The sequence below is a fragment of the Humulus lupulus genome, chromosome 5 (genome assembly GCF_963169125.1).
Source record: "Humulus lupulus chromosome 5, drHumLupu1.1, whole genome shotgun sequence".
NCBI lineage: Eukaryota > Viridiplantae > Streptophyta > Magnoliopsida > Rosales > Cannabaceae > Humulus > Humulus lupulus.
In genome coordinates, this window is record NC_084797.1 from 10,441,161 (window position 1) to 10,511,103 (window position 69,943).

Genomic DNA, 69,943 nt, shown 5'->3' on the forward strand with positions numbered 1-69,943 from the left:
ACTATGGCGTCGCGCTTTCAGGCCGCCGCCCTATTGGCCTCGCCTTCCTACCCCAACGCCGTCGCTTGGTCCGACGACAACCTCATCGCCGTTGCCTCTTCTCATCTCGTCATCATACTGGTACTACTACCACCACTACTGCTACTACTCTCTCTCTCTCTCTCTATATATATATATATCGTTATAGATGCATATATTTGCTTACATTGTGTTTTATCATTGTCAGAGTCCTGCAACGCCTTCTAAATCCCGAGGCCTTATCACGATTGAAACCGGCAAGCCTTTTCCGATTGGTGTTGTTGATCGTAATGGTACTTTGGTTTTATCGTTATTATCATTATTTCTCTCACTTTTTCAAATTTCAAACTTTTCTTCTTTATTTTGATTTCTTTTGTGATTTTCAGATTTGTTATCAGCTAATTTGCTCCCGGCTAGTTTATCTCGGGACACTCGGCCTTGTGTTCGATCAATTTCATGGTCACCACTTGGACTATCTCCAAATTCAGGGTACGAGACTGATTCTCTCGCTCTCTTTTGTTTAACTCTAGTTTGTATATCATCTTTTACTGTGATCGAATTGGCTTTGTATACTGATTTGGAGCTTAAATTTTAGGTGCCTTCTTGCTGTGTGCACAATTGACGGGCGTGTTAAGCTTTATCGTCAACCTTTTTGCGATTTCTGTGCTGAATGGATAGAGGTTTGATGTGTGTGTGTGTGTGAGAGGGTAGTAGTGGGCTCAAGGTCAAAGATTTGAGATGAACAAATTAGCGAAATTTGATAAATTTTCTTTCTTCAGGTGATGGATATATCCACAAAGCTTTGTGATTATGTGGAAAGTATTGGTTTTGGCGAGCTAAAAGCATCTGTTTCGAATGAATCTGATGTAAGTTTGATCCTATATTTATTATTTACTTGGGTGGCAAAATCTTGGGAGGCAATGGTTGCTGGAGGGTTTATGTTTTGATAAATCTGAGTAACTGTTTTCTTTTACCAGAAACAAGATACAGAGCATAGAAGTTCTGATGACGACTGCTTAAACATTGTTTTCAGAAAGGAACGTAAGCGACGAAAATTGAAAGACAATGTATCCGAAATTAAGCAATAGTTATATGGTTAATTAATTCAGGCGCTTGTTTTACCTGTTTTCTTTCAATACTGTAGTTCTACTTGTTTTACTTAACTAATTCAGGCGCTTGGGAGTGGGACTGAGATTGGCCATTCAAAAGAAAACAGTTGTATGCAGATTATTTCTGTATCTAAATCTAAGGCCAATTCTCTCAAGAAGATACCAGAAAAGTGCACATTGCCACTCATAACTGCAGATAAATATGCTGCTCGAAGTGCAATACTATCATCTCTTGTAGTTGCTTGGTCACCAGTGTTGCAGGTCTCGCCCAAAATTTGTGTCATTCCTCCAAATGGTTCATCCATGTCTTTACTCGCAGTTGGTGGAAAATCTGGTAAAGTTTCACTTTGGAGAGTTTCTGTACCTGACCGCTACTCAATTGAGCTCAGTAGGGTCCCAGCAACTGCAATGATTGTGGGGCTCTTGCAGGCACATGGTTCTTGGATTACAGCAATTAGTTGGGCACTGCTTGATTCTGAATCTTCAAATCCTCAATTTTTATTGGTTACTGGATGTTCTGATGGGAGGTGAGTTAGTAGCACTGATATATCACTTTAAAATCTTTTTGTAGCATCTCTTATATGGAAATTGTGTGGTTAGTGATTCATTTAAGTAGTGTACGCGTGATTCCTTTTTTTTCTTTTTTATACGGATCCCAAGTAATATCTAATGTCTTTAATTGTTATGGTTTGGCCCGTTAACATAGCATTATTTGTGACACCTTAGTGTTTCATCCTGCCCCTGAGTAGCCTTGTTTATATCTAGCAACTCAATAAATTTCAGAGGCCTGTCTGAATCCTTCTTGAATTCACTTGGTGTCTGAAGTCTGAACAAACTATGTCTAATTTTTTTTAGATTAAATAAACTAGTTTTATTCTCGTCAAATCATTGTTGTTATCATTCATGTTTTGTTTATTTATTTATATTGTATTTTGTTTTCTTTTCCAGTGTCAAGATCTGGATGATTTATAATGAGCAGTTGTTGAAGTCAAGTGAAGCTAATCATGCTTCGTTTTCCCTGTTGAAAGAGGTAATGTAGCTGTTGAATTTTTTTCATATATACATGTCTGATTGTGTCTTATTAATTGTTATAATATATTGTGACATGTGATCCTCTTAATAGGTTGTAAATGATAATGTCCCAATTTCAGTAATTTCACTTACTGTACCCGCTCGGTCCTCGACAGAAATTCTCTTAGCAGTTGGAAAAGGATCTGGAATTTTCGAAGTGTGGATTTGTGACATATCTAATAGCAAATATGATAAATTTGGCTCGTATGATGCACATGACAATGTTGTAAGTTCCTTTTTTAATGTTTTTATTTTAAATTATGTCGAAAACTATGTATTAAGTTTTTAAGCATTACTAGGTTACAGGTTTAGCTTGGGCTTTCGAAGGACGTTGTTTGTACAGCTGTAGTCAGGTATTTGAGTTTGGAAGCTTTGTGTCATGCATACCATCTTTCAATTATAATGTCTCTCTCTTTTTCTTTTGTTGTTTATAAAATGTAAATTATCACTACAACTTAGTTCGAATAATAGTCTATAACTTTGTATTAGTACTTTTGGCAAGAATAAATTATCACTCAAATTGTCCTGGTTTCTCTATAAGCTTTAGAGCAAGTTTGAAAAGAGTTTATAAAAGCTAGTAAACAAAGATTATAAAATCTTTCTTTGTATTCTATTTTATTATTATTTGGGTAAAATATCACTTTCGTGAGTAACATATTATTTATGATTGTAACTCCTCGAGAAGCTTTGTAGTGCATGACTGATTGGTCACCAAATTATATGGAATTCATTCTTGTAATACAGGCGCCCTCGATAATATGCGGACAAGTATACTGATGATGTATTCATTCTTTAACTTCTTTACACAAACTGATATTAAATATCTATTGTACACATAAATAAGTGAAATTTATCTCAATGTTTAATTAACAAGTTCAAGTGCTATTAGGATAATTTTGTTCGGTGTTGGATTTTGAGCAAGGATGTTCTATCTGAAGTATCATTTCCTTCCAACACTCCTCGCCTGAGAAGCTCATCAGAAGTATGTTACCATCCTTACATTCCTCTTTTCTCCCCTTTTCTGTGAAACACTGTGAAACACTTCATTTAGTTTACAAATGTGAAAATGCACTTGCAGCTTTCACATACATATGCGTCATGCTTTGGTGTTGCAGTCTCTCCTGGAAATCTAGTGATTGCTATGGTATGACATAATATTTCTTAGAGATTTCCAACTACTTGGACTTTTATTTGCAAGTCAATTACATGGAAAATGCTAATTAAGAAAGTTTATTGCATCATTTTCTTTATGTAGTACTAGTATCTTATGTGATTTATAATTTTTCCTCTTGTATAAGCTTTATATTTTTGTTAGATCACACAGAAGTTTGGACATGCGGGAAAACATATTAATAGATTTATGTTTTGGATAAAAAATTCTTAAAGCCAAGAACCTTGTGTTCTTTACATGTGTTAGTAGTAAGTAGGATGGTAATGTTGTTATGTTTCAGTGAAACGTTGGAATGGAGCATACTAACATTTAGAGTGCCACTACTTATTATAATCATTTCCAGCAGTTCCATTTTTTTTCAAAAGTTTTCTTGTTGGCCATTTTTTCAAAATTTAAAGTTTTCGATTGAAAAAGAAGAAAAAAACTTAATTGCTTATTCTATAACCTTGCAGGTTCGTAATTTTGATGAAGATTTATTGGATCCAATGTACCAGAAAAGGTAAAAAACCAATTTGAATGCATAATAACGCTATCTATATATGTAAAAGTTGCTATTGTAGAAATATAGTTACTTAATCTTAAGAATCAGCTTGGGGAAAAAATGAAAAGCACGTAACACAATAAAACTGAAACAGAGGCGAAAAACTTTTTGGTTTGTTTCAGAAATGAAGTGTAGAAAAGGATAGGGAATGCTGATTAGTTAATATTTACCCATGTGAAAGATGAAATAATAAATTGCAGGGAGTGAGAGAATGCAATTTCGACTTAAAGCTATTCAGCAAAAGCCTTGATCTTGACTGCAAGAGGACAAAGAGTCAGCTTGCTATGGAAATGATAAGGAAAGATAACAACTAAAACTAGAATAACAACATTCATACCCGAAAATGAAGCTGCAGGTTTCACTTATTTGCCTTAACTAATTTCTTGAAAACATGCCAGGACTCAAAAGGCTGCTGTTGAGTTCTTCTGGATTGGTGCACAAGAAGCATCTGTTTTGTCAAATAACTCCTCAACTTTTGCCATTCCTGGTTTTCCCGTAAAGGAATTGAGTTCTTGGGAGGTCAATATTCTGTGGTCTTTGAAACAGTATGAATCTCCGAACAAGCCCATCATTGTTTGGGATATTGTAGCAGGGTTACTGGCTTTTAAGCGCTTTGCCGCAGAGTATGTAGAACATATACTGATTAAGTGGCTCTCAATTTCATTCGTCGGATCCCAAAAGTACCATTCTACTGAAAAGATTTTGTTGCATGTTTCAAGGATCATGTCAAAGCTATCTTCTCGACAGCTACACCTCTTGAATATTATTTGTAGAAGGGTAGTGCTATCAGAGATGAAAGTGGACCAAATAAATAGCAAATTAGAGAACTTTATAGAACTAGATTGCTCGGAAGAGAAACTGATTATTTGGATTAAGCTGCTTTTGAGCAGTGAAGGAGAACTCCGTGAGAGACTTGTTGGTTTGAACTTTTCTGCTTGTGTTAGTCTCCTGTCTCATTCAACCTCATTTTCTTATTGTCCTGTTGGATTAACACAAATGCAGCAGTGGGTTGCGCTTAACCATGATCATGCACATGATTCGTTAAGAGTCTTAGCATCAGAGGTTCAGAAGCATGAGAAGAGGTACTTATTATTATCTTTAAACTGCTATTTCTTTAATAGTCTTTGCTTCATTCGATTATTCTCTTAAGAGAAATGATATGTGCATTCAAAATATATACCCAAACATTACACACAGTGATGTGACAGTTTAGTCTAGCCAATCACATTTATTAAAATTGGGACTTACCGTTTTAAAATGCAGTGACACATCACTCTGTGTAATATTTGAGTGCAAATATCATTATTCTTCTCTTAAACCCCATGAAAAAATGTCAAGAGAGAGTCTCAATTGAATTTCACAATTTCTAAATTTCTCATTGCCTTCAATTTTTTTGACACTAAAACTGAGTGTTACTTTTATAGGCTTCAATCAAGAGAAAATGCAACGGAGGAAAAGTGTTGCTATTGTTCAGCTCCAGTTCCATTTAAATCTCCAGAATTTGCACATTGCCAAGGTAATGGTCAAGGACACAAACTAGCTCGATGTGCTGTTTCTATGGAGATTTGTCCCATTACCCCCACATGGTTTTGCATATGTTGTCACAGAAGAACTTCCACACTGCCACCCGAGACTCTTTTCGCATTGCCCGGGTATCCTTCATTAGATTTTGAGTCTCCAACTGCCTTGAACAATGCATCTCCAAAGCCATTGTGTCCATTTTGTGGAATACTACTACAAAGACAACTGCCAGATTTTCTGCTATCTGCATCTCCTGTGTAAGTTATATGTTTCCTAGCTTTGTTTCAAGTGGCTCCCACCCAAGCTTTGGGTTAGAAAAAATAGTATAGTAATACCACATCAACTCCCTTTATGCAAGAAAAAATAGGGTTAAAAAAGAGAGAACAACAAATAATGAGTTCATCACAATCACAAATCAGCACCAAAAAAATGGATGGCTTGTGGACAATCGTAGTAGGTAAGATCTATCTGTCTTTATTATATCATTTTTATTTATTTAAGGTCCCAATTGTTTCACGTGTTGTATATGTTGAATAACCAGGCTGTAACATATGCCACTCATTATTGTAATCTGTATTAATTATAAAATAAACAAGTGATTATATTTTATTTGATAACAAAGATATATAAATATATGGAAGATTACTTTGCATAGATTGGGTACTAATATTTATGATGATGTGACTTGATATAGCAAGTCAGTCATAATTAATATTGTTTCCAACCAATGAGAAACATTAGTTATATTTAGAAATTGACATGCATTTAAAAAATAAAAAAATTATAATATTATATTTTCATAATAAATACACGTTTTGTATTAAGTAGTTTTTCTAAAAATTTAAAAAAATTAAAATTTAGTTTTAGAAATATTAGCAACTATAAATATAAATTATTAATCTTAATTTAATAATTAATATTATATATGTATATATCAAGATCCTTCTTTACCGATAACCACAAGTATTAATTGTGAAAAATCTCAATTGAATTCTTTAGTAGGGTATTTTATTTTTATTTTATAAAAGTCTCCTTATATCGATACACATATAAATGCTTTCTTTAATACTCTAGTACTATACTATACTAAAATTGCTCCACGATTTGGTTTACTCTTCTTCTTGGTTTGTTTGCAAGTCATTGTTTCAAACCTTGACTTAAATTTATGTTGGCCATCTTTAATTTTTGAACTTCTAAGACATTCTATTTCTATGTGTTCGTTTCACTGTTTTTAATTTCTTTCTTTAAAGTCGTTGAAATTGATGGCTTGGAATTTGGTAACTATGAGCATAGATTTCCATTGTGATAGCTTTAGCTTTATAGGAAGGAACTTGCCGTGAGGGTTGGATATTTTTGACCACGCGTTTAGATTTTTTTTACTTATTTACATTATATGAACTCAATTCGATACATATATCTAATCAATAATATTAAATCAGACACGATATTTATAATCCCAAATTAGAAAAAGAAGGGAAATTCAAACTTCTTATTGTTTTATTTATTTTTTCATTATTTGTAAGTATGTGTAGATAGAATAAATAATATTTTTGCGAGGTTTCATAATAATGAAAAGTTTCCTTGAACTATGCAAGTTATTAAAATATAAATTTCTATTTTGTCTTAAGTGACTCATGGATTGATGATGTAGTATTTTGATAATGTCATGTTTAGAATAATTAACAATTTCGTCCTTCGAACTTTGACCACTATTAAATTATGTCATTTTTATTAAAATTAATTTAATTTTTTTAAGAAAATTTATTTTTTTCTTAGAAATAATAATTAAATCCTAAAAAATTAAAAAAAAATCATAAAAAGATCAAGAAAATAAATCATACTAAAAGTTTCAAATACTCAAAAATTAAAAATCTAATTAATAACAACGATTTTTTTTTACTTTTTCTTTTCTTTTATAATATAAAATAAATATATCTTAAAATAAAGAGTAAATCATAAAACAAAGTTTTTTTCCTTTTGACCTCCTCCTCTTAAATTAATTAATTTATTTATTTAATTCTTTCGCCTTTCGTCCTCTTTAACTAAAAGATTTTTGTTTTGTTTTAATATTTATTTTAAATGTTAATTCTAAATAGTTTTATTTTATATTGTAAAAGAAATGAAAAAAAAAATAATAAACAATTATTCGTTATTAATTAAAGTTTTAATTTTTTAAGAATTTAATTATTATTTTTATAAAAAAAAATTAGATTTTTTAATAAAATGAGTATTATTTAGTAGTGGTTAAAGTTTGGAGGCAAAATTGTTAATTATTCTACACAAGATACTGTCACATTAACATACAAAATGTTACATCATTAAGCTGTTACTTACTTAGGATGAAATCTAACAGAAGTCTCTTATTTCAGTATCGTATATAGTTTTGGAAATTTTTTTAATATCGTGAATCATTCAGGAACACGATCATATAGTGTTTATAGTTCAATGACATGATGATATAGTGGTCATGATTAGGTGGCAAAAATACTATTTATTCTATTAGATATAACTTAACTTATGGTTTTGAAGTATTACTATTTTTTAAGGAAATATTTATAAAGAAAAATATAATTTTTTTTTTTGAGGTGAAATGAGAATTTGTTTCCCTGCCAAGGACAAATAGCAGTTTCACGTATACGAACGAAACACTATATTTTCATTAATTTTCAACACATGATTAGGATGGATGGGTGCATTAGTTTCTTGATACATCTGAATACGAAACCTTTGACTTTTTTATTTACTTGAATTGCATAATTGGAGCAACAACTTCCAACTCTATCCAAAATGTTCTCTTTAGCCATAATAGAAAAGAAAAAAACTCTTATTTAGCCTATAAGATAGTAGATCTAGATCATAGTGTAGATGAAGTTACATAATTAAAGAAAGAAATCAATTAAACTAAAACCCCATGATTGAATTGGAATTGAAAATTGCACTGGCAAAAGAATCAGTGCTTTTCATTCTTTTTCCAAAAAGCTTCTGATATGCTCTTTTTTCTTTCTTTCTTTCTTATTTAAGTAAAAAGTAATAGCCATTAGGTTAGGGGCTCGAGAGAAAGGATATAATAACAAGTTAAATGCCAATTGATAAAGAATAGTAAATTCCAATTCTTATTCTCTTCAAACTATCCCCCAAAACTCCTCCATTTCAAGCAACCTTACTTGAGTAATCTCACACTTTTTTCCTTTCATTTGGCTTTGGGGCTGGCACTCCTACGGCCGTACAACTCTGAAGTCTATACCCTATGTACTCATGTCTATAGTATATATATATATATATAAATAAACTTTGGAAAGCTAAGCTTTATAACTAGTTGTTGGAGTTTTAATGGAGTAGAGTGGGGACTGGAGAGTATAGGGCTAATCTCTTGTTATTTTGTTTTTATTTTCTTTCTTTAATAATGCTTATGAACAACACAAAGAAGACTAGCCAAAAGTACATATCAGTTATGACCCTTTTAAAGATCCTAGTGGGACAGGTATTGCTATAAATTGTAACTTGGTCTTATGTTTAGATTAGGGTTACCCGCCTTGCCCTTAACGTTTGCTTGGACCGAGAACTTCAATTACAGTGTCAATTGCAACTATGTTTACGGTTCAAAACCTCCCTAGTGGGAGTAGGGTAGTGTTGTTTTTTTTCGTGGGGTGAGATGGATTTATGATTAAGGATGTACACTTTCTTTTTAGGGATGTATACAAGACGGGAATTGGTAGGGAGTGTTTCCCGTCCTCGTTAACCATTTTAATTCCCGTTCATGTTCCTATCCATGTACATTCTTTGTCAAGGGAGAGGTAGGGTGGAGAATTTTTACGGAAACCTAATTATTTGAAAAGAAAACAAAATTAAATTTTAAATATATATATAAAAAATGAATTATAAAAAAAAAATTAAAAAATTACATAATGTTTATAATTCAAAATACTAAATAATATTCTAAATAAAATTTAAAATATTTAAACAATTACTATTATTTTATATAAACACATAATGAAACATGTCATGTTAGAAAATGTCTTCCCCAGCATCAGCTTGTTTAACATTTCGGACGAGTATTCCCAACTTTATTAGCGAAGTCCTTACAGGAGCTATCCCCGTGGGACAAATGGACATTTGCACTCATGTCCTTATTTCTATCCCTACCTAATTTTCGATAGGCTTAAGGTAGAAATTTTTAATAAGGAGAAGATTTCTTGTAAGTGATGGAGATTTTGATTAAAATTTATATTAAAAACAAATTCTAAAAACTAAAGAAGAAGAGGGTAAGTTATAAAAAGAAAATAGATTTTCTCTAATGCTATGTGTATTAAATAATTAAATGATTTGTAATTGAGTACTTAATCAATATAGAAAATGTGCTGGTGTGGTTTAGAGTGAAAGGAAAATAACATACTCACACTTATTTATAAATTTGTTGAATGTTTGTTTTATTACATATAATTTATGGGCACTTTGATGTAGCTAATTTTTTAGCTGCACCGTTGCTACCATTTGACTATTTCGGCATTTAAATCTTTTTTTTTTCTAAATTTTTTTATGATGATGTACATTGTTGTCATTTAGAACATCCTGTAAATTTTCAAAAAATTGTGAATAGTTTACCGTGCCGAAAACAATTATTTTACACGCACATGCAACAAAAATAGACAAGTGTGCAGCAATTTTGTTTTCAGCACTGTAAATTATTGTGAATTTCTAGAAATTTTGCAAGATGTCTTAAATGACTACAATATATACCATCATAAAAAAAATTACTTAGGTACCGAAATAGCCTACCGATTGTACCGGGCACCGAAGTACTCCCCTATAATTTATACATGAAAATTATATACATGCATAATTATGTATTAGACCTATAAATTTTACACAATTTTAATAAATACTAATGTGAAATATACTTGCAATGGTGAATTTCACTTTAATCCAAGACAAGTAAATTATACAAATATCAATATCACTTTCTTTCTTTCTTTGATGAAACAAAATTATAATATTAAGGACATATGATGTAACTTTGATTTGAAGGGTTGATAATAATAGAACTTGTTATATTATGCTTATTCCATAATAATAAGATTTTGCTAAAGACCAAAAAGCATTATATAGTATTGTTGTATAATTGCCCTTTTCACTTTTGTTTATTTGTTCACTTTACAGTAATCATTCACCCTAATTGGCTGACCTTTCACAATCATTGGCATGGCACCGCCTTATAAATAAAAACAGAATTATTTTTATTCTGTTTTTTTTATTATTATTATTATAAATTTTATACATATTTTTTTGGGTTTATGTGGCAATATTATAGCCATTGACATAAATTAGGAGAACAATAAAATATTGACAGTGCCCCATCATTCATTCTTCAATCCTGATGGTCCACCACCAAAATCAATGGCTGATATATTGCCTTGTGGTGGGGCCCACTTGAATAACTCCATTGTTGTACATTTCTCTTCAATATATCACCAAAAATTAATACCAAAAGGACAGATTTTGTGGCTCCCTTCACTTAAATTGCCCTTTTTATTACCAACATCATAATTATATGTGCTTGCTTTGTAATCACTTCATACATATCAACAACTATTGAAATTTGTGAAGAAAAAAAATGAAATGAAAAGAAAACAAATGGGGACATTAACCTAATCCATACATATTTTAATTAATGCAAATCATTCAATGGAAATGAAAGAAAAGGTTTATTAAAACAATATATTATTAAAGCATTTTGACCCACTCTAACTCTATTTAAAAATAAGAGTGTTGATATTTGACTAAGGTGTCTAACATCACATGAGATGACATCTATGTAGTGATGCACACAAGGTGGGGAATTAGTGGGGAGTGTTCCCCCCGTCCCCGCCCCATCCCGGTCCCCGTCCCTGTCCCCGCCTCATCCCCGCTTGTTCTCCATCGGGGGCGGGGTAGGCAATCCCCTATTAGGGCAGGGAATCCCTACGAAGAACTCATTTATTAAAAAATAAATTTTAAATTAAAATACTTCACAATATTTATTATTTAAAATATTAAACATTATCCTAAATAAAATTTAAAATATTAAAAAAGTCACTACTATACTACAATAACACATAAAGAAATATATAAAATGCATAAAAAATATTACAAAAATATATAAAAAATTTAAACGGGGCCCCGCCATGGCGGGAAGTGCTATCCCCGCCCCATTTAACATTCGAGAATTGAAAATTACCTCGTCCCTGCCCCATTCTCCATAAAGACGAGGATTCCCGGCCCCATTAGGGACGAGTTCTTGCGGGGCCCCGTCCCATGGGGAAAATGTGCATCCCTCTATGGTTGGTTAGCGATACCTTATAATACTTATTAAATTCAAATGTGTGGGACCTGATATTGAATTGCACCAATAGCGGTATGATACTTCCTTGTGGTGTTGGGCACCAATGATGCCCCTTAGCATTTCTCTATAAATAATTGGGTGGTATTTAGTTTGATGGAATAGAATTAGAATGATAATGAGAATAATATTAGAATATAATAATAATAGTAATAATAATATGTCTTTCTATTACATTTTAAATTAACATTAGAATTAAAATTATTTTGTTTAGTAAGAGATATAAGAATAGAATAAAATTAGTGCTGACTTTAAAGAGCAAGTCAATTGACTTTAAAGAATAAAAATAGAATGGTGAGATAATAATTTTATTTCAATTATTAATTTAGTTTAGGATTGGAAAGATGTTTCCAATGGTTGGGGGTTGGAATTATGGTTCCGTTGTTTACAAAGCAAATATTAGAATAGCCCTTCATTCCATTCCAAAAGTCATTTCATTCAACCAAACATATTGTTTGTACATGTTTTTTTCTTGGTAGAATTTTTTTTTTATTTGAATGAAAATAAAATAGTTATATTAATGGTGTGAAATATATATTTATAAAAATAATAAAAAATTTCATTTAAAAACTAAATAAATAAATAAAAACTAAGAAAAATCAAAGAGAGCAGATGGCTTTCATTGGTCTGCCCACAAGTACACATTCCATTTATTTATTAGCTCTTAAATAACAATCCATGAATCATAACCTTACTTGAATTTTGTTGTGAATGTTTAAACAAAACCTCATCATAATGGAAATTTTACTAGGAATATTGTAAATAATCTAACCTCTAGTAACCAAATCAATAAATAGAGAAAAACCTTCATTTTTTTTTATATATACTCAAGTTATGGATGCCCATGATATTCTAATTACAAGAGATATCATTGTCAATGTATTTTTTTTTTGGATAATTCAAAGCTAAACGAAATAAATCAAGGATATTATTAGTATTCTTATATTTTTTATTAATAGGTACAAGTAACATGTTTTTGCTTAATTTCATTTAGAAAATTTATTAATTATTTTTATTAAGTTTTTATGATTGTCATATAAATTTTTAAAAAATAAATAATATTGTAGATAAAAGAATAAATAAATAATATTGTAGATAAAAGAATGACACAAACATATTAAAAATAATAAACCAAAACATTGTTTATAATTTAAAAATATATATATATATATGGTAACATTTTTTTATTACAAACTATTATATTTAATGTACAAAGTATTTATAATATTATTCAAATCACAACTCAATAATTGAAAATGAAGTTTGTTTATTCTTTATAAAAGATAATTGTTATTCTAATTTTTTATTTAGTTACACAGTCATACTATTTACTTATATATAATGTATTTATTATGTATTATATATTATTATAATAATAATATTTTATAACATTTTAATTATATTGATATAATTATTAAATATTTATTCTACCGAATTTTTTTAAAAATTAGGATTATATGTTATATGTTATGTATTATTGTAAGGGAAAAAAATATTTGCGGTGAAAGTACTTAAATTATTGTGTTTGTAGCACTTAAGTACCTAAGTTATTTTTTTGGCTGCAAAAGTACCTTCCATCCATGTTTTGGTGCAGTTTAGTACATTTGTTTTTTTTTTGTCTTAAGTCCGCCACCATGGCGTGAAATTTACTTATAACATTAGTACTTTCGCCGCAAATATTCATTTAATTGGGTACTTTCGCTTACGTGTTACAATCAAAATTAACGGTAAGAATTGACGGTTGTACTAAACTGCACCAAAACATGGACAGAAGGTACTTTCGCCACTAAAAAAATAACTTGGGTATTTAAGTGCTACAAACATAATAAATTGGGAACTTTCACCACAAATATCCTTAAGGGAAAATTCCAGTTTGGCCCATGTGTTTTACCCGAATACTCGATTGACTCATGCGTTTTGTTAAACAACAATTCAGACCCTATGTTTTGCAAAACAGATCAAAATGATACCCAGAGCCTAATTTTGGTCAAATGATTTTTCAATATGACCAAAATACCCTCAGATTTTATAATTAATTAAATTATTAAAAATAGATTTTAAAATACAAATTAAATTAAATTAAATTATTTTAAAATAAATTACAATTAACTACCTAATTCAAAATAACTCTTTTTTAATTAAAATAAGTCAAATTTAAATTAAAAAAATAATATAAATCAGAGCAAATTAAACTAAAACCAATTCAAATTTATGTTCTTTAGTTCTTTCTTTTTGGAGACCCAAATTTGAAAACAAAAAATTTCACCATCATCACAAATCAAGAATCAAAACCTGTAACTGAAACTGAATCTGTTGACTGCCTTTTTCGCTATCAACTTAATAACAGAACTTAAAGAAAATAAAGAAGATTAACACCAAAATTTTATGTGGTTCAAGTTATAAAACAACCATAGTCCACGAGTCTTTATTATTGGTGTTCTTGAAACTTGTGATAGCAAGCTTCAATGGAGCTTTTCTCAGGCAAAATATAGAGTGCTCCGAGTTAGGGTTGAGTATTGGGCGGGTTGGTCGGGTTACAAGGCATTTTTATCCGTCCAATGTCATAATCGGGTTAGCAAAAGTGACTCGTAACTTGCCCAATTAAGAAAAAAAAAATTTTAACCCGTTTAATAATTTGGGCAGGTTGGTCGGGTTAACCCGCCCAAATCGAAATGGTTTTTTTTTTTTGGCGGTTTGGGCGGGTTGGTCGGGTCAACCCGCCCAAACAAAAGTGGTATTTTTTTTTTTTTACATTTTTGTAATTTTTTTCTTTTAAACACTAATACTAATAGTGTGAAGTTTATATTTTTAAGCTTAAAACAATATTTTAAATTTATAGTAAAAAAATTAAAACAAAACTTAATTAATTTATATATTTATTTGAATATATTAAAAATAATAAATTCTTAATTGGGCGGGTTGGGTTATATTGGGCGGGTTAATAATTATATTCAACCCGCCCAATGTAACAATTGGGCGGTTTAAATTTTGGTCGATTTATTCGGTTGCATTTTTTGGCGGTTTTTTCGGGTTGGTTTGGACAATTTATTTGGGTTGTAAAAATTTTTGCACAGCCCTACTCCGAGTACACAAATTTGTGAACCCTGCTACAATGATACCTAGCCATATTTATAGATGGTGAGGGTCATTAATATCATTTATTATAAATATTCCCCAATTATTTGGGGAGTTAATTGTTATTCAACACATCTGAATGTTCTAATTAAGACAATAGGCCCATGCATATTGCACGGGCCCAATTCGTAGGTTGTAGCCCACCAACTTTACGGGAGACACTTCTCTAACACTGTCAGAATGCGGCTGCACGTTTTCCTGTGTTAGGCGGCATTGTGGGAAATATCAATTGTCGAGTGTACGAACTCGACGCCACTACTCGAGACACCCAAAAAGTTGTTAAACGATCTTGTGGTGGCCCAAGGCTACAGAGACTGACACCTGGCGTTATCTCCAACCCCGAGGACAAAACTCCTAGACCTGGAAGACTATCGGGTCAAGAAGACGGAAGGATTGCTAGTGTGGTCCTCGGGACGTGACCTCACTTTGAGACATCCATGCCTAAAAAAGGACCATGGCTTATTCAGAGAGGACTACACTCTGAGAAACTCTGGACAAGATCTACAGAGCTTTATTATCTCCCGATGAGCCTAATTACTTCTCAAATTATTGTCGCATGTCCAATAAATCACGGACAACAGATTCATTTTGCTTTCTTCTATGCCTAATGTTTACCGAGATTTTTGGAAACTATATTAATAAAAACTAAGCGAGATTAATTATAAGGGGTTTAGAAGATATAAACAAGATTTTTACGTGGTTGGGGCGTTAATGAGCCTTAGTCCACGAGACAATTGTATTAGAGCTTGGAAAGCCTATATCAATGGAGTTTTTCTCTCTTTTTCAGCAGAGTAACTGTATACCAGCCAAAAAATCCATTCTCCAGTGCTCTGTCATCTATATTTATAGGCTCACAGGAGCACTAGGCTTGGGCCAGGCTGACCCGGGCCCAACAAATATATAAATACCACTGTCTTCTTTATCGGAAGCCCAATACAAAGGATAAAAAAATATAAAAGACAAACAATGATTAGAGCCCACTGGGGCAGCCCAAGGCCTGTATATCACCCGACAAAATGAGGCTTTTGGTCTAGGCATTCTGAGTTACGAGGCAGATTCAGGGGACAAGATCAGTCAGTGTAGTGGCGGGACAGGTCTGAATCAGCGGCGTGCAATCTCGAGGTGGCCTTTTCCACTGGTGAAAAGTGGGGACAACTCCCACGCGTCATGGGGCGGAGTCAGGGTCACAGATGCTTTATCCTGCCAGCCCTGAGTACTTGACTCGGGTTCTTTTACCTCTGTCCCTTTTCGTTTACCGTAGGCCCGGATTATCTACATAGAGCCCGGATCGTTTACCAGGCTCCGGGACCGTTGGCATACATCTCGACCGTAACTCCAAACAGCTGTACGTCTCCCGGATGATCATCCTGGATCATTCTTCCTGGACACCGACCGGGTCTGGACCCATACTTGGGCCGTCGATGTTGATCACTCCCTGCCAAACGGGCCTGGGCTGGGCCCAACCCCAATTGCCCGGTTAGTGGGCCTGGACCACCGTCACGGGCCCAAGGTAGGAAATGGGGATAACACCTAATTTTATACATAAATTTCCACATGAACCCAGTTGAGATAAACCCAGAAAAATATGACAAATACCCAGTAAAAACATGAAGAAAATATGAGTAAAACTCATGAACACAACCCAGAAAAAACATGAAGAAAACCAGAAAACAAAGAACAAAAACAACCCATTGTGGTCATGTCTCGGATCTCAGGCAGCTCCATCGTCGTTGTGGCTCAGACCTCAAGCAACCCCATCCCCATCGCCCCTCCCAGATTCTCGCTATGCCTCAAACCTCAACCCATCCTCATCTTTGACAGATCTTTGAATCTCGATGACAAACCTCAATCGCACATTATACTTTGCTTCGCAACTTCGGATCTCTATCTTCGATGGAGAAGCAATGGTTCCAGATCTCGTTCTTCGAGAATTTGGGTGCGTCAACGGCATGAGTCACGGCCGAGAATTTGGGTTTTGGCACTATTTGGATCTCTTGCGGGGCGCATGGTGGCATATGGTAGCCGGAAGTATTGGGTCTAAGAGCTGGTTCCAAATGTGAAAGAGAAAAGGAAAGAGGGTAAGATAGAGGGGTATTGGGTCAAGGGCAATCCTGGGTTTGAATGATTTAATCTTTGTTATGTTTTTTTTTTTAAATTAAGTTTCAAAATTAATTTTGATTAATTTTTTAAGTTTATAGTTTAAATTTAGGTTTTGAGTTTAGTGTTTATTTTTCTTAACATTTATATTTCTTAATTTTACTTTTAAAATTCAAAAATAATTTTTTAATTATTTTCAAATGAATTTAGTTTATTTTCTACTTTATAATATATTAGTTAATTCATTAATTATAAAATTTGTTGGTATTTTGGTCATATTAAAAAATTATTTGACCAAAATCAGGCTCAAGGTATCATTTTGATATGTTTTGCAAAATACAAAGTCCGAATTGTAATTTAACAAAACACAGAGGTGATCGAGTATTTGGGTAAAGCACAAATGCCGATCGAGTATTTGGGTAAAACACAGAAACCAAACAAGTATTTTCCCTTATTATAATAATGGTATTTTATAACATTTGAATTTATGTTAATATAATTAATAAATATTTATTTTTAATTAATTTTAAAAATATATTTCATTAAATATTTAGAATATTTTATTAAAGTTCAAAATAAAAGATTTATGTTATCTACCAATTTTTTTTTTTATATAGAAGAGATTTAAAATCGTAATTTTTTATTTATTTATAAACATTAAAAAAAAGTTGGAAAATTTTAATAAATGTTGTATAAAATATGGTAGGACAAATCACCTTACTACTCTATTTTATTTTATTTGTTTAAAAAACTAGATAACCAAAAAATCCAAATTGAATATGTTCTCTATTTTCTCATCTCATCTCATCTTTATCTTTTTGGCAAAAAAAAAAAAAACCCTTTATTTATATTATATATGTATAAATATTGAAATGCAAAAGGTTTTTGTTCCCCTAAAAAAAATAAAAAAATAAAAAGGTTTTTGTGAGAAAAGAACGTACCATAATGATGCCCTTCTCAAGAAAAAAAAAATGAAACGGTGATGTCTGTGACTGCAGTGGATAATGACGGCCGCTGTAACTTTATCACTTCGCGATCTTAAATCCGCAAATTCTTTCCTTTGCTATAACACGTGTCATGATCATAGAAAGGGTACAAGATAAGTTCCATGCACACGGTCTCAGTCAAACATATCTTCTTCTTTTTTTTCCCTATTTATGCCCATTACATATATGTCTACTTCATACTATGGCATAAAATAAAATGAACCAAAATAATAAAAGAAAAATAAAAGTTCCTATATAGAAGACTCTTTAGGCCGTGTTTGGCTGCTTAGATAGGTATTTTTTGTTCCTATTATTTATTTATTTTTTTTAAATTTTTTTAAAAATAAATGGGTTCTTATAGTTCTAGATATTTATTTGGGATTTAAGTCCTACCCCATATTATTATGCATGTGCTCAATCAAAAACTATGACAAAATGATTTTTTCATTTCAATTCTCTCAAAGAAAAATGTCATTTTCAATATAATTATATAAAAGAATAACAAACATTATTTTGTTTGTTCAAAATGATTTATGAGTATATACTAAGGCAATATGTTATCGATAAATTGTTTTTGACTATTTCTCCTAAAATTAATAAGTAGTACTTAAGACTTTTGCCATTTTGCTTAGAGTATTTCAACTTGTACACTATTTTTAAATATATATTTTTAATAAAATAGAGGAAATTTGTTTAATAAAATAAAATATAGAAAAATTGTTTATCATCATTAAATTAATAACTACCCATAGAGAAACGATTTCCCATTTGTAGTTTTTCTTTCTTTATCTTTTTATATAAACATTATGAAAATGACTTTTTGCAACATATTGATAAATAATATCTCAATTTTTATATTTTTAATAGAAGGCCACCTAATAGTCTTTTTTTTTTCTAAAAAAAATATTTATAAAAAAAGTTTCCCTTGTTTTTGTCTTAAAATATAATTTATGTATTCATAGCATGCGAGTAAGGCAATAAATAAATAACATTTAATCATTTATCATAAAAAAAATATATTAAAATAACACCAAAAAAAAAAAAGGCCAAAATTGGAAAGTAAAAACAAAGTTGTTAAAAGGGTTTGTTTTGATGAGGTCTTCCATTTCTTTCTACCAATTTATATCAAAATCCATTGCACACATACACATGTAGATACATATGTATTATCACATGTACACATAACACACATATATATATGGTGTATCATCATCATCATCATCGCATCATCATCATCATCATTATTTTGGTACGTTGTGTTTTGTGTTGTGTGAGATGAAAGAAGGTCCAAAAAGGCAGTAGTAGTACAGCCCAAATACCCTTTTTTCTCCTCTCCTTCATAGAATTCATCCTTGAATATATGAAAGATTGTCTTTTTCTTGGTGTTAATTAATAATAATACCCATTTTCATATCGATTATAAAGATTGATTTTTTATCATTGGTTTCGTTCGTTTTGAAATTGATTGTACTAGGCGATCTTCACTTGTTGTGTCTATCTTCCCTTGTTTGTTTCTCAATGGGATTGCTCTAAAATAAAAAGTCAGGTACGCATTCTTCAACCATAAATTTTATGTTCGATTAAAGAAAAAAAATAAAAATAAAAATAAAAATTTAGTCTTTTATTTGCTCTGATCGTTTTATTGTAAACTAGAGTTTTTCAGAGGAAATCTTTCGAAAAAGAACAAACTTTTGATCAAGAAGGAATAAAGGGGTTTGTGTCTGTGATCATGGCGGTGGCTGAGAATGCACAAAAGTTTGAGGACAATACTGTAGTATCTTCGGTCTCGAATGGGCAAAATGATGCTGAAAATCCAAAACCCAGAAACGATTCTTCAGGGGTTTTGAGTGTTGTGGACCCCGATTATCAGTCGAGCGACAACGATCAGAATTCTCCGGGGAAGTTTCAGAGCCAAGAGAAAGCGGCGAACCCAGCTGGTTTCTCAGTCCCGACAAGCAATCAGAAGACTCAAATTGGTCAGATGCAAAATGGGTTTGAGACCAATGGGGTCGATAATCAACAGATGGTGATGGTTAACTCTGGTGGGTATGGGATTGATCACAGTTCCAATGGGGATGAAAGCTATAAACATGATATGAGGGATTTGGAGGATTTGCTGTCTAAGCTGAATCCCATGGCCGAGGAGTTTGTTCCTCCTTCTCTTGCCAAGAATTCTGGCTACCCGATTGGTGCTGCGTTTGGCTATGCTGGCAATATTTTAATGCAAATTAACAACGCTGCCAATGTAAATGGATTTCTCGCTAGGAAGGTATGTGCTGATTCTTGGAATGAAATAATTTTTTGTTTTCTGTTTAATTTTGTCGTTTGTTTCCTAAGAAAATTGTATGACTGAAGTGACAATGATTTTTGTTTTCTTTCATTGTATAATGATAATAAAGGTTAGCTTAACTTAAGAGGTTTTGTTTGCAAGGGGTTTTTGATGGTGAAAATGTGTAGGTAGAATCTTTGTTTTTCTTTGTATGTTTGGTATGTGGTTTTGATTCTTAGTTCAAAGTTAATAATTCCTTTTTGTTCACTGTTCGACTTAGAAGAAGAACGGCTATACTCAGGGGAGACGAAGGAATTATCACAAATTGAGTCCGGCGCAGCGAGATGCAATGATTAGGAGGACTGTGTATGTATCAGACATTGATCAACAGGTTAGTTTTTTCATTTGGCTTGTGGTTGTTTCATTGTTAAATTTTCTTTCCATCTTGCTTTGGGACTTATTTGCATTGATTTCTGGATGTTTGTTTCCTTACTTTGCACATTAGGTCACCGAGGAGAACCTTGCTGCTCTCTTTCTTAATTGCGGACAGGTAACCTTTTCACATTTGCTCGCAGTTACTTGTTTGTAGATAATGGTGGAATATTTGTCTGAATCCTATGTCTTGTTATTCTTAAAGGTGGTTGATTGTCGTGTTTGCGGTGATCCAAACTCCATTCTTCGTTTTGCTTTTGTGGAGTTCACAGATGAAGGTAATATTAAAGTGTTTAATCAATGCCCGGTACTGATATTTTATGAAAAATTTGATCTTGTGCTCAATGGGCTTTTTATATGTTTGTAGATGGTGCAAGGGCTGCTTTGAATCTGTCAGGGACCATGCTTGGCTATTACCCAGTAAGAGTGCTTCCTTCCAAAACGGCAATAGCACCTGTTAACCCAACGTTTTTGCCAAGGGTGAGCGCGTAGTTCGTAATGGTCATTTTAACCATAGAGTTTCTACTTAAAGTTGAATTTAGAATGGTCCTGAATTCATGTTTATCATCTGCTTCTTGGCTTTGTACTATGATTTTCAGTCGGACGATGAGCGTGAGATGTGCTCAAGAACTATTTATTGTACAAATATTGACAAGAAGGTAGGACTTTGAACCATCTTTCTGTTTTATGGCACACAAGATGAAAATTGTTCCATTAGGTCCTAATTTGTATGCTCATCTGATGTAGGTTACTCAAGCAGATGTTAAACTGTTCTTTGAGTCACTTTGTGGAGAGGTCTGTACTGTCTTGTGGAACAAATTCTGCTGCTTGCTTTTGAATTATGAAGTATGCTTATGATTTTTCCTACAGGTTCAACGCTTGAGGCTGCTTGGGGACTATCACCATTCCACACGCATTGCTTTCGTTGAGTTCACAATGGTAACTATCATTGAGCACTCGTGCTGGTTCTGCATAATATGTCCAAATTGGCCCTCTTTCCTTATTCTTTCTCTTCTTCTTTTGAATCTATTGGTTGTAATAGGTCTTTTTAAAGAATATTCAGAGTAATTACAAAGATTACGTTGTTGAGGTGTCATCTAGAGTATTTATGATGTTAATATTAATAAATTGTCTTGATATGCCATGGTGGGATAAATTAAAACTTTGCATGTTTGATTGTTTGTGTGGTATTCGGTAAGCGTTACAATTTTGCTTTATGAATTTAATGGCACTAGTTGTGTTTTTTCTTTATTTGTGTTTATTTCTGATTTTGTGCAAACTTATACCCCGAGTCATTTGCAATATATGGAATATTACATAGAATAAATTGTTCTTGTACACAAGATGCACCTTGTTATTTTGTACTCGTCATTTAATTCAGTACAAAATATTATTTTCCTTAGCTGATATACCATATATAAATAAGATGACGCAAACGGTTTACTCATTGCTATCTTAAAGGTGTGATTCCTTGTTAGTAGTTAGTTTTCAAACTTTTAAGTAACTTGTATGTTTTTTTAGCTTATTTCCCAACCCAAGATTTTCATTGGGTATATCCTTCAATAAAATTGGCTTCTATGATTTTGGGTTTTCTTAACTCATTTAGTTCTCTCTTGTGCTTGTTCCTGCATTTGTTTGAATAAGTTTTGTTGTCATGAAATATAAGTACAATGTGGTTTATAGGAAGAGTATACAAGTTATTTGAATACTGATGAAAAGGTTTGTTACCTGATTTCTGAGTAGCTTTCATTGAAATATATATGTATGTATATATATATATATCTTCAGAATATCTTTTTTGTCTTAATGTTCTAACTGATGAAATCTTAAAGCATGTTTGTGGAAATAGTCTTATAGATCCTATTATTCATCTAGGGTATTTATTCAGCTCGTATCATATATATCATGGTTGGATGTTCGTTAAAATTCTTGGCCACTTCAACATTATCCTGGATGTGTTAGTTGTTTATTACCATCTGTTTTTAATGATAATCTATCATTGTGTTTCCAGTTCTATACCTAAGGTTTGAGTGGATTCGACTGAATTTGTGTTCGAATTCTTTGTAGATACTGCATTAGCACTAAATGTTACACCATTTCTTATTTTATTATTTCGAATTTTGCAGGCTGAAAGTGCAATTGCAGCTCTTAACTGTAGTGGTGTGGTTCTGGGAACTCTGCCGATAAGGTTAGTACGAGGCTCTATTGTTTTTTCCTTTGGTGGTTTACATCGTCCTTATCTTTACCCCCGACCCTGTTTAAGTTAGAGTTTGAAGCTTTCCTATCTCTCCTTTTAGTTTTCGGTTTTGCAAAATTTGTGAATTTACTTTATTGTAATCCCAATATTTGCAGGGTAAGCCCGTCGAAGACGCCTGTTCGGCCACGTGCTCCTCGTCCTCCACTGCACTGAGTCGCCCCACCCTAGCATGTTCCCTGGACTAATTTCCTGCTGATAGATATATTTACATATACATACATAGATACAGAATCTTTTAAGGTACTTGTGGTGTTTATCTATACTTTTGTCCTCTGAAGTGCTGCTACCCGGTATCGTTGTTCTTTATGTATGGAGGGTGAAGATAATTTATGGGTTTTATTTTGTTTAGCATGTAGTAGAAGAGTTGGATGGATGGAATTTTGAGGTGCCGAAATCGTTTAATTTATGTGTCACATTATGATGAAAAGATTATCAGGAGGATGGTGACAGAGATAACTGTTTTTTTTAACTGTTCTCGGATGTTGCAAACAACCGGAAATTCTTATGAACAACTTTTTTCTTTCTGTTCATGTTATTGTTACCTATGATGTGTTTTATATATCTGAATCCTCTGTTGCCTTCTTCTCTTTGCTTATTATTTGGGTTATAGTTTCTCCCAAGTTTGTAGCTTAGAAGAAGAAAATATCCCTTGTCAGAATTTGAAGAAGTCTTGTCTATTTTGTTGGGTTACTTGAATTTGGCCTTATGGTCAATTCTTGGTACATTCAAGGGAAAATCAATTTGGTCACTATTTCCTTTGTGGGTTTCTTTTCCACTTAATGTTAGTTTGTGTGTGAAAAATAAGTTATTCATAAAGAAAATGTCCTACACATGGTGTTGTCTGTAGAAAGTTTAGGTTGACTTGCCCTATTGGAGTAGACAGATAGATACCCATTAGTGCCAAAAAGAGTCATCCCTAAACTCCTTTATCACAATAGAAAAATTATGGTCTTTGCTATATATATATATATATATACTACTATACTATTACTACTGTTCTGGGACCACCAAACAAAATACATTGTTTGTTTTGAGTTGGTTTCCACTTCTGCCATGAACCCTTTTAGTCATCCTTGGAACTTTGTGTATATATTAAGCAAATGAAGTGTGTTCAGAACCAGATGCTGCTCCATGCACTGCTGCACCTTTCACTGTCATTGCCTCTGTTGCTGTTGCTTCTGCAAAGAAATGCAATGTTGGTAGTCTTCAAACCATTTTTCATTGCCTGGCATGGAAGAAGATTTCAAGTATGAAAGTTCTCACCTTGATTGGTTTGTTGTGTCGTTTTGGGGTCGGTGGTTGAGAGTGGCAACAATGGATATTGATACCAACTGAAGTAGAGTTCATTAGGAGACCCTATTACATATTGAGCTGGAAAGTCTTGCAGTTGCCCGCCAATACCATAAGCAGCATTGTAATAACTCTACACAACAAGAAACAAACTCAACAACTTTGTAATGAAACTGAAAAACAATAATCAAAGTCCATAAATGAAAGAAGAAGAAGAAGAAAAAAAAGCACTGACCACTGTATAAATGTCTTGCTGGTAACTGGGGTACCTGGTTTTGTGTTAATGAAACAAGAGACTTAGAAACTAGTACAACAAGAATGTGTCATTACACCTATACATGTGTGAATTTAGCATAAAAATGAGTTTTTTTGAATAAAAACAGGAGATCATCCAAAAGGGTATATAATATACACAATGTTGTAGAAGATTGAGTGAGTGTATATATGGATTACCCATAAGCCCCATAAGGGTATGCATATTCAGGTAGAGGTTGGTAGTTATATGTTGAGACACCTAAAGAATCAAGAGCTGGCCTTGCCATAGTCATTGATGATGATGATGATGGTGATGATGTTGATCTGACCTTCCACAACCCTGAAATTCCTTAATCATGTTTAGTGTATATATATACCAGTTAAGTCATATATATATATATATGTGTGTGTGTGTGTATTGACTGACTGACCACGTTGAGGAGTGTTTGGAGCATTTTTGTGAGGAGGAGAACCGAAGGCAGCAAGGTTACAATTAGTTCTTCTTCCATCAATGACAGGGTAAGGATCCTGACAAGCTTTTATAGCTGAATTTGGATCCTTAAATGTCACCTAATTAATAACAAGAACAATAATGAGATCATACATACATATATATATATATGTATATAGATGAAAAGAGAAAGTAAAAGAAAGAAAAAGAAAGTACAAAGCCATAGCCTTTGGATCTTCCAGTATGTTTATCAGCAATGACAACAGCTTCAACAATCTGACCAAACTGCTCAAAATAGGCTTTCATGGACTCCCTTTGAGTTCCCCAAGCCAACCCTCCTACAAAAATCTTTCTGTATTTTGTGTCACCCTCTTCTGATGAACCCACCATCTCCTTCATCTTCCTTTCTCTCTGCATATACATTTATATATATATATATTTGTAGAGGTTTGATTAATACACAAAAAGGGTAATGAACAGAAGAAGAGAAAGAGAGAGTGAGAGTTTAAGAAGAAGATGAAGAAAGGAGTGAAATCAAGTGTTGTTATATTACTGTTACTAATACAATAAGTAGTAATAGTACTTAAATTTGACAGTAACGTCTGGCCATAGATTCCACAATAAAAGATACCTTCTACGATGAAAAATAATAATAATAATAATAATTACTTTACTGCTATTATATATTATGGTTTTGGTTGGATTTGATTATGAAAGTTATATATATATAAAAAAAAAATCAAATCAAATGTGGTTGTAAAATACTATGATCAATAATGGGTCCAACAGATAGTAGAGTGCCTTGGTTTATTCAACTTTCTGTCTTCTTCTTATTATTTCATTGTTTTTTTTTTGAAAAAAAAATGATTTACATTCATTCATGGGCAAAGAAACGTTACCTTGTTTTTAGACAATTATTTAGAAACTGTCATTAAAATTTTATTTAAATATTTATTTTTTGGTTGCTGTTACATATATTATATTATATGTAATAAATTAAAATTACTTGGATGTATAGATAAATACAAACGTAAGAAAGGATATGCTTGACTTATTATTAGGTAATATGTTTGTGTTTAATTTGAACGACATGCCGTATTTGCTGGTATTAATAATAATATATGTCGTTTTGTTTTTTAGAAAAATACTTATTGTTCTGTTGACTCTATAATTAATCATTTTAATAATATACAGTGGGTAAGCTATAGTATCCGCTTTATCTTTACGAACGATGTTTTTTTTTTTCATTTAAAACAAGTGGTTTTTATTTTATTTTATTTTTTGACAAAAGTAGTTTCTATTTGTTAAAAAAAAACAAGTGGTTTCTAAAACGACACACCATTTTAATTTATTTACAAAAGTTGTTTGGTTATCGATTGGAAAGTTTGATATTTTATGCTTAATAGTATGGTGTAATACAAAATAATGCTAGACATTTTTCACATTACAAAATAAACTAATTCATTTTTGGATACCCAAAATACCCCTAAAAACAACTATCTCATCTCTTCCCTCCTCCTCTCTTCCTTCTTCTTGTTTCTTCCTCACTCTCACTCACCTCACCTCACCTCACACCACCACTAAGAGCACCACCGTAGAACCCCATTGAGCTTGGGACGGCCACTAAGAAAGCCATTTGTAGAGGGGGATCAAGACCAAAGTAAGGGTTGAGAAATCTTTGAGAAAAATTTAATGGGTAAGCAATTTTTTCTTAAATACTTGGATTAGTGATGTTTCCTTTAAACTTTTTGAGCATTTCGAATAGATTTGAGCAATATTTGTACATTTTTTTTGGGTTTTTTCTGGTTTTTTGTCGATCTGCATTTTCTGGGAATTTTCTGGGTTTGTGTTGTGCTCGATGGGTGCTTGATGCCTGCTCGATGCAGGCTCGATGGCACATCAATTTTAGGGTTGCATGTTCTGCTCGATGGGTACTCGATACCTACTCGATGGGTAGTCGATGGTAATGTGCATTCTCACTATTTCATGCATGCTCGATGGATGCTCGATGCCTGCTCGATGGCACATCAATTTTAGGGTTGCATGTTCTGCTTGATGGGTACTCGATACCTACTCGATGGTAATGTGCATTCTCACTATTTCATGCATGCTCGATAGATGCTCGATGTCTGCTCGATGCAAGCTCGATGGCACATCATTTTTTACGTTGCATGTTGTACTCGATGGGTACTTGATACCTATTCAATGGGTACTCGATGGAAATGTGCATTATCACTATTTCATTCATGCTCGATGGATGTTCGATGCCTGCTCGGTGGGGAGTGGTCGACTGGTTTCGTCCGAAAGATAGAGAGGGAAACTATGTAGGCAGAGGAGGGAGTTCGAGAGAAAAAGAGAGAGGGAAACTGAAGAGACAAATGAGGAGGGTATTTTGGGTATCATAAAATAAATTGACATTATTTTGTAATGTTAAAAATGCCTAGCATTGTTTTGTATTACAACCCCATATTAAGCATAAAAAATCAAATTTCCCTATCGATATGTGGGAATACAACGCATCACTATTCGAGATTGAAATATGATTGAATGAACCTCTTCCAATCAAGAAAACTCATTGTCTAGCCAAATGACATACTAATTCAATTAATGAGTCACAATATTAAAATTACAACCAACATGAAAAAGAGATGTCATCAGAAGATTAGACAATAAAACTTTAATGTCAGTAAAAATTATACCTAGCTCATTCTGATAAACGTTGTTGCTGCTTAGAACCAAACCATAAAAAGAGAATCTGAAAACACTTTATTAACAGGAGTCGTAGAGATTGAGCCCAATTCATCGCCATAAAAAGTAACAGGTCCTGTTTGAAAAACTAATAAGTTACATAGAACACAAAGCGAGATGTATCTAAAAGTTATATTAGAAAGTAATGTTATATTACATGTCTCAAAACATAGGATAATTTTTTCTGAACAAGTAAACTTGTCATTTATCAAAATTACATGTTTAAGGGCTAATCTGAAAAACATTATTTGAAAAGACAAATAATAAATATAAAAAGAATACTAAGAAAGATCAGAGAAATATAATCCCAGTATCTCTAAAACACCCAAAGAAGAGAAAACTAAATAAACTACAATGAAAAACTTCCTCGACTTTAGATGTAAAACCGCCAAATGATTTTAAGAAAAATAAGATTATTAGAAAATCAGCTAATGTTTAATAAAATTCCACCAAGAATATCCTCACGCATTAAATTGCATCATCTACAAGTAATAGGCATGTCCTTCATATATTTTTTAGTTTATACAAATTAGTCTCATTTTTTTTCTTCATGATTTGTCATATAATATGATAAATTATACATATAAATCCTCAAATTACTATTTTCACTCCACTTAAATCATTATTGGCAGATTTTGTCTACAACAGCCGTTAAATATTACAAATATAAAACTCAAATAATAATCATAAAGGACTAGAGAATATTTCCGATTTAAAACTTTTTTCTTTCAAAATTCAAATATTTAGACCTAATGGTCAAATACCAAAATCACAATCATTAGATTCAATGAAGTAGATGATAATAATTCATATTTATTTGTAATCTTTATTAGTTCAACGTATTTCCAACAATATATGTCTTTATATTATAGTCATAAATAAATTAAATCTCACCCAATTTTTATTCTCATCCACTACACTTTGAACTTATATGAGTCTAATAAAATTTCAAAATAATTAACTTTGAACTTAATATTTAATCACTAAGAAAAAGACAACTTTAAATTGTTTGCCATACATGTAATTAGCAAATTAAAATCATGTTAAGAGGGCCAAACTAGACTTTTAGTATGAATATTGCCAACAACCCATTAGCCCCCAAAAGTAAAGAATTGGATCATGTCTGTGCGTGTTTATAAATATATATATATATATCTATATATATATTTATATAGTGAACAATTTCATGAATTTCATTTTAAGCTCTACTGGTAGTGCTCTTCAGTGTTCTCGACCCGTGAACAGTTTTCGGTATGATTTTTTTTATGACCGTGCATATTATAGTTATTTAGAGTATCCTGCAAATTTTCTTAAAATTCCAAATAGTTTACAGTACCAAAAACTAGGTTCAAACATGTTGTTTTCCACGGGCATAAAAAAAATTAGTCACGCGTGCAACACATGTTTGAACTTAGTTTTCGGTACTGTAAACTATTCAGAATTTTATGAAAATTTGCAGAATGTTCTAAATAGATACAATGTACACGGTCATAAAAAATATTGCACCGAAAACAGTTCACGGATGGAAATTACTATGTGTGTGTTTATATATATATTTATGTATAAATATATATAAATATTATATGAGTGAGAGAGAGAAAGATCTGTAAGCAATGACAAGAAATAAGATCAAAGAGAGAGAGAGAGTCTCAAAACAAAAGGGTTGAAAGAAGAAAGTGAGGTGGGCTACTTTCTGTTCTTTGAAGCATTTCTACAAACACATGGACCCCAAAACTTCCATCAATGTTGTCTTATCACAAAAACAATATAATGATTCTTTGACTTCCCACCATAATATCATGTGGTTAATTAATTAATAAGTGTTGTATTTGTTAGGTTTAGTATCCTTATTGGCCTATATTTTGTCCAAAAGCTTGATTTAATTACAATAATTATAGGATACATTATTCTCATAAAATTTTTCAAAACTTGGTTCAAACACTCAGCCTCCTTTATATTGGATTATTTAATAATCTCCTCTTATTAAATTTAAAGTTTAAAGTTTAAAGTGTAAAGTGTAAAGGGTTACAAATTTACTATCTTGGTCGACAAGTCTAATTCTTCATCCATCTAAACTATGCAAAATGAAATTTGATCATCAAGAACCTTGTTAAAATTAATAATTTCTGTGTGTTAAGCACATAGGTTTAAAGCAAAAAAAAAAAAAAAACACCAAATTACAATTTTAAATTTAAGTGTTACACAAAATAATTATTTTATAAAAATATTTTTATATTGAATATATATTTACAAGTATAGACACTAAATTGTCAAGTGGATGATAATTACACTCTAATTTTTTTCAATAAAATATTCATTGCTGCAAAAAAAAATTATATATATATATCATAATGGTTGATTTTAAATAAACTTAAAAAATATTTATTATTATTATTATTTTAATTTCTTCTTATTATTTTTTTTGGTTATTAATAAATAGAGGTTTGACTTTATTATATTTAATTTTTCTATTTATGATGTTTATTTCACTAATGTTGTGGTGTTTGTGTGATGTTTTGTTTTGTAAGTTGTTTTCCACTGATGTCATAAAATAAGTGTAATTTAATGGTGGCAAAGGATTGGTGCCTAATGCTAGGCCTTTCTTTGAGTTTTGTTGAATATTGCGCATAGATTGATAGTCCATGCTCTTAGGATGGACAATGAATTTATATAGCTAGAATAATGTTATTCTTTTCTTCAAGTTGTTTAGTCTTCTAGATTGTATGACACTATAACTTTTTTCAATGAATAATTATATTTCATTGCGAAAAAAAAACTTAATAAACAAATCTATTGTTTGCATCGAATGGGGTTAAATTCGTTCCCTAATAGTTATATTTAAATAAATAAGCAAAGAACGACTTGATTCAACATAATATATATATTTTTTAATATATTTTTAGGAAAATTCTCTTATAAAGGCTTTACTTTAACTTCTACCGGTGAGAATTCTCCATGTTTAGGGGTGCACCCTAAAAGCACCCTCTCTATATATATATATATATATATTATAACCCTTGATTTTAAATTAACTTGATACATAGAGCAGGGCTAAATCCATGCCCTAGTGTTTAATCTTTCTTTGTGTATGAAAAAAATAATGAAAGAAATAACCAACTTAAATTCTAGCTAGGGAGCCCTAACAAGCTAGCCAGGGCCACAATGCTAATTGCTTTGCTTGTTGTAGGGTTAGGTATTGCGTTTACTTAAAATGACTTAATTGGTTAGTCAACTATTTCAATAAAATTTGTACTTTTGTTGCAAGTAGGGTTTTTAATTTATTTTCTAGATAATGACTGAGATCTTTGTCTTGAGATTTCACTAAAATAATAATAATAATAATTATTATTTTGATTAAGATGTTCAAAAATAATGGAGGTCCCACTATACCTACGAGCACTATACCAAATATAATAATATTACTATTCTAGTCTTTTTTTAACCACAAAATTAAAACTTGGCATATACGTAATTTTTTCATCCCTGCTCCCACAGACACACTTCAAAAAATAGTGTCTAATTTTATATACTAAGCTCTTAATTTACTACCCAAAAAAATAAATATATATATATAAAAAAAAGAGCTTTTATGGAATGGTTTAAGGCCTAAAACCAATTTTATTTAAGCTCAATATCTTTTTTATATATAATATATAAAATGTAAAACATGGTTTTAATTAGTGTTATTATATCAAGAGAAGTTTGAGTATTTTTGAATTAAATGGGGTCCATAGCAAAAATATCCTACCCACTATACACATGTCAATTTGATCATATTGTCTCCCTTAGTTCCAAAATACGTTCCAAAATACAATTGACATTTGTTTCTACTTTCTCTCCTACTCTCTCGGACTCTCTCTATTCTCTCCCTCACTCTCTCGGTCCCGAAACTAAAATCCTCAAAATCCCTCACTCTCCCTTCGCATTCACTGTCGGAACCCAAGGGAATCTGTAGGCATTATCTTCCACGACCACGACCACACATCAATAGCAAGAAATCTCGTCAAAGGGGACGATCGAAGTAGGCGGGTGGGCGAGAAAAACCCATAGATCGATGAAACAACCCTAAAATAGGCTAATGTGAGGGATTTACTTGTTTATTATGCAATAAATTGTCTGGGCCTGGCTTATTTGTTAATTTTTTGTTCATAGGATAGATTGGGGCTGGGGAATGAAGAAATCTGGGTTTTTTTGAGTTTTTTTATTCACCTCGATAGAAATCGATAGGCTTTGATAGGCCTCGACGGCTGATACCTCGACAAGCCTCTATTTAAATTGGAAAATTTGGGTATTGTAGGAGTTTAAGTACCTCGATAGGTTTAAATATTTGTTTAATTAGAGAGTGTCTCGACAGACCTCAATAGGTTTCAATATAGCTAGAAAAAAACTTAATGTTAGTGGCACCTCGACGGGCCTCGACAAGTCTCGATAGACCTAGATAGTTGTATAATTTGAACATGCCTCGACACAAATTGGAAAAATTAGGAATTGTAGGAATTAAGTTCCTCGATAAGCATCGATATACCTCGATGATTACCAAATTGCTTTTAAATTAAGTTCCTCGACAGGGCTCGATTAAATTGATAGTCTTAGAATTTTTATACCTCGATGGACCTCGACAGGCCTCGATGGTTACCAGATTGCTTAAAAATGTATTATTAACAATATTTTTTTTTGTTTATGATGCTTGACCTTATTGTACCTTTGGAGAAGATCGTTGAGGCTAGTCGAGGTGGTCTATTCCTAATAGCCATCGAGGCAAGTCGAGGTCCATCGAGGACCATCGGTGCTCATATTGTTATAAATCCATTGAGGCATCGTCGAGTTTTATGGGTGAGCTTGGACGTGAGAGAGAGAGAGAGAAAAGACAAAATTAGAAAAGAGAGGGTCATTTGATATGTTAGGGTCATTTTAGGAAACAAGAAAAATACTAGCATAAAATAGTGATATTTACATATGTTAGGATAATTTTGTTATGAGACTCATTTAATGCATAATTACCCAAACTTCCCTTATATTAAATCTATACCAAGGGAACAAAACAAAAATATTAGTTAGAACCTAACAAAAAAAAAAAAAAAAAAGTTATAAGAACTTGAATATAGTCCACCCTTGAGTAATCTTCTTTGACATCACCAAAACCACATTCTTATGTTATATATTTATTATTTTTTACAAAACAAAATATTACAAGATAATTTCCTAGAATGATCAAGGGTCTTTCATTATAAAAGGTTAAAACTTAACGAGTTAAATCAAACACCAATCAACATTGATACTTTTTCATGGAGAGAAGAATAAGATCTTCTCCATTGGTCCATCAAATCTTTTGTAGTCTAAAGTAACTCCTATCCAATCACATCACACCATCTGTCAATATAGTAATACGTATACACACATATATATATACATACATATACATAAATAGTGATTATTATCAACGTTGTAAATTTAAGATGAGACATGTCATTGCACCACCCTCCACTAAACCGACCTCTCTTCCTTATTCGCACGCGTGTTGAATCTTTTTCTCTTCAATTTTTGTTTTTGTGTATATAACTCTTCTCTATACATAGTTTTTGTAGCTTTCTTCTTCTTCTTCTTCTTCATATTTCATATTCATAACCCTTTGAGTTTAACTCTCTCTCTGAGATGGGAAATTACTCATGTACCCTTTGCAGAAGATTGGTACCTTGTTCAACCAAGCAAGGAGAAGTTGTAAGAGTTGTGAAGATTGATGGGAAGGTCTTGACTTTCATGGAGCCAATTCTAGTACAAGATGTGGTTGTCAAAGTTTCTGGTGACACTAATAGTAGTGTTATTGGTTTATCTAAAGAAGCTCTATCATCAGAGACTCTTCCACTAGATTATGAGCTCAAATTAGGTAAGGTTTACTATGTTGTTACTTCTATTAACAAAAACCCTTCTGGGATTTCGTCTATGGATAAGGAAGTTGGTGGTGTTAAGAGGATTAAGATTGTTATAACGAAGCAACAGTTGAAAGAGTTGTTGAATAAGCAGATATCAATGGAAGAGGTACTGCTTTCTGGTATGGAAAAGTCTTCCACAGCTAATTGGAAACCAAATCTTGAGTCAATCCCTGAAGAGCCTTGTTAGTATATAGAGAAAGAGGTTGTTGTTATTATTAGTATTATTGTAACATGTTTTGTTTTAGATGAACAAACTCAAACTCTCTTTTGTGGTTTTTGATGTTTATGTGTATATATAGCATACTTTTTCATGGTATGATGATGATGATATGGTGATGATGATATGGTGATGATGATGAAAAATCAGTTTAAGAAAACAGTTGCTTAAAACAGAGGAAAGAAAAGAATAAAAAAACGGTTACATGTAGTTTATGCTTAAAACAGAGCAAAAAAACAGGGGAAAGAAAACCAAAAATACTACTTTTTTTTCATAAAGTTACATATATATTTGTTTATATAGTTATTATGCTCAAACAAAGAAAAAAACACTCATTCGTACATATTAATATTTTCTTTATTTGTGGACTTTGTTGTTGTTGTTACACTTATCAGTGATTTTTAAGTTCCATATTTGAATTGGCATAATATGTTAACTATTGTATTTGAATTTGAATGACTTTAAAAATATAATAATAAGAGCAAAGGAAAGGAAAGAGCAAAAATAAACTCCGACCTATTTTTAATAATTTTTTTAAAAACGTTATTTGTCTAAAATCCGATAAGTTATCTAAAAAATTTGATTAATTATTTGAATTTTTTGAACAAAAAATTATTAAAATTAGGATAATTATAATTATTCATTTACACTAGGCTTAAAACAGAGCAAAAACAACATAGAGAAAACTGAAGCCAAAACCACTTATTCATCTCTCTTTCTCTTCATGAACAAAACAAAAAAAAAAGCAGTAGAGTAGATATTGGTTTGGTTGGTTTCACTGGATTTGAACATCGATAACCTTGCGTTCAACTTTAGTTTTGGGAACAAAAATGTAAAGAACACCATTCTTGAGCTCAGCCTTGATCTTCTCTTCGTCGCAGTTATCAGGGAGTTGCAGACGAGTCTCGTAGGAGCTGAAGCTCTTGCCGCCGCCGCCGGACCACGACTCTTCCGGTGGTGCTGCGGATGTTGCTTCTTCTTCTTCTACCTTGTGCTCTCCTTTGATGACCAAAACGCTGTCCTCGACAGAGACCTTCACGTCTTCTTTGTCGAGACCCGGCATGTCGAACCGGAGCTTGATTTCGTTCTCGTCGTCTTTGATGTCCCATGGAGCTCGGACCTCTCCCGACGGCCACCGGTTTCTGGGTGAGAACACCATCGAGTCCTCGAAAAGCCTGTCCATGGTGTCCAGCATTTGCCTCATAGTTCTCATGGGCGACAATGGGTCCAATAACCCTGCAAAAGTTCGTAACTTTGTCACCCTCTTTTTCCAAAAGTATAAACTTTATTCTCTTTTACCACTCTTTTATTTTATTTATTTTGGAAAATTTGGTTGAGTAGATTTTTTTTTTTTATGGAATACATACATTTTTTTTACTTTTCTATTTTATTACTTGACACGATAAATAATTTGTTAGGTCTTATATTTAGTAAAATATTATAAATAGAATTCTAAATTTGATTTTATTCAAAATTTTCTCCAACTAAACTAAAATAAAATATAATTCACTAAATTAATAATTCAGAACAAAAATAAAATTATTATGCTTAAAAATTATGTTGTTATATCAATTTTTTTCTAAATTAAGTTTATATATCTATTCAAAAATAAATTTTTTAAAACACCATCCCCGAACAAATAATAAAAAACATATGACTTTGCAAAAATATATTAAGTCACTCCTCGTCATGAGTATACACTGTGAGAGACCCTTGTTTTTTTTTCTAATTTTTTTTAAAGATAATTTATATACATTTAAGTTAATTATTATTTTTATATATAAAATATAATTATTTAAAATTAGGATTATACTATTTTAGACCTTGTATTTTGATAAATTACTTTTTATATTATATATTTTGTAAAATGGTTTAAATAGACTCATAAATACAATTGTGATAAAAAAAAAACTAAAATTACAAAATCTCAATTATTCTACTTAACAACTGCATTGTTATATTCAATTTTGTGTTCATCAAAATTGGTTTTAGGATTCTATTTGAACAATTTTACAAAATACATGATCCAAACAAGTAATGAGACAAAACACATTATCAAAAATGATATAAATCCTTTAAAATTTTGCTTGGTAAAAAAAAATTGTAGCCATTTATCATAACCATACACTTTAAATAATTAAAATTATAACTTACCAAAAATCATTCATATTGTAAAAAAAAAAATTTTACCAAACCAACTTTCTTGACATCCACTATACTTATCATGTTAAACATATTCCATATCTTTACCAGCTTATATGATTGAAAATAAATCATCTTTGGACTTACCAAAAGGTGAAACATCCATGGCTAGTCTTCTAGGTCTCTTTTCAACAGTTTGGTTGGAAGTAGAGCCTTGATTGACATGAACGTCGACCGCCGTGTCCTTGCCTTCGTCGGAGGCCTGAGCTCTCACCGCGGGGGCTCGAGACTGCCTAGAAGGGAATGTGGCCAAGCAAGGGGCAATACTAGTGTGAGCCAATTTGTTTGAGAGTTTGGCTTTGTTGAGTGGCAAAGTGTAAGAAGAAGTTGGTAACAAAGACATCAATGTTGAAGCCATAGCAAGTGAATTTAGAGTGTCGAACACAAAGTTTAGCGAGTATTGAGAGCGAAAGCAAAGTTGGTTTGAAGAAGTGAGAGTGTTTGTGTTTTGATTACTTTGACTTGGAAGAGTTAATTGTGATTATGAGGAATTTATAGGCATAGAGTTTGGTTGATTTGAGTTAACACTAGAAGATTGGAGATGGGTCTTGAAATTGTCAATAAATGAAATAATAGTGTGAAACTTGTGGACCATACACTTGTATCATTTTCATTTTGGTTCCGGAGAAGTCTACACTTTTCATCCATTTTCATGAATTTGATATCCTATAATATTATTCATAAGAAATTAGGTCTTGTCCTTATTATTGACATTGATTTAGTGAAATTAAAATGTAACATCAATAATTGTGGATCGTCCACTTGAAAATTGAAATTGGGCATTGTTTGTGCTTAAAATAGTTGTGGAAAAATAATATAAAATTATACTACATGTTATAATTTGATTCTTAAAATTTTAATTGTAATAATGAAGTTCTTAAATTTTAAATTTCTTAACAATTAAGTCCTTTTTACTAATAGAAGTCAATTTTTTACGGAATAAACTAGAAAAAGCTGTACAGGATAAAAATAATCTAAATATATTGAAATGCTAAAAGATAAGGAATTCTTTTTTTGTTTTAACATTTATTTCTTTAAAGGACTAAATTGCTAAAATGATAAAAATTGAAAAATTTAAGGATTTAATTGTTGAAATTAAAATTTGGGTAAATATCATTTTGGACCCCGTATTTTGTAAAAATTACCGATCAGACTTTATATTTTGTTAAATAACAATTTAGAGTTTACATTTTGCAAAATAAAACAAAAGAATAGATTAGATTTTGGTCAAACTTTTTTTAATAAGACCAAAATGCCTCTAGTTTTATAAATTAGTGAATTTAATAATCTCAAATAAAATATTATTAAATTAAAAATTAATAAAGAAAATTGATATCAAATTTAAACTTTGATGGTCAATTTGTACAAACTAGTACAGCTAAAGAATCAAGAACTTATAGCACCAAATACCCATATAAAATTGCAAATTTTATCCCCTAATAATATATATAAAGACAAGGATTGTCACTAATGATATAAGTACATGAAAAGTAGAGAGATTATGTAAAATTAAATTATTCTAATTTTTTCTACATTATTTATTTCTAGAGAGATTAATTTTGCAGTTAGCTTAATTTTTTTAATTATATTTAATTATATTTACAATATAAGTTAATTGGATTTTTAATTATATTTACAATATAAGTTAATTTAATAGGTCAAACTTAACAAATTATGTAAATATATTGTTTAAGTTTTAATTTTATGTCCAAAATTTAATCATGTTTTATAAATAGATGTCAAAAGGTTAAATATATTAAAAATTTATAAAATTTGGTTATATATTAACATATTGCTTATTTGGTCAAGCCCACCTAAACATGATATGTTTAAATAATATTAGTAAGGTTCACGTGCCCTGAGGTAAGAATCTTACGTATGGATTTTTTTGTTTGCATGAATACTCAAAATATGTACATAAATATTATACATAATAAAGTGTCAATTTAGTCTAACTAATTATATTTATTAAAATTAGTCTAACTAATTACATTTATTAAAATTAGTCTAACTAATCATATTTATTAAAATTGATACCTACTGTTTTAAAAAGCAGTGCCACATTACTGTTTGTGATATTTGAATACATATTTTAATAGCACATGTCATTATTCAAATAATTATGCTTAATTATATTATATTTTATCATTACAACCAGATTAAAAAAATGGAGTAGAGATATCTCTAATTTTTTTACTTTAAATAATTCAATTTATTTTTGTTTATAATGTTTACTTTAATTTTTTTTACTATCCCACAGTTTTATATTATTAGTCCTTTTTATTTTTATGTAGTTGAATAAAAAAACGTGGTTATTATAGGACTTATATATATATAACTTGTTCTTAAATAGACTTGAATAGTACTAGCATGTTCTATATGGTAGATCAATATACAAATTTTAAATAAAAAATAAAGAGGGAAAGAGAATTAAGACATAAATATCTATGGTGGATAAAGAGATTTGAAATAATTTATTAATCTACAAACTGTAGAATATTTATTATGAATAAAAAGAGTTTAATGAAAAAGTATAAGATGAAATGACGTGACTAAGAATTGATAGAGATAAATACAAAAGAAAAAGGGAAAAGTTAATTAGTGAAATATATATATATATATATATAAGTAGTTTACAAAAAATATGTACAAAGAAAAAGATAAAAAATAATTTAAAAAAAAAGGGAAAAAAAATATAAGCAAGTCACCACAAAAAAGAAAAACAATGCAAATGAATTGGCTAAGTAAATGTTGAAAAGTAAAAGGATAAAGATGGAAAATAAAATTGGTTGCTTGATCCATGCTTCTTATATCTTATATGTATATATATAAAATATAGATATTTATTTCATTTTTATCCTATATTTTAGGAAAAAGTTAAGAACTACTTATTTAGAAATAGTTAATTAAAATTAGATATTAAATATATTTAGTTAAATTTTACTTATTATTACTATGAGACTTTCTAAATTATTCTTATTTGAGTACATAATTGTAAGTGTGTTGTATTAATATACGTATAATAGGTATATCATATGAAATAATATATCATATATATATATATATATATATGTATATAAGCGTTGAAGAAACTTAATGAGTTATGTGTTTTAGAGGGTATAATAAGTTATCATATGAAATAGTGGGCATTTTAATAAAAGTTTAAAATTGTGGGCGTAAAGGAAAGTATTTAATTAATAACGGGTACTGTATATAATTTTTTCTATATTTTATTAAATTTTTTAACTAATTGAACCAATATGAATGGCCACTCTACTTGTGTCATTAAAAAGTTGTACGAAATTATTTTTTATTTTATTTTTTTTATAAAACAAAAAACAACACTTGTATATCTCAACAGTTAACATCAAGTGATTGTTTGAATAAGCCCAATATTTATTTAATCCAACAACTTTTGCAGTTCCAGGATATGTCACCAAGCCCAAGGAGGAACATATCTTTCTAACATTAACTCCTCTTTCAATCCCAAAAATGGGCCAATGATGTTTTTCTTCTCCATACTTTACTTGCCATAAAAACACACACAAAAATGGACCACTTCTTTATTATTATCAAGATTAGTTTGGAAGAAGAACAGTACTTCTTCTTCTTCTTCTTCTGACTTTGTCACAAAGGGAAGCAAACCAAGATAAGAGAAGAGGTGAGATGTCATGTGGCATCATGGCAGCCATAACTACGGATGGAAATGGGACAGGTAATTGGCAGGGATGCTCTTCCTGCATTCGTCCCTGTTAACTATTTTAATCCTTATTCCTGTCTCCATCTCACATATTCCCTGTCAGGGGTGGGGCGGGGAAGAGTGTTGTTATTTGACACCTTAAGGTGCCCAATGTGGCGTGCTGCTCCTTTGGCACACCCACATGGGGCCATTTTGTTGATGAGCATGCCTTGGTGCTTGATCATTAGTCAAGTCTTGCACCAAGCAACCTCATGGGATAGGGTAGTGGCAGTTTTGTAATATTGCATATGTCTCCCAGACAAAAATCATATATGTTCCTGGGAAGACTTTATTTCCTTAAAAGGCTCCTTAGGGGGGTGACCTGGTGACTTAGGGAAGCACCATGGCCATCAGCAGATAGGGGTCAAAGTTGTGTACTCCCTTGCCCTATCAATGCTATATATTAATGAAATAACATTTATCCATACTTGCCCCTGTGTGCTTCCTTGTTGCTTATGTGTTGCTTGTTTGTTAGCTTCGTTGGGCCACTGCGTGCCATTTGCCTTGTTGTGTGCTTTGTGTTGTGTGGACGTTCCTAGGAATGACTTGCTTTGTGCTTGCTCATACTTCGTTATTGCCCGTTGCATGTACGAGATGTGTATGTGGCTAACCGCTGAGTTTGTTTGCCCGTAGGTGTATGTTGTAGGCTGACTTGCTAGCTTGAAGAGTCTGCAGGTGTCGCACGTTCCGTCTAGTTGGAGCACCCAAATAGCCGGCCCGTGACACCCAACACTATATTAATGATACCCCGTAATACTTATTAAATTCAAATAACTAGGACTCGATATTGGATTGCATCAATAGCGGTATGTCACCTCGGTGTGGTGTTGGACACTACTAGTACTCCTTAGCAATTTTCCGCAGGTAATCCCCGTTGATACCCATTTTTTTAAAAAAATAAAATAAACAAAGGTAGGTTACCTAAAAATTGATATATATTACACTATATTAATCACTCAAAGTACTAAATATGTCCAAAATAAAATTAAAAATCTTTAAAAAGTTACTACTATGTTACAAATTCACATAAATAAACATGTCAAATAAATAAAAAATATTGTAAAATAGATAAAAAAAAAATTACATGGGCCCCGCCAGTACTGGGAGTGCTATCCCCCATCCTCGTCTCGTTTAACATTAGGGTTTGAAAATAATCCCCATCTTCACTCCGTAAGAAGTAGGTCCCCGCGAGCCACCATCACCGTGAGAAAAATTTTCAACCCTAGTCATAACTTGCCATTCCAATACAATACTACCAATCATTTTCAAACATTTACAACACACCATAATGATATCATCCTAAACACAACATGCTGGTCCTGTTCTTTCTTTCGGAGTATTTGAGGATTGTTTACTCAATATAATCATAAACTATGTTTAACCTTATTTTGCAACTAATTTAAGAACCCAAATAAAAAAAAGAAAAGGCTAGAGAACAGAATCATGAAGAGTTTGACGACTGACTGGTCTGTCTTTGCTCTACCAACTGGAAAAGTCACTAACTTACAACAACATTTAATAAGCTTTTTATTGTTGTATTATTCCTCACTGTAAAAGTACTTACACCACACCCCAAGAAACAAAATTCCTTCATCAAACTATTCTATTACTAAACTAACCCCCTGAACTCACACGTGGCAGTGACCCATTGGACGATCCCAAACACTCAAACATGTTCTTCTTTTATCCCATCATAACTCACCAAACTCAAATAAACCTCAACAAGTGTATAAATAAAAAAACTCCCTCCAAAACCCGTGAACACTGCTTGAATTGAAATTGAGCAAAGCAAAAGACCAAAGACATATAAAGCAAAAGCAAAAGTTAATAAAGGCTATGCTCTCTCTCTCTCTCTCTCTCTCCTTTGTCTAATTTTTTCTCTCAACTTTCATCATTTTCAAGGGTACTCCAACTCTACAATTCTCTGACACCAAAACATTAATTTTGCTCCCATGCCACTACAAAACAACATATTCTTTTACCCGAATAATACATGTATCCGAATACAGTATAATTCTTCTATAGGGAATTTTATTTAAGCTCTACCGGTAGGTTTTTTAGTATTTCTTGACTCGTGAATAGTTTTTTGCGTGACTTTTTGTTATGACCGTGTATATTGTAGCTATTTAGAGCATCCTGTAAATTTTCAGAAAATTCCAAATAGTTTACAGTACCGAAAACTAGGTTCAAACATGTTGTTTTTCACGCGCATAAAAAAAATTAGTCACGTGTGTAACAACATATTTGAATCTAGTTTTCAGTACCGTAAACTATTCGGAATTTTCTGAAAATTTGCAGGATGCTCTAAATAGCTACAATATACACGGTCATAAAAAAAATCGCGTCGAAAACTGTTCACGGGTTGTAAACACTAAGAGACCTACCGATAGGGCTTAAAGTGAAACCCATATAGGAGAATTCCCTATGAATATATATACAAAACAATAATTTTAAGCTCTATTGGTAGTTTTTTTTATTCGTAAATAGTTTTTGGTGCAATTTTTTTTATGACTGTATATATTGTAGCTATTTAGAGTATTTGCAAATTTTTAGAAAATTCTGAATAGTTTACAATACCAAAAACTAAGTTCAAGCATATTGTTGTACGCGCGACTAATTTTTTTTATGCGCGTGGAAAGCAACATGTTTGAACCTAGTTTTCGGTACTGTAAACTATTTAGAATTTTCTGAAAATTTGCAGATGCTCTAGATAGATAGCTACAATATACACGGTCATTAAAAAAAATTGTGCGAGAAAATTGTTCACGGATCAATAATACTGAAAGCCCCACCGGTAAGGTTAAGAGTGAAGCAAATTGTCCAATATATATTATATATATTGCAAATATTAACGTTATAAAGTAACAAACATGGCTAATACAATGAAACGTTATGTTATGTTTTGTTCTCCTAAATGCATGGACTATTACCCTCCATTTTCCTCCACTTGTAGAATACATTATTATTGCTCCTTTAAAATGAGCGCCGCTGCCATTTAAAGCACCAACTACTCAGCTCAATCAATTCCACTGCCTTTTCTTTTTAATGATTTATGCAAGTTTGTTGTAGTAGTACTGTACTGACTTCTAAACCAGAAGTGATATTTTAATGGGGAAGATTGGTGGAGCAAGCTCTTGGTTGACTCTGGTCAAAAGGGCTTTCAGGTCTCCTACTAAGGAGACTAATAATGAGAAAAGAAGTAGTAATAGTAGAAGAAGAGAAGAGAATGAACCAGAGGAAGAAGAAGAAGAAGAAGAAAAGGTATGCAAACTAAACTAGGCCTTGTTTTGTCAATTTTATCAGAAAGATCTTATATTGGTGTTTTTTTTTTTTTTTTTGTTGGGATTTTTTCAGAAGAGAGGAAAAAGGAGATGGATTTTCAGGAAGCAGCTGAATCAGCAAGAAAAAAAAGTCATACAACATTGTGAAACTAGGACCATAACAACTACTGCTAAGATCACTGCTGCTGTGACTATTCCGACCAACAATCCTTCCGGTTCTCTCGAGGCAGCTTCTACTGATCGTAATAATAACAAGCATAGATCTTCTTCTTCATCACATGCTCTTGCTGTGGCCATGGCCACAACAGCAGCTGCCAAAGCTGCAGTGGCGACAGCTCAAGCAGCCGTGGAAGTTGTTCGTCTAAGCAGTACTAGGCCTTCATTGTACATTAAAGACTTGGCTGCCATGACTATTCAGACCGCTTTCAGAGGATATCTGGTGCTAATTCTTACTTAGTCATTGAAGTATTTAGTTAAGTATGAATGAAAATGCTGATAAAAGAGTTGGTTTTGTTGGTTTTGAGCAGGCAAGAAGAGCTCTTCGGGCACTTAAGGGACTGGTAAAGCTGCAAGCTTTGGTAAGAGGTCATAATGTTAGAAAGCGTGCAAAGATGACCCTTCAGTGCATGCAAGCTCTGGTTCGAGTTCAGGCTCGAGTTTTGGACCAGCGCACCAGAAGACTTTCTCTGGAAGAAAGCTTTGTTTCTTCTATGCTTAACGATCCCATAAGCTTAAGAAGATCATCATACAATGTTAATGCTAACAGGAAGTCCCTTGTAAGAAATCTCTCCACTAACTACTATTATATATATATATATACACGTATTCTTACTTGGTTCAAACACAATGCAGTCTAGAGAAGAAAGTAGAGTAGTTAGTGAAGATGATTTAGCTCACTGGGATAATGAGCATTCAGAATCAGCACAAACGCTGGAGCATATTGAAGCCATGCTAAGGAAAACAAAAGAAGCAGCCACCAAACGTGAAAGGGCTCTTTCTTATGCCTTTTCTCAACAGGTATATTTCTACAGTCTTAGCTTTCATATATGTTAACAACTTCACAATCATATATATATTAACACTGCTATATATATATATTTATATATGTATTTCTTTTTGCATTGAAAGATGTGGCGAAATGAGTGTTGTGTGGACCAAGTTGAAAGCGAACCAGAACCAGAAGGGTGCTGGACTAGGAGACATAGTCTCAATAAGCAGTGGGAGAGCACAGGAAGAGCTTCATGTGATCATATCATAGACCCAATTAAAACAGTTGAAATTGACACATATCGACCTTATTCTAACTTAAGCCCCATACCCCACAGAGCACAACATCACAATCAACATAACTACCAACGCCAACAACAGCAACAAAGGCCTCAGAATTCGTATTGTTACTTCACTCCTCCAGCCCAAGTCCAATACCAACAACCTCTAACACCACCCTCTTCAAAGCTCAGAAATCTTCACAACTTGACCAACACCATTAGCCCCCGTTGCATCAACAAAACGCCACCCTATAACTACATGGCTGCAACGGCCTCAGCCAAGGCCCGGTCTCAAAGTGCGCCGAGGCAAAGGGCCTCTCCAACGGTGACCCCAGAAGCAGAGAAGACGACAGCAGCAGGGCCGTCAGCTAGGAAACGACTGTCGTTTCCTGTTGCTGGTGAGGCCAATGGAAGCCGCAGCAGCAGCCACCAGCAGAGGTCGAGCGTTTCATCTCGTTGCTCGGACAGCGAGACTTCTCCTCTCAGAAGCAATGAGTCTAGGCAGAGAAGGTGGTTGAGGTAGCTTAAGAGATGTGTTAAACGATATTGTTCATGATTTCATGGTTAGAAGAATCAATGAGTTTCTTTGGTTACTTAAGTGTCTGCATTGAACTGTAATGGCTCTAGTTTCAGAAGAATAAAAAATGTATGGAATGTTTCTGTTGCTACTGCACTCACATTCCCTTTTCTCAGCTAGGCCATTATGTGTAGCTAATCATTACATACTTGGTAGGATAATCATAATAATTAAGAAAAAGTAGCCAAAATGCAGTTATATTTTTTTAATAAAAGTAGTAGTAACCATGTGTTGCCGGGTCCCCAAATCTTCTTTTGCGATATCCTAGTCTTATTAATATATACAAAAGTGGACCGACACTTTTGGCACAATGCTCAAGATCTCTCTTTTCTACAACTCCCATTAATGAATAGATTTTGGTTTTGGAGTTAGCATATTTGGTTCCCATGGCTAGTTAAATCATTAAAATTAACAAACACAAAACATAACTTGTTGCCTAACATGATGCATTCATGGAATTTGACATTTTATCATATACATATACATAGTACTCAGTTGAAAGTTGAGACTATTATTAAGTCAAATGCACATATAGTTTTTTCTTGTCCAACAAAACACAGACAAAGTAGTAAGCCCCCAAGTACAGTCAACACAGTATGCTTGGCACTGGCTTTACTTAAAGCCATTACCATTGCAAGAAAGAACAAACATAGTAATATACACAATCTTGGCAACAAAAGGGGGACAGAGTATTCTAATAAAGATAGCAAAGAAATAACTCTACTTAGATACACAACTTCATAATCAAATAAAGAATCCTCTCTTACTAAAAGTTACTTGATTAAAATGACAAACCAAATCAGACCCTTAGTTTTTTTTTTAAAACTTTACCACAAAACACTGTTGGTCCAAGTCTTTTTCAGGACTAGTATTATGAAGATTATTATATCTGATTCCAAACTTAAAGCAAGGCAATCTCTGCTTTGACCTTTGAACTTCCAGGACCTGGGCTACTACAACCACTGCTATCAGACAGTGATGTGACCGTTTTTTGAAGAACCCCAGATGGTGAAGAAACAGCAGTCGCCGGGGGACTACCGGAATCTCCATTCCCGGGGAATGGTGAAGATGGATCAGATGCAGCACTAGTTGTGGCAGTCAATGAGCTGGATCTCAGAACCTCAGCCAATGGACCACCTGGGGGTGAAGCAGCAGTAGCCCAAGAAGCAGGGGTCAACCAGCTTGAGACATGGGGTTTAGTATCATCACTTCCATTGAACCCAGAACCAATCTGAGTCCTACCCATTTCATCATTCATGGAGCCATAGCCCCCCATTGATAGAGTGAGTGAAGAGGGTGACAGCTTCCCCTGTGATGAAACAGAGCTTTGGTTGACACTACTACAACTGTGAGCCATGGTTTCTCCCATGTTTGTCTTTGACCATGCGTCAATGAAACTTCTTGGGGTATCAGAATTGGTCTGCTGATTATCTAAAGACACATCTTCAGGGTTAAGGAACAAAGCACACTCTCTGTCTTGTTCAACTTCTCCTGTACCAAAACTCCCATAGGAATTCAGGTTCAGAAATGGCTCCTCTTGTTGGCTAAAGATGGAGGAACTATTGTTGTCACAGAAAGAGGACTTTGAAGGTAGTTCCATTTTGGACTGCATAAGATGAAGCCATCTTGGATCAGAAGCGGCCATGGTTACAGCTTCTCCTTTCATCATCCACTCCATGCTCCTTCAATAACAAACAAAACCAATTATTCAAAATCACCAAATCATAAACCAAACAAAGAAATTACAGATCAAAACAAGTTGAAAAAAAAAAAACTCGAACCAACCTTGCTTCCTTGTCTGCAGAAAGAGATGGCATAGATTCAAAAACCGGTTTGTCCATAAAAACAGGAGAAGGATGGTATGGGAGAGCAGTAGTAGATGATCCAAGGAAGTGACTTTGATGACATTGAGGATTGGTAACAGTAGAAGTTGCTAAACTAGCAGAAGATGAAGCTAAAAGAGTCTGTTGTTGATTATCATGACGAGTTCTCTTACTGCTGTTGCTGTTGTTGTTGTTATGGATGTTGTTGTTGACTTGAACTTCCACATGCTTTCTTGAACGGGGACGACCTCTGTGCATGTGACGCTCACAGTACTTTTGGTCCGGCGCCACATCACGAGAGCATCTCCATTTTTTGCCATCAGTTCTCTTACACCTCCCTGGCTCAGCATCTGTACCATTTGAAAATCTCAGCTTGTATTCACCCCCAACTGTAACAACAAAAACTCCACCAAAAATAGTAAACAAACGTTCCAAAAAAACACCTGTGATTACTTTTAAGAAGCAAGTCAACATATTACAAAATCACTAAAGATGCTGGTGTTGTGGATAAGGAATAAGAGAAACCCAGAAAATCCCAAATCTAAAATATGATTATTATGACATTGATTGAAGAAGAAGAAGAAGAAGAAAATAATTACATGGGTAATGGATGGGGATTGCTGAGCCAGTCATGGTTCTGTTAAATGGAAGGAGAAGATCAAGGGGAACAGGGACAGCAGCCACCATGTACTTGAATATCATGGCTTGTCTCTCCAGCTCTTTCAGCTGTGCATTAGTGAAAGGAAACCCCACGGACGCCGCCATGACTCCACCTAGAAGAAAGGGAAGAAAAATAGCCTAAAATATCAGTCACACCCAAAATCCCAAATGTCACAGAGATTCATAAAAACATTTGCTTTCTTTACTGCCCCCAATTACATGGAGGTTTGACTCAGTAAACTCAACTCAGAAAAGGGTCAATGAAAGAAAAAAAAAATATGCATCCACTCAACAAAAAGAAACAATCTTTGGAAGTTTGGTTCAGAGAAAAGAGAAAGACTTGGGTTTGGAATGGCTAAAAGAATATATATAAAGGAAAGCAAACCTGGAGATCTTAAGGCGGTGGTGTAAGAGACAGGAGCCGCAGCAGCAGGAGTAGCAGTGGTAGTAATAGAAGAAGAAGAAGAAGAAGAACAATAAGTATTAAAAGGCTGCTGCAGAGGTGATTTTACAGCTGCACCGGCACCAAATACAACAGGAGAAGAACCAACGAGACCGTAGATATTATTATAATCATTAGTCTTAGGTGTTGGTGTTGTGGTTGAGTTTGAGTTTGTAGGAGCAGTGGTAGTAGTAGGACCATCAGAAACCCCTATTTGGGAAGATTGAAATAGACGGTTGTGATTAGCTTGTGTTTGATGATGATCAAGCATCATCATCTTCGTCATCATCATCATTCTCATCGACTTATTAGGCAATGATTCTCTACTCTGCAGCTCCACACCCAACCCAAGAACGTGACTACTATTTGTACAAGCTTTTATATTAGTATTATTATTGTTGTTGTTGTTTTCGATTGCTTCTTCTTTCTTGTCTGAGACGCCAAAGTTATCCATTTCACATTAAAACCTTAAACCCGTGATAACAAATGATAAACTAAATCTTAACTAAACTAACTCCTTTCCTTAAATGGTACTCTTCAGACAACACAAACCCTTCTCTCTCACACACACACCCAAATCTACAGACAAACTTTTTGATTCTGCAGCAAAAAAAAAAAAAGATTTCTTTTGTGGTGGGTTTTCTCAGATTTTAGGCCACGTTAAAACCCATGTCTTATTTTTCTCTCTCTTATTTTGGAGTAAGCGGTTTTTGTATGGGTTTGACATGGGTTTTTATGATAGAGGGATGGGCTTGCCGCCATACTCGACCTTTGCTTTGCTTCCATGCTTCCAACATTCGCACGCCATACTAGAAGACAAGTTACTAAAAAGCATCCTTTTTTTCTTTCATTTATTTGATTTTTCTCTTTCATAGTTATGATGATAACATGCTCCAAAATATTAAAGATAGTGATACGATAGTTTTTGGGATATTTGAGTTGCAAAATTATTATATCTAAGTTATTTTTTCACAAGTATCTCGTGAACATGAGTTTGTGATATTTTGGTAAAAATACTAAATTAAATAAATATTTGTAGTGAAAATAATTAATTTAATAGATATGTGTGCCAAAATTATTTAAATTATGAGATATTTGCGTCAAAAGTATCATGTTATAAGTATATTTAACATCATGTGGTGGATTTAGCGGCAAAATAAATAACTACAACAAATATGGACGAAAGGTATTTTCGTCAGCAAAAAAATAACGTGGGTAATTAAGTGCTACAAACGTAATAATTTTTGTAGTTTTGCCATAAGTATCACGTAATTTTTTTTAATTGTGACATATTTTTCAGATTCTCTTTTAAGTCTCTAGATTCTTACGTGCCAAACAAATTCTATATATATAGGACAATTCTTCTATAAGGGTTTCACTTCAAGCCCTACCAGTAGAGCTCTCAATGTTCTCGACCCGTGAACAGTTTTCGGCGTGATTTTTTTTTATGACCGTGTATATTGTAGCTATTTAGAGTATCTTGCAAATTTTCAGAAAATTTTGAATAGTTTACAGTACCAAAAACTAGGTTCAAACATGTTATTTCTACGCGTATAAAAAAAATTAGTCACGCGTGTAACAACATGTTTGAACTTAGTTTTCGGTACTGTAAACTATTCAGAATTTTCTGAAAATTTGCAAGATGCTCTAAATAGCCACAATGTACACGGTCATAAAAAAATCGCGCCGAAAATTGTTCACGGGTCGAGAACACTGAGAGTCCCACCGGTAGGGTTTAAAGTGAAGCCCCTATAAAAAAATTCCCTAAAAAAATTTTGTACATGGAAAAAATTGCTTAATTTCTATAAATTTATTAATATTGGAAATAATTAATGTATGATTCAACTCCTCTTAAAAGAGTGTACCAATACCATGTCATATTATATTATTCTTCCATTTGGGCACTCCCCAATCGACATAAATTATGAAAAAGATAAGAACACAAGTGGCCAAAGTTTCGATTTTTCTTTCTTTATTAATGTATGATTCAACTCCTCTTAATATTATGATGCAAACTAATATAATACATTTATATGCATTTAAATATACAATATTCAAGTTCAACCTCAAGAAATGTGTAAAAACCAATAAATATTCATTTACTATAAGAAAAAATAAAAGGAGATTTGTGTCATGTTGTGTGTATTATTATTAAAGGGTACGTCTAGAGTGCAATCCTAAAAATGGACATCCTAGTGTATCTTCTCTTATTTTTTTAATAGGGGATGATTTTCGACGAATTTTTTTATGATCATGTATATTATAATTATTTAGAGCATTCTATAAATTTTTGAAAAATTTCGAATAATTTATAATGTCGAAAATAATGTTCAAATAATAAGTTGTACGGGTGACTATTTTTTCTTATGCGCGTACAAAATAACTCATTTAAAATATATTTTCAATATTATAAATTATTTGAAATTTCTTAAAAATTTAACACTTTAAATAACTACAATATATACAATTATAAAAAAAATTATTCTAATACAAGAAAAGGGTGCATCAATCCTTCTAGAATTATGGAGTACACTCTAGAATTTTCCATTATTAAAAATAAATTAAAGTGCAATATGATTTAAGGAGCGGTTTCTACACATTTCTATAGTATCACTGTTATAAATTATAAAGTATATAAATTAATTTATTTTTTATATTTTTATTTCCATACTAGTACAAGTACTAGTAATAGGTCCAATAAATATATATATATATAACAATATTAAAAGGCATATTTTATTATTGTACAACATATAAAGATTAAGCTAAGATATTTGATGGCTTTTTGGCTGTTCTAATAAATATCCTCACCACATAAAATAATTTAAAATATACAATTTAAAATGTGATGTCAATAAATCAATATCTCTATAAATAATGTTAAAAGTAGGTTTCGGCTGTACTAAAACTATGTGATGTTATATCACAATTCACATTGTTTGTCTTGTAGCAATAATTATTATGATATAAGAAAAATACAATAATAATATATATATGTGCCTCTTTGGTACAACTTTTAAAAATGCTAAAAGTATACTAAAGGGAAATTTGATAAATCATGCTTACATTAGCTTAATAATTAAAATTTGAACCAAAGTTAACCACCATATGATACAAATGCTTATCTTTCATTTAATACCAAAAATACCCCTCTCATAATAAAATCCCATACATTTCCTCTCTAAAATCTTGCAAAAAAGATACACATGGGTAAGTGATTTTCTTTGATTCTTGTTGTTGTTGGTTGTTTTTATGATTTAGATTGCTGTTTAGATGTTGGATCTGTAGTTTGTTGGTATTTTTTGCTGTTTTTTGGGTGAAAATCGTGGTCTGTGAAAATCTGCGTTTTTTTGGGTTCCTTGAATTTTTTTTCTAAATGCCCGATAGTGTCCGATATAAGCCCGATGCAGGGACGATAGTTGTTGGGTTTCAAGGTTAGTGATGAGGTCCGATGGCCACCCGATGCTTGCCCGATATGTTTTGGTTACCCGATGGTCATTAAGGTTCGATGGCTACCCGATGGTTGCCCGATATTTATTTCATTCTACAAACCCTTTAAGTACGATAATGTATCGATACTAGTCCGATGCATGCCCGATAGTTGTTATTAAGTTAATGCAGACCTATTAGTACGATTGTACACGATGGTACCCGATAAGTGCCCGATGCTTGCCCAATAGTACGATGGTACACGATTTTACCCGATGGTACACGATAGTGATAAAAAAAACTTAATAAAAACCGTACCTTTCGGCTTTTCCCCTGCCCATTTCCCGTTCCCTCCCAAATCCCAACTCTTCACTCCCACAAAACCATCGAGCAACATAAGTACTCACACCCGACGCTTCTCTCTCCCTCACCCACCATCACCCGACGCTGCTCTCTCCCTCACCTGACGGTCGGAAAAACCCCCACCGGAGACGTAGAAAAACCAAGCCCCAACCCCCACTGGAGACGAAGAAAAACCAAGCCCCAACCCCCACCGGAGACGAAGAAAAACCAAGCTCCAACCCCTCACCGGAGAAGAAAAACCGACACCCCATTGCGCAAAAATGTCTAGGGTATGTGTTTTTTTTAATCTCTTCTCCATTAAAAAATGTTATAGTATGTATTGTTGAATTTGACTGTGTTAAATCTGACTGTGTGACATCTGATAAACCGTAAAATTTTGAAAAAAAATTCTGGGTTTTTTTAGAGGTACGATAAGGTACGATAGTGGGTCGATATGGGTACGATAGTATTTGTGTTTCTCATAACTTCAGGTTGAAGATGAGTGTACGATAGGGGTACGATAGTGGTTCGATGGTGGTACGATAGGTTGTGTTTTCTGATAACTTGAGGTTGAAGATGGAGGTACGATAGGGTACGATGTTGGGTACGATGTGTGCCCGATAGTGGGAACAAATTGTTGTGTATGTTATAATACGATGGTGTACGATGTGAGGTACGATTGTGCACGATAATGTTATAGTTCCAGTTTTCCATTGGTGTCCGATATGGTGCGATAGATTCCGATAGTTGCTCGATAGTATATTGCAAAATATAAAATTTGATGTTTTTTTTTTTGTTATTCTATTTAATTGGGTATTTATTTGTTTTATGCAGAACTTAAGACCTCCACAACTGATAGTTCCAGTAGAGGAACATTTTACGGGACGTATCACTTGGCGCGGCAGTTGGTACTTTCCAAAGATTAAAGCAAAATTTATACAGTGTGGTTTATTGGATAGGGTGAAGGAATCCCCTTTCAAACAGTTCTTCATGGCGGAACCATTAAATTTTTCTGGTGCCTTAGTCCATCAATTGTTGTTGCACAAATTCAGAGGGGAGAAGACTGACGAAGTCCAGTTTTATATTGGGAAAAAAAGATGTAGATTTAGCCAATTGGAGTTCGCTTTAGTTACTGGTTTAAATTTTGAGGCCGGACTGTCTGAAGCTGAGATTAAAGCGAAGACCACTTCGGATCGGTTGATTCTTGAGTACTTCAATGGTCATTCCCCAGTGAGCATAGGGCAACTGCGCAGAACTTTTGAGAGTTGTCAAATAGTTGATGATGTGTACAAGAAGGGTTTGTGCTTATTAGTTGAGGGTGTTTTGAAAGGTCGTGAGGAGAAGTTGATGGTTTGGACTGACATGCTGAAGATGGTAGACGACGTTGACTTCTTTTTCCAGTACCCGTGGGGGAAGATATCATACCAGAAGTTGTTACAAACTTGTCAAAAAGACTTTGTTGAAATGAAGAAGCATTTACAGAAAAAGATTGAGAAAGGAAAGACTCAGAAGGAGGCCAAGTACTCTATTTATGGGTATGCTGCAGCATTGCAGTATTGGGCTTTTGAGTCCATCATTGAGTTGGGTCAGGATCATGCTGTGAGATTGGGCCAAGGCATACCAAGAATGATCAACTGGCAGAGCAAGGAGAAAGTAGAGATACACAAAGAGCAACTTATTAAGTTGTTTGCCAAAAAGGTGAGCTTTTACTTTACTTTTGAATGTTCTATATTTTTTTCTAGATATGCAATTTTATGGGTACTGCACGATAGGAATACGATAGAGTACGATTTGAGTACGATTATGAGGTTATTTTGTGGTTTTTTGTCAACTGTTTGAAAACTGACTAAGTGGTACGATTTGGTACGATGATGGTCCGATGGGGGTACGATATGTATTCTTTGTTAATGTAGTAGTAGAGGTACGATATTGGTACGATGTTGTACGATGATGGTACGATAGTTAGCAAGTAATTCTCACTTACGGGTACGATATTGTTATGTTATGGGTACGATATGGGTACGATAATTGCATGATATGGGTACGATATGGGTACGATTGGGGTACGATAGTTTACCATTTTTCACAGATGACAATTACTTATTTTTTATATTGTTTTACTTTCCAATCTAAATATGCATTGTTTTTTGTGGCAGTTGACAGTATACCCCTACCTGTGTGCCCGACCTGCTGAAGAACAGTATGTGAGGACCCTTACAGACAATGAAGCCCCATTGTATGTGGACATGGGGTTAGAGGAACTAGAGGTGGGTCCCGATGGACAGCCTACACAGGAAGCCTTACAGAGCCAGGCTGAAAAGCTTGCTGAAAAGTTAGCTGAGCAAGCAGAAGCAGCAAATATTTTTAAGGAGGTTCCACCAGCTCAACCTGAGGCACCTGAGGTTCCCCCATCAACACCTCATGCCAGCACCTCCTCCCAAGCTGAGCAACCAGGCTACTCTATGATTTTGGCCAGGTTGGAAAAGGTTGAAGGGCAACAAAGTGCCCTTATTAAAGGTCAGTCCGAGATCTTGGGTCAATTGCAGAAGCTTATGACAATGATGGAAGATCTTAGTAGGCCAGTTCCAGATCCACACCCTCAGTCCACTGAAGAAGGCCCTCAGTCTCCTGTAGATGAAGACATTCTCCCTAACGATTACAGACCTGATGATGTAGATGATCACATTTTTCGCACACCAGAGGATATGCAAATTACTGTAATCGGAGATACTGAAGATTCTGAAGTACAATTCTTAAACATAGCTCCACCAGCACCGGAGAAGAGGAGAGAAAGAAAGAGGCCTAGGTGGTTCGATGAGTACACTGCAATGAGGAAAAGGAATAAGAAATCGAAGACAGCAGTGAATGTGGATCCATTGAGGGTTGTTGATGGTAAATTACTTATGACCTTTCACAAGTGGTTGCTTGGCACCATTGGGAATAAATATCCGAGGGAATGCTTCTCAGGGACACACGATGCTGCTTGGTTCCTGAAACTGCATACTCCGAGGACATGGCTTTCTGACTCTGTAAGTTTTCTATAACTTCATAATTAAATAATGTTGAAAATTTATTTAAATGTTTCTATATATAGTGGTACGATATGGGTACGATATGGTACGAATGTAGTACGATAATTATAAGTGTCAAATTATAAACTGTTTATATGTCAATGGTACGATGGTGGTACGACATTAGCACGATAGTGGTACGATATAATTTGTTAAGTAATTACTATTACCATCATAATTTTAGAATTTGTAGTGGGACAATTTAGGTACGATGGTAGTACGATAATGTACGATGATGGTACGACAGTAATGGGACGCTAGTGGGTACGATGGTGTATAATACTAGTTTTTGCCATAAAGGTACGATGATGGTACGACATTAACACGATATTGGTACGATAGAAGGTTTTATTGTTACTATATTCGTGTACGATTGGGGTACGATAATGGTACGATTGGGGTACGATAGTTACTATATTCATGTCTGATAGTTTTTTGTTTGTTTATTTTGGTACGATATTGTGGTTACTGACTTAATTTTCTTTTAATGTAGCATTTAGATGCAGCATTCCATCTCATGAGGAGGCATCTAGAATTTTATCCTAACGTGTACCCTCATAAATGTGTTGTTATGCCTACAATTTTTCCCGAATCATTGAAGGGTCGGTGGGACGCTTTTCCAGGTTCTGACTACTCTAGATTTAGTTGGGATGACAGTATATTGGACCTGGTTAGGGGTGATGCAGTCCAGTTCTTACCGAGTTGGCAGAACAAGGAGTTCATTTATTTTGCCCTCTTCTTGAAAGACCAAATGCATTGGGTAGCTGTAGAGGCAGACCTGAATGGGTGGATGCTCAACATCTTTGACTCCAGTATTGGATCAATTTCCGAAAACGATTTGATCAGCTTGATGGTTGACTGGTGTACCATTTTCCCGTCGGTCTTGCAACAGTCCGGTTTATTTGAGAACCATGACGTTATACTCGCGCCTCAGTTGACAGCATCAGAGAGTCAGGTCAGACCCTTCGATTGGAAACTCATTCCACGTGAATTCGTACCGCAAACAAAATCCAGGTGAACTTTATTAAATATCACATATTAATTATTATTTCTTAATTACAAAACTTTATTAAATTATTGTTTATTTTCTAATGCAGTGGCGATTGCGGATGTTACGTAATTGAGCATATTGAACATAAGCTTCTACAACTACCATTTGATAATGTAACTGACAATAATATGAAACTTTTTAGGCAAAGGTGGTGTGTAGACTTATTCTACCAAAACTTATGTTGAACAGTCTTAATTTTTTTGAATTGTATAATTTTTTTGATTGCTCTTTTTGTAATTACTACATTTTAATGTGCTTAATCTTTTCATCGTACTATCGTCGATCACTATCGTACTCTATCGTACCCTCACTTGCCTCACAAATTTCACGAACAGTACTGAAACCATACCATCGTACCATTATCGGACCAATATCGTATATTATCGTACCCTAATGTCGTACATTAACTATCGTACTACATCGAGCAACGTCGTACCATATTGTAAGATACATTTAAATAATCCTACAACAAACAATATCGTGCATTGTCGTACCGGCATCGTGCACTATCGAACCAACACTGGATTATTACATATTTAAGAGTTTCATAATGGAGAAAAAAACAGAAAAAAACCTGCAAAATCCAGCACATAACAAATATTACTAGTTCAAGCAGAAATAAAACATAATAGGTCAACTAGAATACAAACAAAACAAGTTAACCTCGGTACTTGCAAGACGCTTTGTTGTGCCCTTTACCACCACACTTGCTACAACATCGTTGTATCACAACCTTGTCTCCATTAGAAGGATATCGATTTTTCCTAATTCGTCCGACCTTTTGCTTCTTCGGTCGGCCTACAGGTTTCTTCTCAATCGGTACTCCAACTTGGATGTTCTTAATGTCTTCAGGCAATTCCCAATCATCCTCATCACCAACTGGCATAATTGTCCCCTCATATGTGCTCTTCCAACTCTCTCTTGTGTAATATTGAGAGCACAATGCGTACATGCTAATATTTCGTTCTTGAGCAGCAGCACATGCATGTGGACAAGGAATCTTCATGATTTGGAATAGGCCGCAACTGCATTGTTGTGCCTCCAAATCAACTATACCACCGCTCTGAACTGTTCCTCCGGGGTGGACATTAAATGTATAAGGTCCAGCTCTGTCGACGCTTAAGAACCGAGATTTCTCAAATTGACATGACAAGTCCCCCTCCATAACTGGTGATAGAGTCGTGCTACACTTTTCAGCGTTTTCCTTTCAAGTAGCAAACCATGTTTGAATAGTAAACCTGATGAATTCAACAAAAGCAGTGATCGGGAAGGCTCTTGCGTCCTTAGTTTTGCTGTTGAAATTTTCAGCCCAATTACTTGTCATTACATTGTAACGGTCCCCTGGAAAGTACGCACGAACCCATCTTTCAAATCCAATGCCCTCAAGATATAGTGCAACTCGAACATCCATTGCTTTTATCTTTTCAAATTCTCTTTCAAAATCTGTCTTCTTATACGAGTATGCACAACTGTAAATATGATCCGTGAAGCAATCAGTCTTGAACTTGCTAGCCACGTTCATAATAATGTGGTGGTAGCATGCGCCATGGGGTGCATCAGGAAAGACAAGTTCCAAAGCATGAACAATGCTTTGATGCCTATCCGATACGAATGCTAAGTTCTCAACATCACCAATCGCTTGTTTCAACTTCCTCATGAAATAGGTCCAAGAGTCGTGGTTCTCACTGTCAACCATTGCGAAAGCAATCGGAAATATGTGGCTGTCTGAATCCAATGCCACGGCACACAACATTTGGCCACCATACCTAGTTTTCAAGAATGACCCATCAATACATATAACAGGTCGACAAAACTTGAATCCCCGCCTACAAGCACCCAGAGAAAAAAAGCAATACTTGAAGCGACCCTCGTCTACCTTGAAATCAGTAATGGAATCGGGATTGTTCAACTGCAGCATGTGCAAGTACCCAGGTAACTTCGAATATGAAGCTTCAGGCGTACCCCTAACTATGTGGAGTGCTTTCTCTCTGCATCTCCAAGCCTTCTCATAACTCATTTCGATCCCGAAAGAATTCTTCATATCTTCTCTTATTTTGGAGGCTAAATAATCTGAACCGTTAACTGAGAATTTATCCTTGATCAGTTCGGCAACTACCAAAGGTGATGCTTGACGGTTATCTTTTTTTCGAACATCGAGGGAACATGTGTGTACATTTTCAAATGCTGTCACCTCGAACATGTTAGAAAGTTGCTTCTTCTTCCCTCTTAACCTCCACCCACAATCAAGATCCTTGCATGTAATATACCAAACATCAGTACCAGACTTCTTAACTATAAAGTCGAATCCCTTCTTCATTGCAAACAAGCCAGCAACCTTCTTTAAATGTTCCTTGTCTCTGAAAAACTTTCCTAAATGAATCTCCCCGCCCGATGTGCCACCCATAGATATATAGTGACTATTATCCTCAATGTCTTCTCTTGTAAACATCTGAGCTTTGAATTTATTATAATATGTCGAAGAAGAGAGTGGATCACTAAATTCTCTAGCATCATTTGTTCCGTCTGGACGACTACTACTAGTACCAGGTGTTTGGCGATCTTCTCTACGGGATCTACTTCTACATGTTGTTTGCCTCGGTATTTGGTACGACAGTGGACTCAAGCTCAAAGCTTGAGAACGGACCTCTGTTTCTTGGTCGTCATTGCCCTCAAAATCATTTTCAGGGTCAGGACAATCAGGAAAATCATCATGAAATGGCATCTGTGCTACATGGTCAACTGTTGGTATGAAAGGGTTTGATTCAGGTATAGCAGTGGCTACCAGCACCTCCGGATTTGTTTCTGGAACATAAGTCCCAACCTCACTACGAGTATCCTTAACAGTACTTGGTGGAGGATTACGATCAACAATGATATTCTTCTCCACCAAAGTCACAAAAAGGGGAACAAATTCATCTGGCTTCTTCAAAAGCATTGACAAATATAAGCTTACACCCTTGTCATTCCTTATAAGTTCAGGCCGATACATTAACCCTTTCATGTACTTATAATTCACTTCTAATTTCAGGTCATACTGCACTTTGTCAACCTCCAGCTCTGAGTACAGAAGTTCAACAAGTTGTGAGTAAGTTATGTCCTTCTCCAACTCGAACGTTAAATTTTCGGCTCCATTAAAAACCCAATCTCTACCTTCACGCTCCCAAACACCATTATACATTAAGTACACGAACAAAGTTGACCCTATCATGTACAAAGAAAAAAAATCAGTAAATGGCAACAAAATGTCGAATTGTACCAGTATCGGGCTATATCGGGCGGTATCGGGCAAAGTTTTATTTATGTTTTTGATCACTTAAAACACTAATATCGGGCAAGTATCGGGTAACATCGAGTACCATCGTACTATTAGGTCAGCAGTAACTTAATAATAACTATCGGGCATATATCGGACTACTATCGATCCATTATCGTACTTAAAAGGATGTGTAGATTTAAAATAATAATCGGGGCAACCATCGGGTAGCCATCGTACCCTTATAACCATCGGGTAACCAAACTATCGGGCAACCATCGGGTTGCCATCGGACCTTCATCCCTAACCTTGAAACTCAACAACTATCGTGCCTGTATCGGGTCTCTATCGGACACTATCGGGCATTTAGAAAAAAACTCAGGGAACCCAAGAAAACGCAGATTTTCACATAACACGATTTTCACCCAAAAAAACAGCAAAAAATACCAACAAACTATAGATCCAACATATAAACAGCATTATGAATCATAAAAGCAACCAACAACAACAAGAATCAAAGAAAATCACTTACCCATTTAATATCTTCACTATGAGCAAAAATAATACAAAGCTTGGTGTTTCTCCTCAAACAATCCACAATGTCCGAATGTGTATCTTTCTTGCAAGATTTTAGTATAAAAATCTTGTGTGTAAAACGTATGGTGAAGAGAGAGTGAGAGAGAATGTATGGTGAAGAGAGGTATGGTGAAGAGAGGTAGAGAGGAAGAGGGAGAATAGAGAGGAAATGTGTTATGAGAGGGGTATTTTTGGTATTAAATGAAAGATGAGCATTGATATCATATGGTGGTTAACTTTGGTTCAAATTTTATTATTGTACAACATATAAAGATTAAACTAAGATATTTGATGGCTTTTTGGCTGTTCTAATAAATATCCTCACCACATAAAATAATTTAAAATATACAATTTAAAATGTGATGTCAATAAATCAATATCTCTATAAATAATGTTAAAAGTAGGTTTCGGCTGTACTAAAACTATGTGATGTTATATCACAATTCACATTGTTTGTCTTGTAGCAATAATTATTATGATATAAGAAAAATACAATAATAATATATATATGTGCCTCTTTGGTACAACTTTTAAAAATGCTAAAAGTATATGTACAATAATAGTATTTACTAAACAGTCACAGTACAACTTATTGAATAAAGTTGGAACAATTCAAATTTTAGTTTTTCTAAAAATAATTTTTTGAATTTTTTTTTCTATAAACTTATTTATTATATCACTCAAAATAAAAATATTTAAAATAAATTAATATTATAATAAAATAAATAATATTTAATTCTTAAACTTTTTTTTTTTCATAAAATATTTTTATAATTTATATTTATTATATATTATTTTATTTTAACAAATCACTTTAATATAGAGTTGTTATATATTATAACATTATTTTTGTATCTTATAATATTTTTAAATTATATTTTATCAAAAATATATCAATTTAATGCTTTAGGAAAAAAATAAAAAAAAATTAAAGACTTGAAAAGTGACAGTTTTAAAATAACTTAAGTTTTACATATATATATATGTAATTATATCATGAATAAAATTATAATACTATTATTATTATAATTTAAATTTTAGCTACATCGACTAATTATAATATATATTATATAATATAATATTTTTATTTATAATCACTCTATTAGTCTCTTGTAAAAATATATTTATTTTAAACATGTAAATTTATTTTAATAAAATAAATATAACATGGTGATACAAATTCTCCAACTCACGTCACTTTTAAATTTGTAATTTACCAAAAACACTCGTAACTTTTTCTCTTGGCACATCACATCTACATTAACTTTTCCCCACAATATATAAATATAACAAATTGGCCCACAGTACCAAAAATAATCTCACTATATTAAATTTCATATCAATAAATATAAGTATTAATTTATTTTAACTTTGACTAGTTTATTTTTTCTGCTATTTAATTTTAATAACTAGATGGAAACTATCTATCAATGGTATCTAGTTTTTGTGTTATTTATGTAAATTTAATATATTAGGTGGTAAAAAAGGATTAGCTATGTAAATTTATTGATGATGATTGAATTTTGGTAGGGTTTGAGTGGGAAACGGCGTTAAAACGGCGTCGCATTCTATTTTGTCGTGATTCCCTCGGTAAACGTAAATGGGCCCATGGGCCGTATACATTTAAACCGAATTGTCTACATTGTACGTACCCACTCGCTCCCTAGGCGCGTTCACATTACGTACACTCGTGTCCCCTAGCATTGCACCCACATGCCTAAATTCTCTACTATTATTGGTTGGTCACCCGTCTCACCAACACAACATCAAAGGACGATTTTTTTTTTTTAATTATAATGATAATAATGACGAAGAGATTTTGTTTTATTTTTATAGAAAGTTTCAATTTTAAAAAATACGATTCATTGAACTAAATTGGGATGTTATTATGTGTAGTATTTAGATACTTTGAATGTATTATTACTTATACAATTTTTTTTTAAATATTTAATAAGTCCTAAATATAAATTACAATCAATTAAAAAACTAAAAATATTATTTTGAATTAAATCAAAATCTTTTCAAAAATTTAAATAATTTAAATCCTTAAGATTTTTAAATATCTCTTCTATATAATAAGTGTGAAGATAATGAAAATTCTTAGTTTTAATGGTTTTTTATTTTTTTAATTTAACTTTAACATAATATTCTTATATTTAACAAAATATTCTTATATTTAACGGTAGTTTGTAAACACTTAAACTTAAATAAAATAAAATTAAAATATAATATAATATTTTTAAGATATTTTACAATGATAATTATTTAAATATAATAAATAATTAAACAAATTAAAATATGATATTTTATAATAGTAATTATTTTAAAATAATAATTAATTAAACAAATTAAAATATGATATTTTTTAGATATTTTACAATAATAATTATTTTAAACAAATTAAAATATGATATTTTTGAGATATTTTACAATAATAATTATTTTAAAATAATCAAATCATACATTTTATAACTTAAATAAAATTTAATTAAATTTAAACTCACTTATTAGATCAAAAATTAGAACAAACATTGTTACACCCAGATTTCGAGCCATAAGGATTGTGATCTCGAAAGCTGGATTCGCAATGAATGGAGTCGTAATGTTTGGAACGTGTCCGCAACCTAGGCATCGAGCCTGCGAAGCAGAGACGACTTCGAAGATGGTAGCCTCGAGATCCTCACAAGCTCGAAAGACAGACATCGAAGTACGTCTGTTCTCGGGATGACCTCGGATCAGGGGGTCCGAGCTTGACACAAGTATGAGCTTGAAGTCGCATGATCTCGGGAAGATGCTATAGCTCAAAAGTCAATAAGAGACTTGGGTGAATATGGTATTGGCGATATGAGATAATAACTTTGAATATCTTAGTGAATCATCAATGAGAGACGCGGTCTACATTGATTGCTATAAATCCCATATAATCAAGGGATATTAATTGTTCAGTTATACGCCCCCTGATCTTCAGGGGACGTTTCCTTGTATATAGGATTGCAGGCTTTTAATGTCATTTAATTTATTTTCATACACATAATAACTTCCCGAAATATGTGGGATAGTATTATGAAATCTTCTCTATAAATAGATAGGTCATGCACCATTGTAATGGACCAAATTTTTGTGATCTGGAGAGAAACTCTGGAGAATTCATTCTTAAAGAATTTCCAGAAATCATCTTAAGTTGAATATCAAAGACTCGTGGACTAGGCAGAGTTAATTGATGAACCACGTAAAAAATCTCATTTGTGTTATCATTTTATTTTTATTGGCCATAACCGATTGTTGTTTTCGTGCTCTTATTTCACTGTTGACGAAAAACGGCGTCAACAAACATAAACTTAAACAAAAATAAATAAATTATTTAATTAAAATAGGATATTTATTTCAAACTAGGTTCAAACAAGTTGCTTTCCACGACAATAAAAAAAAATTAGTCATGCGTACAACAATATGTTTAAATTTAGTTTTCGGTACTGTAAACTATTCAGAATTTTCTGAAAATTTGCAGGATGTTCTAAATAGCTACAATATACACGGTCATAAAAAAAAATCGCGTCGAAAACTGTTCACGGATTGAAAGAGCCCCACCAGTAGGGCTTAAAGTGAAGCCTCTATAAGAGAATTCCCATATATATAGTACCTATTTTTCAACTCTTGTAATGAGTCATGTGGGATAATTAGGTGTATGAATTTGTAGCCCGAGCTAGTACATTTGAGCATATCAATGGCTTAAAATCAATGAGGCTACATAGCTCGAAAACATGAGATAAGATGAGTTCGATCCATCCTACATAAGAACCTGCTCGATGGTTTATTCAAATATTGAATCATATTAGATGTGAAAAAAGTTCCACATGGAAAATATTTAGAAACAACAATATTTTTATAAAGGAAAAATGGCATATTAGATGTGAAAAAAGTCTCACATGAAAAATATATAAGAACAACAATATCTTTATAAATGTAAAACATAGAGAAAAATGTTGAAGGGAATAGAAAAGATAGTCATATTTATCTTGTTACAATATACTAAGAAAAACAAATATTATGTTCATCCCTTATATTTTAACTAAATACTAAATTTGATCTTTTATATATTTTAAAATTTTAATGATAACCCATTTATTTTAAAAACTTATCAAAATTAACCTACTAGCTTACCACCATGTGCTTGTTGTAGTGGTGGCCCCATAGCTTTATAATTATGGGACACAAGGTTCAATTCAATCCGAACCTATTGCGAAAATTGTACATATTTATAAAATGTATAGATTTGTACCTCCAAATGGTAGTGCTACTGGTCCCCCATGTGGTGATGATTTTGGTGTTATCTTACTTTTTTATGGCGAGGTTCGACGCTCCTTCCCCTAAGAATGTACCTGTATGTCCTATAGTAGATTGTGTCAGGTTAGAATTTCTAAATAGAAATTAATGATTGTTAACATGTTTTGAGTTACAATGGTTTACACATTATATGTAATATGTAATGAAATCAAATTAAAAAAAAAAACTTACTACCTTTATTTTTGTCAAACTTTTTTAATAAGATTTTTTTATTCTTATTTTATTACAATTAATATCATTTTAATTAACTTATTATGTATATAAAAAACAAACAATAGCAAGTAATAAATTAAATAAATAACAATTATCACAAAAGATTTTATAAGCATATATTTTAAATTTATTTAAAAAAAACATATTATATTAATTATAATAAAAAATAAAAATATCTTATTAATTTTTTAAAAGAAAATAAAATAAATGATTAAATTTTGTAAGTGTTGTAAGTTAAAAAAAGAAGAAGACATTATTAATAAGTTTTAGAAATATAGGGTATGTTTGGTTATGAATAAGTACAAAATAATAATAAAAGAAAAATGTGAATGAATATAATAGTAAACATGAGAATAAAAAAAATTAATTTTTTTTTATGTAATGGAGTGTTTTTTTTTTAAATAATAGGTATTATACCAAAATGGTGATATATTTGAATTAATATTTTATTTTAATGTGTTAATTTGTAAATAAATGAAAGAATTGAATGATAATGTTTTTTTTTTTGTACATTCTATTTTATTTTATTTGCCCAACAAAAATATAATCATAAATTTAAAATTTGATATTTATATAAAAGAGCATTTTGTGAAAATATATTATTTTTTATTATCAATTTGCAATATAATTTTTTTGTGATGATTCTTTCCAAAATAGTTTTCTAACCAAGATACCGAGTGTCAAGAAGTTTACTTTGTCAATAATCAAAGAATATTATTTTGTAAAATGACGTAAAGAAAATGTTTATTTTGTCAAAAAATAATATAAAGTATTTATATGAGACGTTTGTGGTATTATATTAAATATAGATAGGGGTGCTAATTCGTGTGTTTATCGGTCGCGTTATTATTATGTCGAAACTTATGCATTATAAACAAATGTTTAATCTAAAAATTATATGTTTAATATTTGTGTAAAAAAATAGCACTCAAACCTAACATGTTTATAAACAAGTTGACACAATATCGTTCGTATTATTCGTTCATTTAGGAATCATACTTGATTAGTGTCAACTAATTAACTCATTAACTTATTTTTGATCTATTTAACACGATTATAATTTGTGTATGAACTATTTATGATTTATTTAATGTATTTTAAAAATACTAAATAAAATTAAAATTAATGTGTAAAATTTAAGTAAGTTGTTGTCATATGATTTTTGAGTTAAGCAATATAATACCCAAAGTTTACACGGGGTAATCAAGAACATGAGGGGATGCATTCACATGCTCGACTCAAAGAAAGTGAGTGCTTGAGAAAGTGTACGATGGTAAACGTTGTTCGAAATACACTATAAATAAATGATGAAAGAAGTGCTTGGAGAATGGCAGGACTTAATAAAGAAAATGTTTATTTTGTCAAAAAAATAATATAAAGTATTTATATGAGACATTTGTGGTATTAAGTACAATATATTAAATATAGATATGGGTGGTAATTCGTGCTTATCGATGGTATTCATATCATGTCGAAAATTATGCACTATAAACAAATGTTTAATATTTGTGTAAAAAAAATAACACTCAAATCTAACTTGTTTATAAACGAGGTGACACAACATTGTCCGTACTATCAATTCATAAAGAAATCATACTTGATTAGTGTCAACCAATTAACTCATTAACTTATTTATGATCTATTTAAAAGGATTATAATTTGTGTATGAACTATTTATAATTTATTTAATGTATTTTAAAAATACTAAATAAAATTAAAATTAATGTGTAAAATTTATGCAAATTGTTGTCATATGATTTTTGAGTTAAGCAATATAATACCCAAAGTTTACCTAGGGTAATCCAGAACATGAGGGGATTCATTCACATGCTCGACCCAAAGAAAGTGAGTGCTCGAGAAAGTGTACGATGGTAAATGTCGTTCGAAATACACTATAAATAAATGATGAAAGAAGTGCTTGGAGAATGGCAGGACTTAATAAAGAAGTATATCTGTTTGAGCATTAGAAGCTTGACTAAGAACATTTTTAATGGAGTGTCAAATTAGTGATGCATTACTAAAATATAACTCATTTTACAAAAAATTTGTTCTAATAGTGTGCTAAATTTGATACATGCTAAAAGTTGGGCTAAATTTGACACACAATATAGCATAATGCATATTTTGCATCAACATAAATGCTATACTTTGCTATTTACTTTTATATCATTTTTATCTATTTGCATTAAATGCTATACTTTTTACTTTATTATTTTCTTATTATCCTATATTATCAATAATAAAATATAAAAAATAATAATGACTTTTTGTATATTTTCATTAAATATCAAATTAACATTGATGAAATATTAAATTTTATAACAGTTTTTACAATTTTACATCAACGCATAATACTAAAAATTATGCAATATATATTATATTGACTTTCTGTGCCAAATAAAACACACAATTTACATCAATAATGGAGATGGTCTAAGTTGGATCACAACCTCTATTATTGGAGTTGTTTAGCATTTAATCAAACAATTAATGTAGATCATGTGATATAGGAAATTATCACATTTTTTAAGTCTTTTATTGTGTGAGAAGTAAATTGAAGCAATAAGAAGTGAGTATAGTCAAAATAAAGAGTGAGAATTGGCTGTGAGGTGGCAGCTTGGGGCAAAGTGGAATACAGCATTTACAGACCAAAAGGGTAACCACATTTAGCTGTCAAACTTAAATGTGTTGTCCCAATCAATATACAAAAGGACAACATACATATTCATACACATGTGTTATTACCATTATACCCTTTTGAGATAAAGTAGAGAAACAATGGTCACCAATTAATGGCTTCTCTTTTGTTTTTTTTTTTTTTCACTTTTTCTCTTCTACTTTGTTTTTGTTTTCCCAACACAAAAATATCTAATCAATCTTCTTCTTTCTTCCTCTCACATATCTTTTTGCTGCAACCACAAGAAACATAGTTGGTGATTTTACTATTAATGAATACAAATGGACCCATTTGACTTTTAAACACAATGATATACCATCATATCACAAAAATTCAATCTCATTCTCATTACCATCCAAGAAATACTAATGCCACTTTGGATTCTTCTTCACCATAAATTATTATCATAATTATTGATACATTCACATCACTATAACAAACTCACATTATATTATCTTAAATATTAAATACATTATTGATTAGGCTGACAAATTAGGAAGCCATTACATAAATATAATGAAGTGGTTATTTTTTCAAGTTTGGAGAGACAAAGACTTGTCTCCAACAAAGGAACAATGGAATAACATAACAGCATGGCCAATCTCTTATTTTCTTTTATTGTTTTGTTTTAGTGATATTGAAGCTACCACCTCCAAGGAAACACCCCCCCTCACTCCTCCAAGGAAACACCCCCCCTCACTCTAATATTAATATATATATATATATATAAATATTATATTTTTAATATTTGGGTCAAAACTCAAAAGTGATATTATTATAAAAAAAAGATAAAAAAAAAATTATGTATGTACTATGTATATATCTTCTGCAGAAGCATCTCTTTAGGGATGGGCTCCTTATCTCTAAAGAACCACACCACATACTTACTACTTACATATGGTCCCATCTCAATTCCTTTTGCCAATTTAAATTTCAAAGAAAAGAAAAATAAAAGGGAAAGAGAAGGTTTTATCTTTCCAATCTAGTTTTTTTCTTTTTTTTTACCAATTTGAATTTTGTGTTATTTTGCTCTCCCTCTCTACAAATATATAAATTTGTATATAATTTTTAGGAACATTCTACACCATAGGTATGTCTTTTGTCCCCACCGGTAGGGACGTTTCTGTTTTTAGTGGGTGAAAAAATTATAACTCAATTTTTTTTATATGAACACTGTAATTATAGTAGGCATCCTACAAATTTTCAGGAAATTCTGAATAATTTACGGTGCCAAAAAAGACTTCAAAATAATTTGTTTTACGCGCGTATAAAACAGACTTAAAAACAACTTGTTTTCGTGTTTTCGGTATATGGATAGATTACGACTCAAATTTTTTTATATGATGGTGTACAATGTAATTATTTAGAATCCCCACAAATTTTTGAGAAATTCTAAATAATTTCTAGGGTTAAAAATGAGAAATAAGTTATTTTGAAACTTATTTTCGGTATCGTAAATTATTCATAATTTTTTAAAAACTGGTGGAAGATACTAAAAACTTTAATGTCCATTGTTACATGGGTTTATACCTTTTTGGACCCTGTGTTTTTTCCCATTACCTGTTTGGACCCTGTGTTTTGACAAATTACTTTTTGGATCCTATGTTTTGTAAAATGGTTAAAATAGAATCCTAAACCTGATTTTGGTCAATGTTTTCTCAACTAAAATCACAAATAATTTACCAAACTAACAATTCAGAACAAAAAGAAAATCATTCTGCTTAAAAACTGTGTTATTATATTCAATTTTTTCTTCATCAAAATTGAGTTTAGGGTTCTATTTTAACTATTTTACAAAATATATGGTTTAAAAAGTAATTTGTCAAAACACAGGACCCAAACAAATAATGGAAAAAAATACAAAGTCCAAAAAAATATAAACCCTTATTATAAAAAAAAATAAAATATAATTTTTTTACATGCCAAAAACAAAGACGTCCCCGTCGATGGGAGCAAGAGACATGCTCCCACTATACTCGTCACCATAAATTTCAGTTGCTCTTTCTATTTCAGAAGACATTATTGGTATGAAAAAAAGAGGTTCATGTACGGAGTTAGGTGTATTCCATCTGTCATAAGAAAGAAACCCTACAACTTTTGTCTTTGTTGATTGAGCCATTGACTCTAGACCTGGATTGAGTTTCTTCACATGTGATTCTTCTACTCTCTTGTTAATTTTACCTCACACTTTTCCAATCATTTCATCAATAATATAAATATATATATAAAGGTAATTGGGAGAAACAGATATTTTTTTTTTATATTACTTTGCAAAAAAATCACTTTTTTAGTAATTTTTATTTTACAGTTCGAGTAAATTCAACAAGGTATCGACTGCATTCAATAGGATGTGGAGTGTGTCAAAAATAGTATTTTATAAAGAATTGTGAGAAGAAAATTATGCTCCATAAATTTTTGGCAAGTGTGTGTTATGAAATTGTATACATGGAAAAAAAGTGAAAATTATATTTTATATGGGTTTTTCAATAAAGTTTTAAAAAATATGGTTTTTTTTTACAAGTATTATTTTATGACTTTTTAAAACTTGTATTTCCTTCTATGAGATTTTTTTCCCATATTTTTGTAAAAAAATCATTATTATGCCATATTTTTGTAAAAAAATCATTATTATGTCATTTTTGTTTACCAGAATCTGATTTTTTTTAATTAAACTTGTCCTTACAAGCCAAAAAAAGTTTAATTACCATATTTTTGCATATTAATAGCTAAAAAGCCATATTTATGAAAAAATCCCAAAAAAAAAAAGAAAGAAAAAAAAGTCCATTTTGACACACCCAAAAGATCCAACAAATAACAAACAGCCCAATAGTATAATAAGCACTAATAGGCCCAAGTGCACTATTTTGAAGTTGAGCCCAATATTTGCTAGTTCTGGACCAAAACAAGAGGCCCAAGTTGGTTGGTAGGACTACGAGTCATGATCTTGTTTTTTCAACCCTAAATGCCAAGCACTTGGAGCCATTATTATTGTTATTATTATTCAAAGCAAAGTGTTGTTTTATTCTTGACTTTAACAGTTACCAAGTGTTCATATGACAATTGGTGCTCTCTGATATTCAATAATATCAAGTCTATGATGACATGGCTTCCACAACTTGTT

General features: G+C 32.4%; 7 protein-coding genes across 12 annotated transcripts in view; 4 read left to right on the forward strand and 3 right to left on the reverse strand.

Annotated features, from left to right (window-relative positions):
• Positions 1-6,040, forward strand: part of LOC133834398 (uncharacterized) — a 6,169-nt gene extending 129 nt beyond the window's left edge. The window contains exons 1-15 of the mRNA XM_062263999.1: positions 1-120; positions 227-311; positions 405-507; positions 614-698; positions 798-884; positions 996-1,085; positions 1,191-1,654; positions 2,076-2,157; positions 2,251-2,424; positions 2,498-2,551; positions 3,088-3,180; positions 3,277-3,342; positions 3,822-3,868; positions 4,309-4,992; positions 5,335-6,040. The exon at positions 1-120 is cut by the window's left edge and continues 129 nt beyond it. Of these exons, the coding sequence (XP_062119983.1) occupies positions 4-120; positions 227-311; positions 405-507; positions 614-698; positions 798-884; positions 996-1,085; positions 1,191-1,654; positions 2,076-2,157; positions 2,251-2,424; positions 2,498-2,551; positions 3,088-3,180; positions 3,277-3,342; positions 3,822-3,868; positions 4,309-4,992; positions 5,335-5,692 (2,589 nt within the window). The 5' untranslated portion in view covers positions 1-3 and the 3' untranslated portion in view covers positions 5,693-6,040. The remainder of the gene's footprint in view (positions 121-226; positions 312-404; positions 508-613; positions 699-797; positions 885-995; positions 1,086-1,190; positions 1,655-2,075; positions 2,158-2,250; positions 2,425-2,497; positions 2,552-3,087; positions 3,181-3,276; positions 3,343-3,821; positions 3,869-4,308; positions 4,993-5,334) is intronic.
• Positions 6,041-19,150: 13,110 nt separating this feature from the next.
• Positions 19,151-23,513, forward strand: LOC133834399 (polyadenylate-binding protein-interacting protein 12-like). 4 transcript variants are annotated; one of them, XM_062264001.1, is made up of 11 exons: positions 19,160-19,571; positions 19,681-20,294; positions 20,575-20,685; positions 20,800-20,844; positions 20,932-21,004; positions 21,094-21,206; positions 21,326-21,385; positions 21,474-21,521; positions 21,597-21,665; positions 22,853-22,914; positions 23,079-23,513. In XM_062264001.1, exons 2-11 carry the CDS (start codon positions 19,755-19,757, stop codon positions 23,134-23,136), a joined length of 1,179 nt encoding a protein of 392 aa, XP_062119985.1. In that variant the 5' UTR covers positions 19,160-19,571; positions 19,681-19,754; the 3' UTR covers positions 23,137-23,513. The 4 variants fall into 4 exon arrangements, with proteins under 4 accessions (XP_062119987.1, XP_062119985.1, XP_062119984.1 ...); XM_062264000.1 differs by having other exon boundaries at positions 19,689-20,294; XM_062264002.1 differs by having other exon boundaries at positions 19,169-19,571; positions 19,679-20,294; positions 20,578-20,685.
• Positions 23,514-23,796: 283 nt separating this feature from the next.
• Positions 23,797-25,886, reverse strand: LOC133834400 (probable RNA-binding protein ARP1). Of its 2 annotated transcripts, none has more exons than XM_062264004.1 (6): positions 25,196-25,886; positions 24,960-25,098; positions 24,727-24,877; positions 24,509-24,542; positions 24,247-24,406; positions 23,797-24,161 (listed from the first exon to the last, which is right to left on the reverse strand). In XM_062264004.1, exons 1-6 carry the CDS (start codon positions 25,400-25,402, stop codon positions 24,076-24,078), a joined length of 777 nt encoding a protein of 258 aa, XP_062119988.1. In that variant the 5' UTR covers positions 25,403-25,886; the 3' UTR covers positions 23,797-24,075. The 2 variants fall into 2 exon arrangements, with proteins under 2 accessions (XP_062119988.1, XP_062119989.1); XM_062264005.1 differs by having other exon boundaries at positions 24,727-24,868; positions 25,196-25,884.
• Positions 25,887-33,159: 7,273 nt separating this feature from the next.
• LOC133834401 (uncharacterized) lies at positions 33,160-33,973 on the forward strand. The gene has a single exon (XM_062264006.1). The coding sequence runs from the start codon at positions 33,380-33,382 to the stop codon at positions 33,842-33,844; it is 465 nt and encodes a 154-aa protein (XP_062119990.1). The 5' UTR covers positions 33,160-33,379; the 3' UTR covers positions 33,845-33,973.
• A 588-nt stretch (positions 33,974-34,561) lies between these two features.
• Positions 34,562-36,514, reverse strand: LOC133834402 (small heat shock protein, chloroplastic). Its single transcript, XM_062264007.1, has 2 exons — positions 36,164-36,514; positions 34,562-35,110 (listed from the first exon to the last, which is right to left on the reverse strand). Exons 1-2 carry the CDS (start codon positions 36,432-36,434, stop codon positions 34,650-34,652), a joined length of 732 nt encoding a protein of 243 aa, XP_062119991.1. The 5' UTR covers positions 36,435-36,514; the 3' UTR covers positions 34,562-34,649.
• A 6,184-nt stretch (positions 36,515-42,698) lies between these two features.
• On the forward strand, positions 42,699-45,056 carry LOC133834405 (protein IQ-DOMAIN 17-like). Its single transcript, XM_062264010.1, has 5 exons — positions 42,699-43,076; positions 43,170-43,535; positions 43,624-43,872; positions 43,949-44,113; positions 44,225-45,056. Exons 1-5 carry the CDS (start codon positions 42,924-42,926, stop codon positions 44,885-44,887), a joined length of 1,596 nt encoding a protein of 531 aa, XP_062119994.1. The 5' UTR covers positions 42,699-42,923; the 3' UTR covers positions 44,888-45,056.
• A 376-nt stretch (positions 45,057-45,432) lies between these two features.
• Positions 45,433-48,656, reverse strand: LOC133834404 (growth-regulating factor 2). Of its 2 annotated transcripts, none has more exons than XM_062264009.1 (4): positions 47,810-48,656; positions 47,364-47,537; positions 46,727-47,114; positions 45,433-46,623 (listed from the first exon to the last, which is right to left on the reverse strand). In XM_062264009.1, the coding sequence occupies exons 1-4, from the start codon at positions 48,318-48,320 to the stop codon at positions 45,843-45,845; spliced, it is 1,854 nt and encodes a 617-aa protein (XP_062119993.1). In that variant the 5' UTR covers positions 48,321-48,656; the 3' UTR covers positions 45,433-45,842. The 2 variants fall into 2 exon arrangements, with proteins under 2 accessions (XP_062119993.1, XP_062119992.1); XM_062264008.1 differs by having other exon boundaries at positions 46,727-47,153; positions 47,810-48,654.
• Positions 48,657-69,943: the final 21,287 nt, after the last annotated feature.

What these genes read in the sequence shown, in the direction of transcription:
- LOC133834399 (XM_062264001.1), top strand. Translation starts at nt 19,755, where the DNA reads ATGGCGGTGGCTGAGAATGCACAAAAGTTTGAGGACAATACTGTAGTA. An exon ending in ATGGATTTCTCGCTAGGAAG is followed by an intron (nt 20,295 to 20,574) that starts GTATGTGCTGAT and finishes TGTTCGACTTAG; the next exon opens with AAGAAGAACGGCTATACTCA. An exon ending in CTGGGAACTCTGCCGATAAG is followed by an intron (nt 22,915 to 23,078) that starts GTTAGTACGAGG and finishes CAATATTTGCAG; the next exon opens with GGTAAGCCCGTCGAAGACGC.
- LOC133834400 (XM_062264004.1), bottom strand. Translation starts at nt 25,402, where the DNA reads ATGTATATGCAGAGAGAAAGGAAGATGAAGGAGATGGTGGGTTCATCA. An exon ending in GATCCAAAGGCTATGGCTTT is followed by an intron (nt 25,099 to 25,195) that starts GTACTTTCTTTT and finishes GTTATTAATTAG; the next exon opens with GTGACATTTAAGGATCCAAA. An exon ending in GACACAACAAACCAATCAAG is followed by an intron (nt 24,162 to 24,246) that starts GTGAGAACTTTC and finishes ATTTCTTTGCAG; the next exon opens with AAGCAACAGCAACAGAGGCA.
- LOC133834401 (XM_062264006.1), top strand. Translation starts at nt 33,380, where the DNA reads ATGGGAAATTACTCATGTACCCTTTGCAGAAGATTGGTACCTTGTTCA.
- LOC133834402 (XM_062264007.1), bottom strand. Translation starts at nt 36,434, where the DNA reads ATGGCTTCAACATTGATGTCTTTGTTACCAACTTCTTCTTACACTTTG. An exon ending in CATGGATGTTTCACCTTTTG is followed by an intron (nt 35,111 to 36,163) that starts GTAAGTCCAAAG and finishes GAACTTTTGCAG; the next exon opens with GGTTATTGGACCCATTGTCG.
- LOC133834405 (XM_062264010.1), top strand. Translation starts at nt 42,924, where the DNA reads ATGGGGAAGATTGGTGGAGCAAGCTCTTGGTTGACTCTGGTCAAAAGG. An exon ending in AAGAAGAAGAAGAAGAAAAG is followed by an intron (nt 43,077 to 43,169) that starts GTATGCAAACTA and finishes GGATTTTTTCAG; the next exon opens with AAGAGAGGAAAAAGGAGATG. An exon ending in ATGCTAACAGGAAGTCCCTT is followed by an intron (nt 43,873 to 43,948) that starts GTAAGAAATCTC and finishes AACACAATGCAG; the next exon opens with TCTAGAGAAGAAAGTAGAGT.
- LOC133834404 (XM_062264008.1), bottom strand. Translation starts at nt 48,320, where the DNA reads ATGGATAACTTTGGCGTCTCAGACAAGAAAGAAGAAGCAATCGAAAAC. An exon ending in CACCGCCTTAAGATCTCCAG is followed by an intron (nt 47,538 to 47,809) that starts GTTTGCTTTCCT and finishes CCTTTCTTCTAG; the next exon opens with GTGGAGTCATGGCGGCGTCC. An exon ending in TCTGCAGACAAGGAAGCAAG is followed by an intron (nt 46,624 to 46,726) that starts GTTGGTTCGAGT and finishes TTGTTATTGAAG; the next exon opens with GAGCATGGAGTGGATGATGA.